Here is a 72089-nt window from a genome sequence, read left to right as displayed (position 1 = left end):
GGCTTGTCACCCCAAAGGCTCCCTACATACCTTGCAAACTGTATCTGCTGAATATCTACAGGCATCCTATACCTCACCATTGAAATGTAGCCTCCTCTGGGGTAGAACCCAGAAACGGTGTAACTGTATAAGAAATGTAATCAGATTAAATAAGTACAAGTATAAGTCAATAAAGTAAAGTAAGTTAATTCTATGCAAATAAATAACCAAAAGCAATAAGCTTTGATGCATGATCAGAGGTGGGAGTGAAAATCAGGAGCACTGTTTTTACCATAACTTATCAACAAGAGCAAACCTTCTCCCAAACTCCAAGTTCCCCAAGATGGCTGAGTTAGCACCCCATAGCAAAAGAGATACGTTAATCATTATCAGATCTATCCTGGTGACAGGGCACCAGCCTAGACAAACCATTGGTTATGCTATGGCAGCTCTTAGTTCTGTCTTTCAGCAAACTGCCAGATCTTTCAATGACATGAACCTAGGCAAATACATAAGAATCGTGACATCAGTTAGTACACACTTTCTTTTACTGGGAAGCAGGAGTTTGTGTGCATGGATCTGTTTGTGCATTGGGGTGGGGGGTTACTTGAACATGTGTATATATGAGTATGCATGCATATCGGTGTGTGTGCCTGTGATATACATGTGTGTGCCTATATTAAGAACATAAGAACAGCTGTACTGGGTCAGACCAAAGGTCCATCTAGCCCAGCATCCTGTCTTCCAACAGTGGCCAATGCCAGGTGCTTCAGAGGGAATGAACAGAACAGGTAACCATCAAGTGATCCATCCCCCTATATTTGTGTGTTGAGAAGTGAAGTTGTTTTTCCAACATGTCCTCACATTCACTGATCCCTCTTTGCTTTTTAATAGATAGCTGCTTTCCATTATTTTCTCTGGATATCCTTTTCTCTTCAATCACATTTCCTTTCCTTTCCCTCCTTCCTTTCTTGCAGACAAAGAAAAATCCCTGCCACGGATGTCTTCATGCACCCATAAATCTTTTGCACGGGTTGAAATAGTGTCATTGAAGAAAGATCTTTTTTTGTACAAATTTCAATAAATGCCAACGGAACAGTGCAGTAAATGATCCTGAAAATACAAGAGCAAAAGGGAGACAAAGTAATGGCTGCTGAGGGGGGAAGAGAGCGAAACGCCTGGATTTAAAGCTGCCAAACAATGCATTTAAATAATTCAATTTGCAAAAGCAGAAAAGAAAGAAAGAGAAAAGAGGGGGGAGAAAAGGAAAATGCAGCTTGTGTAACAACCCAATAAATAACATCTGAGAGAGCAGGAGCCTGGAAGTGCAACAGGGAGATAGGCCCTCTCCTGTTTAGGAGAGTTTTCATTAAAATGTCAGCAAAAAAAATATATTTTGATGGATGAAGTCTGTAATTTCAGTTTTAATTCCTGCAGTCCCCACAGAGAGCACGCTGATGTCCCTTCCCTGCCTACATCCTAGCACTCAGAGCTTTCTCTTGGCCTCGCCCTGGATGCTCTCAGCAAGGCTTTTGGGATAGTTGGCGATTTGAGGGCACGTGGGAAGCTCATTGGCTAGCGAGGGTTCCAGGCAGGCAAGTACCTGGCATAACCACATGGTTTGAGGCCTCATTAGCCAGTGCTTACAAAAAAATGTAAGAGGCAGCATTTTGCAGAAGTGAGGACAGTTTGAAGAAGTGCAGCTGCAGCAGCTTGAAGCAAGGCAGCGTCAGTATGCAGGAATCTCAGGGCCCCTCAGGTATCCCCGCAGGAAATACTTCCTCCCAGCACTTGCCCTGCTGTCCCACTGTTTACTGTTGTCTCTCCTAAATTACCATGGTCAGCAGTCATGGTTATGTGTTGTGTTAACTAGGTAATTTAGATTGCAAATTCCTCTGGGCAAGGACCTTTACTTTCTGCCAATATATATCTGCAAAGCACCATTTATGCCAATGGCACCATAGAAATACATTAATAATTAATAATAATAATAATAATAGGTTGTTACTGCTTAGTAAGAGCTCAATCCAAGGGCCATTTAAGTAAATGAGAGTCTTTCCACTAGCTGAAATGTGTGTTGGATCAGGCCCTTAAATCCTTTTTATCAGTGGTGCTTCCTGGTATACAGACAGGGCACCAGGGGCATAGCAAGGGTCAAGTGGGTACCATGCTTGGGATTTATCCCACCCAACTATCAGTGCAAGCTTCCCCAGCACCACCCTGCCAGCGTACATATGGGGCACCCAAGAGGATCCACCTCTGTGGTGAAAGGCCAAATCGTTCTTCATGGCCCAGTCAGTCTTTGGTTGCTCTGTGGAGACTGCATGCACTTGACACCTACCCACTGTAACATGGAATGGGACCTCCCCAACTCATTTCACCTAGGCTATAGGACAGCCAGCAGGTAGCAATGCCTTTGGTTGGGACTAGTCAGTGCTGGCTACAGGTAAAAGGCTCCACATCTGGGTGACTAGACGATAGCAAACAGGCCCGCCAACCAGGGCAGAACAGTAAATGGGCGCTCTTCCAGCATGGCCAGGGCTTCCACATGCCTGCCCGGCTGCCTTCGTCTGCGCTTAGGAGCCTTGCGGCCCGCCGGGCGATTTAAAAGGGCCCGGGGCCCTGGGCAATTGCTCCCTTTGCCTCTTCCCCCCCGCCCCCTGCCATCGGTGGGCCTGATAGCAAATAATTTATCTAATGAATTTGGCTTGAGTAAATAATTATTTTCTTGGATGGATTTGTTATTCAGATCCATTTCTGGGAATGACCTTGTGGCTCGTTCTTCGTTTCAGTATTTGTTACTCAAAATTGGAGTGAGTTTGGTTTCTTCTAACTGGACATAAAGGTGACATGGTGATGCTGGTGCTTGACTGAGTGAGTGTCTCTCCTAGAGTCAAAGGTCTTGTGCAAACCCCTTCTCTGAAAGCTGAGTGTGTGATCTGTGTTCTGTGAATCTCCTCAAATGTTTGCTCAAAACTGTTCCGGTGATTTACATTGTTGCCGGTAACTCATTCACTAGAACGTTGGAGGAAAGGAAACAAATCCAGGTTTTTTGAGCAAATACATTTATTTTATGTTTCTGAGGTATTTGCTTAACTTTATCACTGTCCCCTGAAGTACACAGGGCCCTCTGCTGGCAGGGCAGTGACATTGCTAAAAAGCTCTGCAAAAGGTAGGGAGCAAAAGGAAATCTCCCACAATGTAACTAGTAATTGCACTAAGACAAAGGCAACAAAGACCTTTTGGGTGTGAAAACACCCCAGGCCCACAACCTTTGCCTCTGAAGCATGAAATCCTCTTCTGACTGCCAGGGGAATGTGTTCAGAAGCTTATTAGTGACTCTTTCTGACCCACAATTACTGCTCCTCACACCATCCCTGAGCAGAGTTAATTAAAACTCCCAGTCAAAACTCCCCAGGAATCACTCTCAAAACACACTCTAGATTCCCAGGAAAGAAACTTGCTACAGTGACAGGTTTCAGTAGCAGTTAGTTAGTCTGCTAAAAAAAAAAAAAAAACAGGAGTACCTTGGCAAAACTAGACTATTTAATTTTATTTAATGAGCTTTTGAGCTAGCTAAAACTTCTTTCTTATGATGCATAGAATGGAACACACAGATACTCACCAGCAACCGCACACCATACAACATAAACACTAACCCAGGAACCTATCCTTGCAATAAAGCCCGATGCCAGCTCTGTCCACATATCCATTCAAGTGACACCATCACAGGACCTAATCACATCAGACACACCATCAGGGGCTCGTACACCTGCACATCTACCAACGTGATATATGCCATCATGTGCCAGCAATGCCCCTCTGCCATGTACACATTGGCCACCCGGACAGTCTCTACGAAAAGAATAAATGGACACAAATCTGACATCAGGAATCATAACATAAAAACCAGTGGGAGAACACTTCAACCTTTCTAACCACTCAGTGACAGACTTGAAGGTGGCAATTTTGCAACAAAAACTTCAAAAACAGACTCCAAAGAGAGACTGCTGAACTTGAATTAATATGCAAACTAGATACAATTAACTGTGGTTTAAACAAAGACTATGGTGTTTGGTTTACACATTACACCAAAATAATATTTCCTATGTTAAGTTCTCTCCACACCTTCTATGCCATCTTTTAATTCACTTAAAAAAGTTTTTTCCTCCTGCTAACGATAGCTCATCTCAATTGATTAGACTCTGCCTGTTGTTATGCATACTTCCACTTTTCATGTTCTCTGTATGTATAAATATCCCCTGTGTGTGTTGTGTTCTTCTATGCAGAAGAAAGAAGCTTTAGCTTCTCAAAGCTCATGCTTAAATAAATTTGTTAGTCTTTAAGGTGCCACAAGTACTCCTGTTTTTTTTGCTACAGTGAGTCAGCTGTACATGACAGACATGCAGCATGGGAAACATGTGGCCTCAGTGTCTACTAGCATCCTATGTGGAACCTCGGGGCGGAGCAGGAGGAGAGGAGACGTTTCCCTGATATGCACGCTGTGCCACATTTCTATAATATCTAGGGCTGGAATTTTCAAAGTTATGCACTCAGCTCCCACTGAATTTCAAAGGGCTTTAAGTGCCTAACTTTCTTAGTCTCCTTTGAAAATCCCAGCCTAGAACAACGAATGGCTGAAAGTAGAGGTTGGCCTCAAGCAAAGCACAAATCCGAACATTCCCAGGCTCTGCATGGAGGGAAGGACATGTCAAAATCTGGATCCCAAATGGAGCTACCCCAGATGTCACTGATTCGAACTGTGACCTCTGACCCAAACCCAGGACTTGGGGGGTTGCTTTAGCCGCTTCTCGGCTGAAAGATTTTGCTTATAGGGCTGCCGAAGGATATTCTTATTTTGTAGCCTATGCAGTCAGAAAGGGCATATGGGGGTCGCGAGGTTATTACATGGGGGGTTGCGAACTGTCAACCTCTACCCCAAACCCTGCTTGCCTCCATTGCCTCCATTATATTGGTATTAAATATATTTAAAAGTGTGTTTAATTTATATGGGGGGGTTGCACTCAGAGGTTTGCTGTGTGAAAGGGGTCGCCAGTAAAAAAGTTTGAGACCCACTGCATTAGCAGCACCACTGAAGTCACCAGTGTTGTATGGGGCTTGGCCCATAATGAATAATTCATTCAGAATAGTTTTCTTTAAAAAAAAATCCCAACTGTTATGACTAGGGTAGATTCTGGAGTCTGAGCTGCTGCCAAAGGTTCCAGAAATGCCCGGATAGAACATTCCTGCTTGGCTGCTGTTGTGCTCTCTAATGTCCCAGATAGGACGGTACCTTAGTGGAAATTCTGGGAGCCTCCACTGGAATTCTTTATCTGGTCTCTGCTGTGTTCTTCTGGAGGAGCAGGAACCCCAACAGATCCACTAAAGCCTACTTGCCACATGGACCCAGTGTCAGGATCCTGACCAATGGTCAGAGCAAGGGCAAACCTGAGGCTGAGAGTAGTGGAGGAATTCACAGACAAGTTCCAGGCCAGAATCAATACCAAGAATCAGCATCCAAGTCAGGTTTCAGGGTCCAGGACAGGAGGAGAGGTGCAGATCAAGCTGGGGTCAATGCCAGGAGTTCCAGAGCAGAAATGGTCATGGCAAGGACAAAAGATCCACACTGTTCCAAGAAACATCTGGGCAACATCCCCCTTGGGTTTAAACAGGGCAGGCAGCCAATCAGAAGCCATGAGCCTACTGCCTGTTGGGTCCCTTGAAGCGAGACTTCCCATGCTCTGCATCCACTGCAGCTTATTGGTATTGGAGCACAAGCTGGCTGTTGCTGGGTGACAACATGGAGGTGTTTGCTGCTGGCAGCTTTCCAGGCCCAGGTTTGAAACCTGCTGGGCCTTACACCCTGTAGAAACAGTTGACAGCTTTTTCCTGGAATTTTGCAGTGGGCATGTTCAATGCTGCTGCATTTACCCGCAGCCTCCAGTCTAGAACTGTCAGATACCTACAAGCACCCGCTTCCTCATTCTCTGACCCTAAGGCTGCCCTGGAAATCACCATGCGGCTGAAGAGAAGTTCTGAAGAGGAAAACAAAAGGGCGGGTAAGGAAGATCGCATGAATTTATTTTCTTCCTCTTCCAGCGTCCTCCATACCACAGTCACCCATCACATTCTATCAGAGGCTTTTCAGTGGTGTACACACTTAGCCTCAGATTCACCCCAATGAGGCAGAAGGAGGTTGAGGTTTCTTTGAGGAGGGGATGGGAAGTTGTTTTTTGTTGCATTGAATGGTTTTGTTGGTACCCTGTGTTTGGAAAAATGATATTGGGGGTCCTTCAGTAATTACAATATCGGGAACTATGCAGGATGGGCTGGAAAAGCCACAACTAGTTCCCACACAAACACAGACATTTGCACACAAACACACACACTTGCCAATGGGGTGTGGGGTCCTATTTAATTACTTCAGTTACTCTGCCACCTCCTCTGACTTTTCCAGTGGAAACCAAAGGAGAGCGCGTCAGCTCTGTGGTGTGCAAAGGGGAGCGAATGAGCCCAGGCACGTGTGGGTATAAGGCATTTGTCAGAGGTCCAGCGCTAAGAACATCTGTTCTGTGGAAGTCTGCCGCAAGAGTGATCTCCAGTCACACTCCCTTGGCAGTTATTAGCACAGATGCTTCCACCCTCCAGTGCAAGGACAGCGGTTGTGTTTTGAAATCTTTCTAACATCCTTACAAAGCCTTGGCATTCGAGACTCTGGGAGAGATCTCAGCTGGGAGAGTAACACTATTAGCCAGAGCAATTGGCAGCAGATAAGTCTAGCAAATGCTCTCAAACATCAGGTGAGGAGGAGCAGAGACGGTGCTATGTAACATAAGGAACCAAGACAGCTACAACTGCAAACAGAACAGGTTAATGTACTTTACAAAACACATTGCACGTGTGTTTAATATTTATCATACAGGCACACTTGAAAAGCATGGTGCCTTTTAAATAGATTGTGTCCGATGGTATATTTGGAATATATTAAACCATGAGGATGTAGTTTTAATTATTTGTTTAATGATGCTTAAACCACATTGGAAATATTATTCTTTAGAGGAGGAGAGAACATGACACCTTCCATTCCCTGGGGAGTAGGGGTTGTTCCCCACAGAGTTTATACACACCTCTATATTCCTCTCCACACCTCTGTGTCTGTCACCAACCCTCGCAGTCCCTCAAGACTGGAAAACAAGATAAAAGCCCAAAATGAGGATCACAAGAAAAACATGAGTCTCAGGGAGGCCAAATCAATGAGATCTATTTCTGGCTATAGCTCTCTGCTGCGAGTAATTGCCAGCAGAGACAACCCCCAACTACAACCCCAGACTCGAACTCCACGGCCTTTTGGGAATTTCCCAATCCAGATCTGCACTCCAAGGTTGTGCCTCCCGCCAGTTTCCAATATGCTGCAATGAGCAACATGGCAACAGCTGGCCAGTTGAGGTAGAGAAAAGCCAGCGTGTGGGAGTCAAGTTGCTTTTCTGAAGTGGAATAGGTCCTCTATAAGCATGTGCTGAGGGAAGCCTTCTGATGTTTCTCATGAGGTAGCAGGGGACTCAGGAGTATGTCAGGAGTGCAATATGAGGGCAAGACCTTGCTCTAGATAAGAACTAGAATTGGGCCCAGTCCCCTACATTTGGACCTGGATTTCAAGCTCCCCAAGTTCAGGAAAGTTGGATAGGGTGTGCTTTGGGCCACTATAAAGTTAGGAGCTATAGGCTCAGTTCAGATCCAGGTGCAGATTCTGAACACCCCGCACTGCTAGAGGGTTCTGCTCAGACCCAGGAGTCAGGTTCAGGCCCAGCTCTACTAACAACCCCATGTTATGTCCTTGGCCAGCACAAGAATGCAAGCAGGATGAGAAAAGCAGTGTCCTCCCCCAACCCCGCAACACAGAGAACCAAAGCAGAGAGTCTCCTACCTAGACCCAGCCACCATTTCTGTAGGGATTTCCATAGAAAGTTACCTGGCGAGGGCTCAGATAGGGGCACCAGAGAGACTCTACAGATTTCACATTTCTCTAGAGACTCTGCAGACTTCACATTTCATTCACCAGATTTTGAAGTGTTAACACACTCTGTCTCTCACTGAATTCCTACAGTAACGCGCGTTTCAGGATTGTGAATCTTGAGAGAACTGGGCTGATTCATTCCTAGACCACATACCGGAAACACCAATTCGCTGCCTTGCACTCACTGCTCTCCCTGCCCCTCTAATCAGCAGGCACTTTCTTTGGGATGATTTCCCCAGGGTTTCCTATTATGCCCCTTAGCTGATTGCTCCTTAAGTGCATGGCAGCGAGATTACCATGTGATCACATGCCACAAAGCCCTCACAGAGACTGGATCAAAGGAGCCAATAGATGAGATGCTTTGGAGCAAATTATGGTCCCTTTAAAGTCAATAGACATTTTGTCAATAGTTTAGTGGGCTTAGGATTTCCCTGTCAGACTGTGCCTTTTAAGAGATTATATCTGGGCAAAGATCTATCTCTAGCATGCAGGCAGGGAGCTCTGCAGGCACCCGGAGAAGGAGGGTTCTCCTGATGGATATAATCTGGGGTTAATCACTGCTAAATGTTTGCCATCCAAGCATATACTGGGTCATGATCCTTAGTTCAAGGGGTTGCAGAAATATCTCCTATTTCTGGAGACTCTGAGATGACATTTTCTGAGTTATCTGCAGTTTAACTGGAGCTGTGAATCTTCTTTTTGGTTGATGGGGGATTAGTCCACAAACAGCTGTGATGCTTTGAGTCTTAAAATACCCTCCAAAGAGGATCCTGACCCTAAAGCTGTGCTCAGCTAAGAGCTCTCAATTTACTGTTCATTTTAAACCACCCTCTGCTGTAAAATGCCATTAGGTCAGTTTATAGGTGGCTTCACCCCAACACGGTTTAGGTATCTGCTACCCGGGGTAGATGAGGGGCCCAATTCTCCACCCACATACACCGCTTTTGCATAGGTGTAATGCCATTGACTTTCGTGGTGATTTGCACCTATGTCAGAAAGATCAGAATCAGGCCAGGGGTATTTTAGTCTATAATCAGCCCACCGAAAGATAGGCCGGAGAGGGAACAGTACTCACATCTGCTGCCCAGTTAATTTAACATGAAAAAAAGGACAGGACTGGAGGGTCTGGCCTATTGATCCTTAGAAAACAGTCACACTTGGTTTGAGCCTGAAACCGAGCTGCCAGCTTGACAAATAGCAGAGCATTCTTCCCTTAATAAAGTCATCAGCGTGTCTCTTTCCATTGCAGAACCACCTGGAACAGGGGCAGCCAGGGAATGGAGCCAAAATCTCTTGTATGTTGGCTCTGCTAGGTTGTCCCCTTCTGGACTACAGGAAGGAAACAAGTGTCCCCTTAGGCTAGTGAGAAGATCTGCCTTCCTTATCTTAGCCAAACCAATCAGTGAGGGCCTTGCTACCATTCATAAACCTGGGAAACATCTCCCCCTAGCAAGGAGGTAACATCATCCATCCTCAGTAACTGAACTGATTGAATTGTAGCCCCAGATCCAGAGCTCCAGCTAACAAAGGCTAGGGAGGGTTTTAACTCCAGCAAGACCCTCAAAGGGAGGGGAGAGTAAAAAAGGAGGAGAGACCTCCCTGTGCAATGGCTGCACGGGACCTAGTTTCATCCTTTACAGACTGTTCTGTAGCAATGAGAATTGCCTCTTTCTATCACTGCTGTTTCCAGTAAAGAGGGAATATTTCCAGATGGGGAATTCATGACGGTAAAGCACTTCCACTAAAACTAAATAAATGCAGTTAGAAAAGCAAATAGAATTGAGGCTGCTGCGATTCATTCAGGGACCTGGGGATATTCTACAGGCAGCACATTTCTCTCCTTCTGTTATTCAGCACAACACAGGAATTTGGAGACTTGCAAAAGTGGGGTAACTCTTAACATGTGAGCACACACCTGTGTTCCCTTCCTCACATGGCTCCCAAAGGGATGATCCCCCCGCAGTGATCTCTGCAGGGGTGAAATCCTGTTCATCTCATTAACACAATGGGACTTCAAGGTAAAGTTAGGGGGACTAAATCAAGCTGGTGATCAGAGCAGAATGTACCACTTAGATACAATCTCAGCAGTACAGATGAACCCAAGCCAAAAAGCCCAATTCTGGACTTCCCCAAAGTTCAGGGGTATTTGGATCTGAGATGTAGATTCAGGCCCAGCTATTCTACATTCCATCTTGTGGCATTCTCTTCCCCCCAATGCCCTGTCGTCACTGCAAAGGATGGTGTAGATTAATGGGAATACTCTTGACTCCTCAGGTTCAGCAGCTAACTACAGACCCTACCAGGGTCCCGGTTTGAGTCTCTGGTGCAGTAGCATGTAAGTCACACATGCAGAGATTCACACCTACATACTGACAGGTTTCAGAGTAGCAGCCGTGTTAGTCTGTGTCCGCAAAAAGAACAGGAGTACTTGTGGCACCTTAGAGACTAACAAATGTATTTGAGCATAAGCTTTCGTGGGCTACAGCCCACTTCATCGGATGCATGCAGTGGAAAATACAGTAGGAAGATATATATACATACAGAGAACATGAAACAATGGGTGTTACCATACACACTAACTAGAGTGATCAGTTAAGGTGAGCTATTACCATCAGGAGAGAAAAACACTTTTTGTAGAGACAATCAAAATGGTCCATATGCAGCATTTGTCAAGAAGATGTGAGAAATGGTGGGGGAGGGGGAATAAATATGGGGAAATAGTTTTACTTTGTGTAATGACCCATCCACTCCTAGTCTTGGCACCCTGACAGCAGGATTGTCTGGCTATGTACACTCTCTCCTCAGGCCCTACGCTACCAGCACTCCTAACTATCTTCGAGACACCACTGACTTCCTGAGGAAACTACAATCCTTTGGTGATCTTCCTAAAAACACCATCCTAGCCACTATGGATGTAGAAGCCCTCTACACCAACATTCCACACAAAGATGGACTACAAGCCATCAGGAACAGTATCCCCAGTAATGTCACAGCAAACCTGGTGGCAGAACTTTGTGACTTTGTCCTCACCCATAACTATTTCACATTTGGGGACAACGTATACCTTAAAATCAACGGCACTGCTATGGGTACCCGCATGGCCCCCCAGTATGCCAACATTTTTATGGCTGACTTAGAACAACGCTTCCTTAGCTCTCGTCCCCTAACGCCCCTGCTCTACTTGCGCTACATTGATGACATCTTCATCATCTGGACCCATGGAAAAGAAGCCCTTGAGGAATTCCACCATGATTTCAACAATTTCCACCCCACCATCAACCTCAGCCTGGACCAGCCCACACAAGAGATCCACTTCTTGGACACTACAGTGCTAATAAGCGATGGTCACATAAACACCACCCTATACCGGAAACCTACTGACCGCTATACTTACCTACATGCCTCCAGCTTTCATCCAGACCACACCAATGATCCTTTTGCTACAGCAGGGATTGGCAACCTATGGCACGCTTGCCAAAGGTGGCACGCGAGCCAATTTTGCCAGGCACGCGGCTGCCGGCCAGGGTCCTGGCCGCCGGCCTCACTCAGTGTCCTGCCGGCCTGGGGTTCCGTTCACTCAGCTGGCAGGAGGCTGAGCGGGGCTGGTGGCCGGGACCCCAGACCGGCGGCAGGCGCGCCCCTCAGCTCCCCCCTCACCGCGCTCGAGTTCTCCGGCTCCCGGGAGTGTGAGCCGCCAGGGCACAGGCCCCTGAGCCTGCTGCGGGAGGGACGGTGGCAGCGGCTCACGCTCCCAGGAGCTGCAGAGCCCGAGCGCAGTGATGGGAGAAGCTGGGGGGGCGCACAGGGACCGCCGCCCGCATGCATCCACTGCAGGACCCCTGGGGGGGCACCGGGCCACAGCCCGGGTAGGCACGCCCCCCGGCTCCCTCTTACTGCACTCAGGTTCTGCGGCTCCCAGAAGCCACCGTCGCCGCTGTCCCTCCCGCAGCTCCCCCGCGTCCCGCTGCCTCAGCACTCCACGTGGAGTTTTGCCTCCACATGGAGCCAGCGTCTGACCGGCATGGGCATGGTAAGGGGAGTCCCAGGGGGCAGTCAGGGAGCAGGGGGAGGGGGTTGGATGGGTCGAGAGTTCTGGGGTCCTGTCAGGGGGCGGGGAGCAGTTGGATGGGGCATGGGAGTCCCAAGGGTCTGTCTTGGGGTGGGGGTGTGGATACGGGTTGGGGCTGTCAGGGGACAGGTAGGGGGTAGGATCCTAGGGGGGCAGTTAGGGTGGGGGTCTCAGGAGGGGGCAGTCAGGGCACAAAGAGCAGAGGGGGTGGGGATTCTGATGGGGGCAGTTGGGGTGGGAAGTGGGAGGGAGTGGATGGGGGCAGGGCTAGGGTAGGGCTCTCTCCTCTTTTTGATTGTTGAAATATGGTAACCCTAGGTGAGGGGGGAGCTGGGGGGTGCATGGGGGCTGGCACCTGCGTACATCCACTTCAGCCTGCAGGAGCCCCCTGGGGGGCGCTGGGCCGCAGCCTGGACAGGAGGGGCCGGGGGGTCATGGCTGCTCCTCGCTAGCAGCACCACCGCCTTTGCAGGGCTGCTTCCCCCCTGCACCCTGCCAGCTTCTCCATGGCTGGGGCTCTCTGCTGCCGCAAGCGGGACGCTCTGGCTCTCCGGTGTCTCTGGAAGGCGGCTCCTCCCTGCCAAGTTGATGCAGCGGCCCAAGTCTGGCAAAACCAGTGAGTAGACTCGGGGCGGGGGCCACCGGGGTGGGGTGGGGAGGGCTCACGGGGGGGCTGTGCACCCTCCAGGGGAGTTCAGGGGGCAGGGAGGGGGGGAACCTGGTCTAGGGAGCAGCCCCTGGGCAGGCTGACCCCTGGGGTCTAGAAAGGCTTGTTGGGATTTGTCCCTCAATGAACCAATGTGCAAGGGGAGAGTGCAAGGTGGAAGTTTTGCCTAGGGCGCAAACTATCCTTGCACTGGCCCTGCCCCAGGGGGTGCGTGCACCCCAGGTTAAGAACCACTGCACTAAACTGATAAGATCTACATTTTAATTTAATTTTAAATGAAGCTTCTTAAACATTTTTTAAAACTTGTTTACTTTACATACAATAGTTTATAGACTTATAGAGAGAGACCTTCTAAAAATGTTAAAATGTATTACCGGCATGCGAAACCCTAAATTAGAGTGAATAAATGAAGACTCGACACACCACTTCTGAAAGGCTGCTGACCCCGGTCTACAGCCAAGCTCTACGATACAATCGCATTTGCTCCAACCCCTCAGACAGAGACAAACACCTACAAGATCTCTATCAAGTGTTCTTACAACTACAATACCCACCTGCTGAAGTAAAGAAACAGACTGACAGAGCCAGAAGAGTACCCAGAAGTCACCTACTACAGGACTGACCCAACAAAGAAAGTAACAGAATGCCACTATCCGTCACCTTCAGCCCCCAACTAAAACCTCTCCAGCACATCATCAAGGATCTACAACCTGAAGGACAATCCATCACTCTCACAGATCTTGGGAGACAGGCCAGTCCTTGCTTACAGACAGCCCTCCAACCTGAAGCAAATACTCACCAGCAACCACAGACCACACAACAAAAACACTGACCTAGGAACCTATCCTTGCAACAAAGCCCATTGCCAACTCTGTCCACATATCTATTCGGGGACACCATCATAGGACCTAATCACATCAGCCACACCATCAGAGGCTCGTTCACCTGCACATCTACCAATGTGATATATGCCATCACGTGCCAGCAATGCCCCTCTGCCATGTACATTGGCCAAACCGGACACTCTCTAGGTAAAAGAATAAATGGACACAAATCAGACCTCAAGAATTATAACATTCAAAAACCAGTCGGAGAACACTTTAATCTCCCTGGTCACTCAATTACAGACCTAAAAGTTGCAATATTACAACAAAAAAACTTCAAAAACAGACTCCAATGAGAGACTGCTAAATTGGAATTAATTTGCAAAATGGACACCATTAAATTAGGCTTCAATAAGACTGGGAGTGGATGGGTCATTACACAAAGTAAAACTATTTCCCCATGTTTATTTCCCCCACACACACACAACCCCCACTGTTCCTCACACCTTCTTGTCAACTGCTTCATATGGACCATTTTGATTACCACTACAAAAAGTTTTTTTCTCTCCTGCTGGTAATAGCTCACCTTAACTGATCACTCTCGTTACAGTGTGTAGGGTAACACCCATTGTTTCATGTTCTCTGTGTATATATATATCTTCCTACTGTATTTTCCACTGCATGCATCTGATGAAGTGGACTGTAACCCATGAAATTTATGCTCAAATAAATGTGTTAGTCTCTAAGGAGCCACAAGTACTCCTGTTCTTTTTACACATACATACTGTTACTCTGTCTTCCAATCCCAGTGAGTTATTCTGACAGCAGTGTCACCCCTCTGCCCAAAAGAGGCCTGGCAGGTCAGCTTTACAGTGAGAAATCAGTGACACGCAGTCTTGGTATAATCCAAATGTAACTTGCTTTATTTACTGCTATACACCGGGTCCTCCTGGAGTTGGACAGAGATCATACATCATTAAGACAATCCCTTCTTCCAGGGATCAGCTCTAGTGCCTGGTTCCCAGGGAGCAACTGTGCCCAAGAATAGACTCTAAGCAAAGAGCAAGGCAGAGGACAAACCTTTCCTGAAGTTGGTTCTGCTCCAGAACCTTGCATAACCCAGAACTAACAACAACACTGCATGTCTTCCAGAGACTAAACATTTGCTCACATACTAAGAAAAAGAACTTGGAAGGCTATGTGTAACTGTGCCACCTAGTAACCTTTGCCAAAGCAATATATGTGCTGGGGTGAAACTCCACCAGTAGTAACAATGCGGGGAAGCCTAGTCTAGATGGTGCACCGGCGATCTATCTACCATATTGCCTAAGCCTGCTGAGCAGGTCTAGACAGCCTGGTATTTAAAATGTTGGTGGCTGCCCTTTGCTTGTCTGCCGTAGCGCTAATGTGCAGCCTACCCAATGGAACTGAACCAGGGGCAGTAACTGTGTAGACAAAGCTAACTGTTTACATCTGTTCTAGCATCTGGCCAGCAGTTGGCAGACATACCACTCAGCAACTTCCTTTGAGCTAAGGCGAGGATAATGACGGAGTACAAAAAAAGTCCTAGACCAATATGAATTTTGTGCTTTAAAAGACATGTTCTTGCTGTTCACAGTTTAGTCTCCTGGCAGTTCCCCTCAAATTGGACTCAGACAGACATTAAAGCAGAATAGGGTCCAAAAGTCCTCTCTAAAATGTTGCTGCTAGTGAGGAGTCATAACTCAGCCTCTGTCAGCAGCTTGATTGGTCCTGCTCTGGGGCCACCTGACCTGCTGATTTCCTCCATCCTTCCCTCTGCTGCTGAGCATCTCCCCTCACAGCCCCCATAGGATATGAGCTCATTGCTTATATCTCAATAGGACCGGAGTTGTAGCTCCGCTGTGGCCTCTGGGCTCCTACCAATCAGCAGACTTCAGAAACTTCATCACATAAAGTTGCACAGAAAGTCTTTTAGAGAAATGGTTCCCACTTATTAAAACAAATCTGAGGCAGCAGTGAGGTCAGGCGATGCCAATAGTTCTCTGTGATTCGCAGCTCCAGTGACCGATACCTTCCTGTGAGGTGGACAAAGCCTCCAGCCTCTTGTCATCTGCCCAAGAGTCCTGCCTCAGCCTACAAATCTCCATTCCAGAGTTCCCAGACACTGACGGGGAAGTGGAAGGTGGTGCATGGTGGTGGTGTGGATTTTAATTACATTCATCTCCTTTGTGTCGGGTCCCAAATTGTCCTGATTTGCTTGTACGCTTAAAAAGGGAACCATCAGAAAACAACATTCAGGGTAAATTTCTCCATGGAGCATCTCTATGATTTTAGTACAGTCGCCTCAGATTGGCTTCTCATTCACATCCAGTAGAATCTCTAGCAGTGAGTCAGCCTTTGGAAGTGCTCCAGATTCACGGCCTAGTTCTCAGCTACATCCCACTGCTCTGGCAAGGCAAAGGAGCCTTATATGGATTGGAAACAGCCCCCTGAGCATATCCCCCAGTGCATCCTTGGGAAGTATAGAGCTGGTATTAGGGCTGCATGTCAGACCTGCTCCTAGCCCCTAAAGGCTTGTCAGAAAGGGCAACGGGCAGGGAAAGAAAGGGTCTGATTGGCATGCTCTGTGCTATCACTATTGTCTGCTTCCTCGGGCCTCTAGGGAAGCCACAGTAAGCAGAGTGTAAGTTAGAGCAACCCTGAGGAGGTGAAATGAAGATCCTTGTGCTAATGTCCTTTGAGATCGAGAGAAAGAGGGAAAATTGCTGACACACATTCAGGAGTGTCTCTAAACAGAGTGAGTCTTAAGGTTTTCCAGCTGGCACCAGATAGTAAGTATTTTTAATACGTGCTTCATAGAAAATGAATTGTGCCCTTAGTGTAAGAATTCATCTATAAGCCCTGTCTGTCATTTTTTCTTTTGGTTGTTGTTGATTTAAACGAATGGAGAACACGCTGATTTTGTTTTGAAATCACTCACACTGTTATCTGGGTTCTGGGGAGATCCTAGGAGCCTAGATTTCTTACAAATATTTTAGCCACACAAGCCCGTCATCGGGAAGTCTGTTTCCCCACTCGACGTCACTCAATCTGGTCTCTTTGTGCAGAGTGCAGCGATAGGGGGAGAATGAGCAGAGCAAGGGGAAGAGAAGGGAGCTGCTCTAGTCTATAAAGGGATTGGGATCCCATTGCCAGGCCAGGTAAAAGGATAAGACCATTGTAATTCTAAGTCTATGGGATGCCATGGTGTCCTATAAGACAATACATAATCGCTATTATTGCAGACCGTCTACCCATACACACACGCTAGTAATTGCCTACAGTACCTGGGTCTGCGTATCACCCCACTTGCATCAGGTTTACACCAGTATAACTCAGCTGACTTCAGTAGAGTTACTCCTGATTTACATTGGTGCTGCCAAGAGGCGAATCAGACCCTGACTTCCACAAAACCTCTCTTCTTCCTCCGACGTGCTAAACAGAGAATAGACGCCCTGAAGTTCAGTGTCGGTTCAGCTGCATTCTGTACTGTGTACCCAAGTCCTTATTGCACAGGGCTGTGCATTGCATTAGCTTTAATGGGCTGTCATGTGGGAAGGGCACAGCACCCATGCCAGAGACAGAACTGACCAGCAATTGCCATCAGTGCTCCCTTCTTCAGCCCAAGTAACTTCACACTCCGTGGAAAAATCCATATGTTGATAGATGGGCTGAAATCTTCCCAGGGTGGGCGAGTAGCTTGTTGGGCCTTTGGATCAGGTGCCTGCATTCTGGAAGTGTTTCCGGGGGGTGACAGCTTTGGATGGACACAATTACTGGCAACAGTCTCTTCTTTTCCAGAATGTGCTTTACCCTACCCCTGAGCCCTGGATTGGGAACCTTATTTATTACTTTTTAATCCGTATAGTGTTGACCTCAGGCCACATAATACAGACCCAGATCCCAATTCCCAACCTCCTAAAGTTCAGGGCTGTTTGGATCCATAAGAAGATTGAGTCCACTTACTGAATTTGGTTCCAGACCTGGATTTTCATCCACACTCTTTCTTCTATCCCCACCCAGTACATTCCGTCTTTACAGCACACTGTGATGGTGATGCTAAAAGTTCTTGATAGTTGTAAGGGCTAACCATTCCCATTACATCCTGAGGGGAGACGGTCCCTTCTTCTATATATACTGTGGATGGTGTCAACTGCTGTCTTACCCAGGAACAACTGCCTGCTTCCTCATATTGAGTCTCGAGTCTTCTGCTTGGAGATGGTGGCTGGCTTTTAGGATTTAGCATCTGAACAATCTGTGTAATTGTGCACTTCCTTCACATCTAACAGGATTTGCATTGTAGGCTAATGATGTGCCAATAGCTTTTACTACAAATCCTCTCGGAGGTCTCCTAGACGGCTGGTTGATTCTTGTGGCCCACTCTGTATGTTACATTATGGAGCTGCTACTAATCCTGCCATAAATATGTTTTTAATGTTTAATTTACATCTCACTCACATACAATAACTGCTCTGGGAAATCTCAAGTGCACCTTAAAAATGGAGCTCCAATAATTATTGTAAATTAGATACCATCATTGTAGTATTAAAAACATATTTCTATACAGAAATGGAGTTTGAATACAAAGTACAGTGTTGTGCCACACTCATTATACAAAGATCATGAAGAAAATGGCCAGCTTTGTATTGCATTAATGAGAACAACTTGCATTTCTGTAATACTTTCTGCGCCAGAAGGATCCCAAAGCGCTTTACAAATATTTACCGTATATGCAATAGAGACCTCCCTACTGAAAAGTAGCATCTGTTTGCCAGCACTCACCAACCCTACCAATAGTGTAGACAGGAAACAAGGGATCCCTGATCCAGATGAAATAGCAGAGGAATTTGAGGGAGGCAGATTACAACTACCGAACTAGAATCTGCCCAGGTCAGCTGTACTAAAGCCCCTTTGTGGAATGTCTCATGGAATCTCTAAAGCCCACCAGGGATCGGCACTTTGGCTTTATGTCTCGTTCGCAAGATGAAGTACATTTTGGTCCTGATTTTCAGAACTACACGCGGGCAATTGTGTGCCTAATTTGCATGCTTATCGTAATTGTGTGTGAAAATATGTGTGCAAACGGCCATTTAGATACACTCGTGAGCCATGTTACCTGATTTACCGCATTATCACAGGAAGTGCACAGACAATTGAGGATTGCAACTGAGCGTGCAATTTTTAAAATCAGACCCCATTTAGGTCTATTCTCTGCTTACTGTATATATTTTAACATCTATAATAAGGTGTACCAGATGCAATAAATATATGGAGGTGCATATGAATTTGACATGTGGTCCCACAAGCATCCAGAATTAGTGAGTTAATGTGTGAATAGAGTTAATGACTATTACTTGTGCATTCTGAAACATTCCGCCTCTTATGGATGCAGTCAAGGGAATGGCATGTCTCTGTAAGAAACCTCCTCGGTAATATAACTCTATGGTGTTTGCTCCCCAACTTCCAAGCAAGTTCAGGAGAATCAGCACATCTATTGATCATGCAGAACTTTTCTATCACCAAGTAAAACTCAGTCGGAACAACCTCTCACCTCCAGTAATTATGGTCACATGGATGAGGATCACAACTCCCCATTTGCAATATATCATCACTAAGCAGACATGCAGACACTGTCGTCTGTCACTAGGAAACTTTCAGACATGATGAATCAATTATATCAAGTCCTACATGCAGCCTATAAAATAACAAAGTGGAGAAGTTCATAACCACTCCAGACTAGCGATAAGTAACAGCTGTGTCCATCCATCCATCCCTCCCACTATAAGAGGGGGCCCAATTCATCTCCCATTTTTTGGACTGCAACTTCTCTACATACATTCCTGTGCTTTCTACTGCACAAACTCACACATGTTAGCCCTGGTGTTTAAAAGGCATCTGGCAGTTTGTGTGCACACAGCAATGTGTGTACATTGCTTGTGTTTTCACCAGCATACTCAGGTGATAGATTCCATCACTTGCGTGTGCAAGAAATAGCAGCTCTAGGGATATGCAAGTGGACGCTCTTGCTCACGTGTGGAAGAGATCGTGCATATGCAACTGTGTGGATGCACAAATGGAGACCAGGACGAGGCTCCCCTTAAAATCAGGCTCATTACTTACTAAGCATCTGCAGACATTCAGCCAGTCCCGTCAGTCAGCTGAGTGAATGTTCCTCTTTGTGTCTATTGCATGTCGGGCGGGCATCAAGTCTAATGAACTTGATTTGAGGCTTACAGAGAGTTACTAGGTTCTATTCCTGACCCAGCCACTGACTTGCTCCGTGATCTTGGGCAAAGTGCTTCATCTCGCTGGGCCTCAGTTTCCACACATGTAACATGAGGAGTTTATATATATCTAGGTACTTCCACAGTCCCCTTCACCATAGTATCAGACTCGGAAAAATGTTAGTAGATTTATCTTTGTATTCCCCTTTGTTAGATAGGGAAACAAGAGGATTTTGCTGGCAGAAGCATAAAGATACTAAGTGATTTCTCCAAGAACATACTGTGTGTCTGTGGCAAGGCTAGGAACAAAACCCAGTTCTTCCAAGTCCTAGTTCAGTGCCTTAACCACAAGACACATCCTTTCCACGTGGGTGGTAAAGATTAATTAGCTGATGTTGTTTGTGAAGTGTGATATCAGGATGAGGTGTTGGTGTTGTCACACACTCAGCCAACATTATGACATAAAGGCACAAGTTTTGCAACAGTTATTTCATTCTCTAAGACACAAATGAGTAGGCGGCAACAAGGGATGGGCACAAGCTGATAAGTTCAGAGACTTCATCTGGGTGAGTCCCCACAAGATCAAATACTTTTCCAAAGCTTATTGGGACCTCTGGGCCCACAGAAATAGGCGGGGAATCTGGTGGGAACAGACCGCTTTCATTCTATTTCAGTACCATTATTTCCAGGCCTGGCCAGAATCATGAGCTTCATGGAAATAAAAAGTACTTTTCAAAAAGCAAAATGCACATTTCAGAACCTCTGAGACGTTCAGTTCAAGTTTGGATCTAGAAATAAGCTCAGGCTTGGGGCTATTCTTACAGTGTACTCATCCCCATTGCTATTGGGAACATTACACTCCTGGCAGGACCCTGCCCATCTCTTTGGTGCATCTTCAGCCACTGCTGTTACAGTGGTCCCTTACCTTCTATCAGCTCTGCATCAAACACTCGCACACAGAGCAATATAATTGAACGGAATTTAATACTAGCCTGTCAGAGTCAGCCTGCAAAGCTGTCAGAGAAGCTGAGAAATCAGAGTTTAAAATCAGCATGTTTTGTGGGACAGTGGGCACAGACTGCCCATATGTTACCCACACACATCACCAGTCATCTGGGAAATGCATACATCTGAAAGGCTTTCATTTTTCCATTTTTCCCTGTTTGACTTGTCAGAGAAATTTCCCTGCCAGCCAATATACCTTCACACAAAGTGCATGGCTCAATCTTTCACAGATGGGCTTCCCTCCTGTCTGAGCTTTGATCAGGGAAGGAAAACTGTGGGGGAAAGTATTGCCCCTAAAATGTGTCTGTGTGCACGTTTGGGTATGTGTGCATTTGTGAATTATGTACATACGTATGTCTGTGAATTTGTACACATTTATGCAGGCATGAGTGTGCATCTGTGTATGCATGAGGTTGTGTGTAGCTTTTGTGTGCAACAATCTTTTACTGTAGCACAACCATTCCATTTTACAAATCAATTGCCCATGCTACTAGTACATATCATTACTGTCAGACTGGCATTACAAGTGTCAGGAGTGAGGTGCACCAACACATCAGGAATCTGGGGGGAGGAAGCCCAGGACTGGAATAGCAGAGGATGCTACAGGTCAGGACTGAGGGGCATTGACAGAGCTGAGTGGGGAGCTCAGGACTGGAAGAGCAGAAAATGGGGGCTGGTAGGACAGAACTGAGGTGCTGTGGCAGGACTTTCAGGAAGCTTACCGACCAGCTAGCTGCGCTATGCTGGTTTATTCATGCTTCCCTTTCATGAGCAAGGGAAGTGAGAGGGAGCTCGTTCTTCAGAAGGAAATACCTCTGTTTGGGGTGAATCACAGCTGAAACTCAAGCCTCGCTCCTTCTGTTTTTCTTTCCTTTTCTATGGGGGATGGACTGGATGGAAGTTCTCAGGATGAAGTTATCCTTGGGAGTGTCAGGGCTCATTTTTCTTAATAGGAATGCTAATAGCTCATCTCATCTCATCTCATCAGAGCTGCCACCTCATGGGTCCTGGATTAACGGTGTCAGGAAAAGCATTGGTGTGATTCCCAGAGGCACAAGGGAAGAGATTAGAAGTGACAGGACTCCAGCTACTGAGGGTTAGGTGCATTAGAAAAGAAAACAGTGCCCATGTCTCAGGGATCTCCCTTGCTCTGGAGAGGTCATAGGTCACCATACGTAGTGTGAGCTTAGTCAGAGCAAGCTCAGCAAATGCTGCATTTCCCCTCCTTTTGTGTCTGATTAGATCATTTGGAGGCACCCTTACTTCTAGGGGGGAGAGATAGCTCAGTGGTTTGAGCTTTGGCCTGCTAAACCAAGGTTTGTAAGCTTCAGCCCTTGAGGGAGCCGATTAGGGGCAAAATCAGTACTTGGGCCTGCTAGTGAAGGCAGGGGGCTGGATTCAATGACCTTTCAGTGTCCCTTCCAGTTCTATGAGATAGTTCTATGAGATATCTCCATATAGGAGACATTCTGGAGCAGATAGAGCTGTGGTTCTCAAACTTTTGTCCTGGTGACCCCTTTTCACACAGCAAGCCTCTGAGTGCGACCCCCTCTTATAAATTAAAAACACTTTTTTATACATTTAACACCGTTATAAATGCTGGAGGCAAAGCAGAGTTTGGGGTGGAGGCTGACAGCTTACAACCCCCCATGTAATAACCTCGTGACCCCCAGTTTGAGAACCCCTGTGATAGAGGCTCCCTGTTGTCTGATTGTGGTTATCACTTTTCCCCTGTGTGTTCAGGAGCTCTGGGGTCCATCTCTGTGGATCCGGAGCATGTAACCTGTCACTCTGGGGATCTAGCACCTTTTGTTTGCCATAAAGCTGTTCTGGGATCCCAAATCTTGTGTGTTTTCTAGCAAAGCAGAATCAGTGAAAGGAGGCTTTGTAAAGGAGACAGGCGTCTGAGTGCACCAGCCTAACACCTGTGGAGCCCTGTAGCACAAATACCCAAAGTGGGGGAACCTTGTACCTGGGCACCCTTGAAACAGATCCCAGAGCTGGGGAACCAGGCATTCTACTGCTATCAGAAGCTGGTTCTTCAGACCCTAATTTATGGCACCAGTGAGAGACTGGGTACATGCTTAACAACTGAGACTGCAGAGTATCGCACTGGAGCTTCAGCAGGAGCAGAGCTTGGAGTCTGGGGCAGAAATCCCGTGGTGTCAGAAATGAGATAGTACTAAGGCCGTTGGATGCCTGGGCCAAAAGGACCCATAAATGCAGAGAATTCTTTAGGTAATTCTCTCTCTCTTCCTGCCTTCCTACTCCCACCCTGGCACAAACGGTTTTGCTGTGAAGCTTAAACTTCAGCCTCCTTTGCCCTCTGCCTATGACACAGCCACAGCCGTAACAAGCAGGCTGAGCTGCTGTGAGCATTAGAAATCACCTTGGCATTAGCCTGTACTGAAAGGGCCCAGATGATGTGTGTGAGAACCAGCCCCTCCTCTCGCTCCCCCTTCTCCCGGGGGTGCCAGCCCTTCACTTGAAGGTGAGCACGACTTGTCATCCTGCAGCCAACAGCCCCATCAGATTCCCCGGCGCCCGTCTCCTACGTGGCGTTCCAACTCATTAATTTGCCCCATTAGCTGCTCCTCAGAGAGCTGAGGAACTTGGGTGCAATTTTTCTTCCAGGATTTCAGCCCTGGAACACATATGAAGAGTAACACAGACACCCTTTCTTCCCCCTCCCCCTCCTTCTCCCTTTTCCTCATCACCAGCATTAGGGTTTGGCCTTTTCCTTTTTGCCCTAATTCTGGAATAATGTTTAAAGTGCGTGACCGGACTCCTGTCATTCTTCAGCTATGATCCACTTTACAAGGATGATCCAGGGAGCCAAAGAAAACACTGTGTATGGGACCTAAGTAAGAAATACCAGACCTGCTCTCACTAGCCTTAAAAGCAATGTGCGTTTTGGACCATACGTCCTGTCTGACAGAGCTGTTCCAATTGCAAGCATGGGAGAAGAATGTCCTGGGAAATACCCAGAAGAAATAATCCTTACTTATCCCCCCCAATTGCTAAGATAAAATTCTTAACTCTAATTAGGTAACGGGAAACTATTTTCCATTGGGAACTTCAGCTCAGCATAAACAGCCATTAATCAATAGGGAAACTTGTGGTGACCAGAATATTCTGGACTCCATGTAGGATTTTCATGACACCATTAATGGCCAATTCAACACCAATGGCCTTTACTCCCAGATGGGACACTGGTTTAGACAACTGCATAAGAGTGCACGAAACACCAGTTTTAAACAAACTAACTAACTAACCTAAAACTATCTCCTTCAGAATGACAAAGGAGAAGACGTCACAAAGGGGAAAAGCCTCCAGCTAGTAGACACACCTGCAAACATCCTGTTGTCAGAAAACAGGAAGGAAGGTGGTAATTGGTACTGGGATTTGGGAAACTTCAGTTGTCTTTCTAACTCTACCACCAACTATCTTTGTGACCTTGTCAATATCTCTGTGCCTCACTTCCCTATCTAAAATAGGGCTAATATTTACATATCTCATGGAGGGAGAGTGGTGAGTCTGGGGTGCATGTGAGACTTAGTTCATTAGCATTTGTAAGGTGCTTAGAGATCCTTGAATGGAAGACACTACAGCGCAATGGCAAATACTGTTATTATAAATCCTCTTTTGCCAGAAAATGCCCTGTTAGTCAAATGGGTGGGAGTGGATCCACCCACCTTTTCTATTGCTTTGATTTATTCAGATGATTGTGCTCCTCAGAGGAATTCACAGCTTTAATTCTTCTGCTCTATTACTTTAAAAAGAGCAAACATCAGGTGGAAAATGCCTTTTTTAGTTAGTTAGTTAAAGTTATAGAGCACTTTAGTTTTCAGGCTTGTGAGAGACTGATAGTAATGAGCAGAGCCAGACAACTATGATGAAGGGTTTCACATGCAGCTCTGCAAATGCCTCTTTAGCCTGACCTGCACTGTTCCAGGCCTGGCCCCTCACTCCACAGCTCTGCCAATGCATTTCAATCCCAACTTGCAAAACCTCTTCCTATTCTACTCCAGTCTAACCTACCTGTCCACCCCCCACCACTCTGCCAATGTCCCTCCATGAGGGCCCGGGCCCTCTGCTCCCTCAGTTCTGTTAGAGATAATAACTGGCATCTGATATCACATCTGAACCCAATCAGTGCTGGCTAACTGGGTGATGTAATCAGTGGAAAGCTCTATGTTTCATTTCCAGGGGCTTCTGCTGCTTCTTCTTTTCAGAAATGAACATCAGTTCAAAAAGCTGCTAGATAGGCCTAGCATTTACCCAGAGGAGCAGAAAACCTCTGAAGATGCCTATGATGTTCAAATGTGAAGATACCTGAAACTCACTGAGCCATTTTATTTTGTTGTAATTAGCACTTAAGTCTGGACCTGCATCTGGGCCTGCTGGTTCCAAGGGGTTAACTGTAGTTCATAAAGTTGTTTGCAATACTCCATCTCACAGCCACAATCCCCTTTTCCCTCCCTCTGCAGCCTCTCCCTTTCTCCTTTCCTCCCCCAGCTCGGAGCTGAAATATGTTTTCTTCTGCCCTGCGTGCACACACACACAATTCTAAAGTATCAAGGGCTCAGAGATTAAAAGGCACCATTATGGGAGTCAAACATAAATTCTCTTTTTATTAAGCAGAGTAAATGTCATCAGTGAAAAAAAGCAGAGGAGAATGGAGGAGGATTTCACTCCAACTTCCCTTTACTTTCATTCCCACTCCAAGCCCTGGCTCTGTATGATTGTTTATTTAAGAGTCCAGTAAGGAAAGCTCATATCTCAGCTGATTTCTGTGGGGATTTTCAGCACCGTTACAGAAGTACCGTAATGAGCAGTCTATAAGATATCAGTGTGGTTGGGTTTGGGTCTTTAGTTCTCTCTCATTACTGAGATTGTTAGTTGCTGGAGTCAGTATCAATTCCACAACATATAAGGAGACAGAAAAACATATTAAGTGAGAATCTGGCATCTGTGCAGCTGTCAGTGGGTAACTATCTTACCTATGGTGGAAGATGGTGGTTTTAAGACCGATATCAGGATCTTATACCTAACTCTAAGGCAGAAGGGGCTGCTGTATTGCCAGAAGTTCCATCCTCTGGGTGAGATATTAAACCAACACCCTTTCTGCCTCTGCTCGGGTGAGAAATTCAGTTGGGATTTAGATTCCCATGGCCCTTTTGGAGACTAGATCACCCTGGAGTCCTGCCCAATATTCCGCTCCCAGTAAAGCAAGTTCTCACACTTTTGAGAGATTTCTGAATACATATCAGCTTCTGCACTTGTCTACACCATCACTATGCAGCTGGGGCCAAACTATTGTTTCATAAATAGTTTTTGAGTAAACAGCTTCTCTTCCATGAATAGCTCCATGGCTCAGCAAACCAGGCTGCTGACTAATGATCAGTAGGGCAAATACTATTCCTTTTCTAAAGTAGAGGGTTTAGGCAAGAAGCAACCAATAACCTTGCGATTAAGATGCAGGACTGGGAATTAGAACTCCTGAGTTCTATTACCAGTTCTGTCCACTAACTTCTTATTAAGTGACTTGGCTTCTTTGTGCCTCAGTTTCCAGATTTGTAAAGAGGGGACAACAATGAACTATCCCAAGGCAGGGGAGGGGGGAGAGAGAGGTTATAAGAATTAAAGTGGAGTTTTCAAAAGCACCTATGCTGCTTAAGAACACTTAAGGTACTTCTGAAAATCCCACTCTTAGTGTTTGTAAAGTAGAGCCAGAGGAAGGCAAATTAAGGTGTTATTCTGATGATCCCAGACACTGCAGTATGATATCAGTAAGATAAGTTATAGGCTATGTGACCATTACTGTAGAATACACTTTTGGTTGGTTGTTTCTTGTTTTTCGGAGAGGGGAGCAGGGGGTAGAAATTTGTTGTTTTGTGTTTAGAAGGGAACCTTTAACAAATCCATGGAATTCAGCTGTATCAGGCAAATTCATCCCTGGTCTGAAGTTTGACTTCTTGGGAGACAGTTATCCCTGGTCTTCAAGTGCTGGACCACCACTAATGGACCCTCAGGGTACATCTACACAGGGATAAAAAACCCATGGCTTGCCTAGGTCAGATGACTCCAGGCTTGGGCACCTGAAAAATTGCTGTGTAGACGTTTGGGCTTGGGTGGAGCCTGAACTCTGGACCCTATGAGGGGGAGGATCCCAGTGCTTCAGCTCCAGCCTGAGCCCAAACGTTTACACAGTAATTTTTAGCTCCACAGTCCAAGCCCTGTGAGCTCGAATCAAATGCCGCAGGCCAGCCACAGCCATACCGCAGGTCCTTTATCCCTGTGTAGATGTACTATTAGTCCACAAGCTAGCTCCATCAGACACAGACATCCTGACTGTCTGCTCACTTGGGGCAGATAACTATATGACAAAGGGTGTGGGGCCTGAAATCCCCTCCACGTCAGGAGCTGTGAAGCAGTAGTAGCTCCCCAGGCCTGCCCCATACTGTACAATCCTATGCTGCCCGAGGTGTTCTCAGTCTTAGACTGAGTGATGGGAGAAGAAGTGGTGAATTTGATGGTAATAACCTGAGGGCCCTACATAAAGGCCTGGGCTGGAATGCAAGTCGGGATTCAGATCTGTTGGGTGATACGAATCCTGGAGCTGGGACTGGGATGGGGTGGGGGATGTTCTGAGTTCAAAGGCCAAAACTCTATCAGGTGAGCTGAAAAGTTTCACTTAACCTGATGAGACAGCACCAACTTGTGTCACATGCTCACCTCTCCTAACCACTCTGCTACGGGATGGCCTCCAGCCCCCTGGAGCCAGCACATGGATCTGAGATTCTCCCAAGCATGTCATGTGCTAACAAGACAGTCCCTCAATGCCTACAAAATCCCTGGACCTCACTCATATCCTTTAGTTAGATGCTGTGGTATTGTAGCCATGTCGGTCCCAGGATGAGAGACAAGGTGAGTGAGGAAGTTGGTCCAATAAAAGATATTACTTCACCCACCTTGTGTGTCTCATCGCCTTTAGGACATGCGTTGGTTGAGATCTCAGACCCTTATGGAACACCCCCCTTCCAAAGCTCTCACACACACAGTACTATAGTAATGGCCCAACACGCGACAGCAGTCATACTGTAGAGTTTGGAACTCGTATTGTGGAATACTATCGTATTTTTCCTAAGGGGCAGAAAAGGAAACAGGGAGCACCTGGGAAGTGTTTTCCCTTTGTCAGGTTTATTCTTTGTCCTGTACTTGTCTGAGAGGGTTTTGTTCATATACAGCAGCAGAGAAATGACAGAACAAAAATGCTCCTTTTATTTATTTATTTATTAAATACTTCTTGTAATCTTTGTACTGAGGCATGTAGTTGTGTTTAACAGGCTAATATTTCCAGCCCTGTATATGTGAGTGACAGAGTGAGAGAGAGAGACTACATAGCCTGCAAAAACAAATGCACAATAAATACTGCACATTGTGGTAATAGCTTAATGCTTAAGGTGAAGTGTTTACTTAAGTGGGCTTCACAATGCGGAGGGAGCGATTAGGACACATCTTAAACAAATAGCTGCGGTGAACAGTAAATCTGCTGAGGAGCAGGTTTATTTCTCTGCCAGGTGCTCCTTCCGCGAGAGACATTCCATCCTGCTGCATATAACTCTGATCTTCTGTAATTTGGGAGAGGAGGATTTATTTTTGCACCAGGTCTGCTAATCATTGCACTTCATCGGGTGCCATATGTGTGGGCTTGTATTGATTTAGTGGGTGTGTGCTCTCATCCTAGGATCTTACCAGTGAGTTTTGTTATAGCTGCAGGAGCTGTGAATCTTAGCTGCTTGACAGCTGCCAAATGATAGAGGTACATCCCAGCTAAGACACACCTACTGCCTGTGCCTGAAAGTACCAGGTATGACCAGGCATCACCTGCTCTACTGGTGAATCCATCTTGATTTCATTGCAATGTCAGAGGCCAGACATATCAGCAGGCAGCCAACTAAATTGTGACAGGTGACCCATTTGAAGAGAGCAGTGTTTTTCTTATTGAGTCATAAAACCTGTGAAAAAGAGCCTTCAACTCTTCCTCACCTTATCTTCTCATCCCCACACCACTAGGGCCCTGATGTTCCTCTTGTGACTTATAGATGTCATAAGCCCAGGTCCAGTTCTCCATACAGAATCTCAGCCAGTGCCCCTCAGTCTCTGTCATATGGCACCACATTCTCTCAAGAACCTCTCATTGGTGATCTAAATGCTTCTAAAACTATTGCTCGGCAGTGCCCCCTTTCCCCCAGACCATCTTCCCATAAGACTAGCTGTGGTAGGGCCACCCCAGAGCTGGTTAAATGGATCCTGAAGCCAAAGCCACATACCTGAGAAAACCCCAGTTGGCTCTGCTAGGCAAACCCCTTGGTTCCCTTCCACAGCCTTTACAGAAGCAGGAACTAACCTCTGAAACAAATGCTTCACTCAGGAATGAAACAACATGTATCTGAGCTGAGACAAACCCTCAGCTGATTGAAGGGGTAACCTATCCAGAGGCACATGTACAACCACAAACACCAGCAACAGTACAATGCATCCAGTGCCTGACACCTGAACATATAGGTCAATACTGTCTAAACCAATTAAGAGTCCACACAGACTCCCAGCCCTAGACAGGGTATCTTCTGCCCCTTGCGTTACCCGAGGATGCTTGGGCATGGTGTGAGCTCAGAGTTCAGAGTCCTGTCCGCAGCTGCATGCTTGGCATCCAACTCCATGCTTCCCAGTGGGCTGGTCAGGACTCCTCTATGAGAGCCATGCCCCAGTTCTGCTCCCCAGCACAATCCCCTAGTCCCAAATGTTGGCTGTGCTTAGGCCTGCTTCTTCCGGCAGTGAATAGCAACACATGCTCAGACCTCAGTACCTGTGTGCTCTTTCTAGCCCCAACTGTGAGCCAGCCCAGAGCCAATCAGATATCCTTCAGACAATCACTTGAACCTGCTTAGGAGTCACATGCCTCCCCTCCAGTAGGATTTCCTTCCAGCTCCCCTTTCTGCCCATTCTCTCATCAATGCCAGCACCTGGGGATAGAGCCAATCCTTCCACCCAGTGCTGATTCTGAGGAAAATTGACCACACCTGGTTCCCTACTCATGGCTATGTTGAGCTCTAGACAGTGGAAACCACACCCACTCAGAACACTCTGACAAGGCTTCCATGACTACAGCATCTGAACACTGCCCGAATAATTAAAAAAATAAACAAATGCAAAAATAAACTCTCTCCTCCTTCACTGTTTGTAGGAGAAAACTTGATGTGGGGTATGAATTATTATTTTTTGGAATGAGTGCATTTAAGAGGGTAAGCCTGGCTAAGCATATGTGTAAAGAGCTGTTGAGGAGGAATCAGGATTATGGGTTGGTTATATAAATGGTTATTATTAAAATGCCATCAGAGGAGAAGAGAAAAGAGATGAGAAGAAAATAGTAAAAAAGGAAAAAAATGAATGTTTCATCCTTTCATTATTTTTATAGCATAGAATTTGTTTTCTCCAGCATCTTTCAGAATCAGAGAAAAGCCCTGGGGAAAGACACCTCATGAAGTGGTTGGACAAATGGATAGACAGATTGAACACAGGCTTTGACCCACCAGATCAATCCACTGGTACATATAGTCTGGTATCCAATCTCTCAGAGGGACTCAGCCTGGTGCTTCAGAAGAATGCAATAGATAAATAATCATGCACTGCAGTAGATGGGATTGAATTCCTTCCTGATCTATCAGGAAATCAGCTTTGTAGCATGAGATCTGATCACTTTTACTCTTATCTGTGGCTGCTGTGTCCGTTAGCTGTTTCCACTCAAGAAAGGGATGTTGGCATTGCAGATAGTTTTCTGAAAACATCCTCTCAATGCACAGCAACTGTCAAAAAGCTAACAGAATGTTAGGAACCATTAGGAAAGGAACAGAAAATAAAACAGAAAATATCATAATGCCATTTTATAAATCCCTGGCACACTCATACCTTAAATAATGTGCACAGTTTTGGTCACCACATCCCAAAAAAGATACATTAGAATTAGAAAAAGTATGGAGAAGGGCAACAAAAATGATTAAGGGCATGGAACAGCTTCCATCTGAGGAGAGATTATAAAGAATGGGACTTTTTGGCTTGGAAAAGTGTTATGGGGTGTTTTGATAGAAGTCTATAAAATCATGAAAGGTGTGGAAAAAGTGACTAAGGAAGTGTTATTTACTCTTTCTCATAATACAGGAACCTGGGGTCACCCAATGAAATTAATAGGAGCAGGTTTAAAACAAACAAAAGGAAGTACTTTTTCACACAATGCACAGTCAACCTGTGGAACTCTTTGCCAGCGGATGTCGTGACGGCCAAAAGTATAACAGGGTTAAAAAAAGAACTAGATAAGTTCATGGAGGATAAGTCCATCAATGGCTATTAGCCAGGACTGCCAGAAGCTAGGAATGGGTGACAGGGGATGAATCACTTGATGATTGCCTGTCCTGTCCTGTTCATTCCCTCTGAAGCACCTGGCATTGGCCACTGTCAGAAGACAGGATACTGAGCTAGATGGACCATTGGTCTGACCCACTAAGGCCATTCTTACATTCTCATGCTCCTGAGTTGATCCAGCCAGTGCATTTGACATTCTGACTGCCCTATGGTCACCACTCCATTCCATGGCTGCTTACATGAGGCCAACACTTAGGCCTGGTCTACACTTAAAATTTAAGTCGACATATCTCTGAGTCCATAGCTATGTTGATCTAACACCTAGTATAAATGATCTAACTACCATCGCTCGCGGAAGCGGAGTTCCTACAGTGATGGAAAAACCCTTTCTGTCACTATAGTCTGTGCCCACATGACAGGGTTACAGCAGCAAAGTTATGCTACTGTAGTGTCTGTAGTGTAGACATGGCCTTAGACAAAGCCCCTGTGGTAATACTAACTGCTGTCCTCAGTCTGTGAGCTAGAGACTGAGGGCTGGTCTACATGGAAAACTTACAATGGCATAGCTGCATCTCTCAGGGGTGTGAAAAATCAGAGGGGTAATTAAGCCAACCTAACCCTTGGTGTAAATAGTGCTAAGTCGATGGAAGAATTCTTCTGTCGACCTAGCTACTGCCTCTCCGGGAGGTGGATTAACAACAGCGACGGGAGAACCCCTCACGTCACTGAAGCAAGTGGATACACTGAAGCGCTGCACTGCAGCTGTGCTTCTGTAGCATTTTAAGTGTAGACAAACCCTAAGGGAGAGCTACAGGGCGGGTGTGAGTCCTGTAGCCTCAATGAAAAATCCCGTTGTCTCTACTACCCCAGAGTCCTGACTCTTCTCTATCATGAAGGACAATGCACTGACCTCCCCTAGTGGTGAATCCCACAGGTCAACTCTATGCTGAAATGTGTGTGTCCTTTCCTTGCTATGAGTGGCCGTCTGCCCACTTCCCAATCTTCCTTACTCTCTCAGGCTGAAAGGGAGACACTCGTGAAATTTGTCCTCGGCGCTTGAGACTGGAGAATCTTGGGTTCTTTTGTGTATATTTTTTCTTCCAGTAATGAATTCCTCCAGCTCCAGTTCATCCCCCCCTCCATCACTCTCTCACACAGATGCACGTACAGCTTCCTTCTGTTATCTTTGTCAGCGAAGAGAAACTGATACAGTCCATTAGCCTAGTTCTGCTCCCCTGATGTTCCCCCCATGAAAGGGAACATGACACTTCAGTGCCAAGCACAGATGTGAGCTGTCCATCGTGACAAACATGTGTTGAGAAAGCATTTTTGACCGAGTTCCATAGCCAGAGCTAGTGTCAGACAGAGGGGATGGAATTAAGGGACCTCTTGGCTTGAGACACTGTAGATAAGTAGCAGCAGAAAGCAGGAAGACAAGGAGGATGCTAGCCCCAGAAATTTCAGAGCAAAGAATAGTGACACAAAATAATTGGAGAAGGAATGTAACTTGATTATAGATAGTGGGGAGAGTCTCAGATCTTGTACTGAATGAAAGACCAAGATAATGGCTTAGGAAGAACATTATCAGGCAAGTGGGGATGATTTATTCAATTGGAGGGATTAAGGGTCCAAAAGTTAATGTATCTAATGTAAAGTATGAAGGCTGAGGAATCCAGGAAAGAAGGCCCAGACAGGATGAGGGTAGCTGCAGTCAGGCAGTAACACTAGCCATGCTGCAGTGGGCCAGGATTGGTGGTGCAGTGTACCAGCCCAAGCTCTCCCTCCTTTACCCACTACACATTCACTCTGGGGGTTGAATGTTCTTTCCTTGTGTGTGCAGAAGAAGCTGGATTGCTTTGTGACTCAACGCAAAGTAACCCACAGAAATTCAAGGCTGACTATGCCACACAAGTTCAGTGAGTCCCAGTCCGAACGGCTCGCCATGCTCTGGGGGAGGGCTCTTGGAGGACAAGGGCTATTCGGGGCTGACATCTGCATGGGGAAAGTAGCCAATTTGCTCTCCTCTTTGCATTCAAGACCTGTACTTCTGGAGTCTGGCCATCCTCCCAGTCAAATCAACGGGAGTTCTGCAGGTGTTGATCTCTGGAGCACAGGGGCTTTTCTCTGCTGATATGTCCATTTCTGCTGCACATGACACAGAGGGTCTTCCACAGACTGAAGAGAGAGAGTGTCCAAAAAAACACTCCCCATACAAGACATTATTCCCCCACACCACCTCCTCCCTCCCCTGTCAGCCAGTGAACAATGGGCCAAATTCGCTACCGACACAACTCCACTGAGCTCAGTGGAGTCCCGCCAGCAGAGTTTGGCCCAGGGTTTCTTCATTGTTCAGTTTGTCTTTCTCCTTTTCGTCTCTCCTCCCCTCCCCTGCTCCCAAGGGCCCAGCCAGATGCAGGGAGGGAGGGAATCCTGTCAAATGCTAACACAAATATCGTGCAAATCATATTAAAATAAAAGGCTCTTGTACTGTTTAGTGTTTATTGAACGGATTTCTTTTTTACTTTGCTCCTGCAACCTTTTGGAGTGTGACTGCCAAAAATGAAATATCCGGAGATGATGACCAGGGCCAGTGACACGTCTGGTGGCCTCTCTCCCGCCAGCTTTCAGATTGTCTCTCTCTTGCATTATTCTTCCTCCAAACTGCTTTCTTCCTTGTCTGTGTCCCATCAGACCCTTCCGCTCTGCTCCTTTTACCATTCTTGCTTCTGTTTTGTCTCTTTCCTCCTTCAGAGTTCTTCTGGTTTTACTCTTTCCCTTGCCTTCAGTCTGGCACACATTTTTGCCCTGACACACAATCACACCATTCTGGAGGCCTGAGAAGCCTGCCTTGCATTTCAGGGGAAGAGCAAACATTTGAGGTGATCCTTACACTCACACGCCACCTGTCACCTGCCCAGGCACACATGCATGTACCGACCCCCCCCCATGCACATTCATACCACCTCTGCATGACACACACATACATACAAGATGATGAGAAGATGAGATTTTTCCTTGAAGAAATTTGCCACACTGCTCTACATTTTCTCATGTTTTAAAAACGTGAGGCTATAAGGGAGATCAACACACTGTATCCAATGCACCACTTCCCTCCTCCTCACACTCCGAATCCCTGGCTTTCTGCCCTTCCTCCAGTTTGGAGTAAGGTGGTGCTCAAAACAAGGGGCTGAGGAAACCCTAGAATCTTCTGAAGCTAGGAAGGAACCAGTTACCTCTGCCATAGGCCAGCTGTATTAGGAATAACAATATTCCTTCAGGACTGTTCAGTGGGTGACACTCAAGAGTGTAGGAGACACTTGTTAGAGCTCGTGTGTTATGCTGGTGTAACCCACACACCTCCTGGGTGTGGTGTTCTGTCCCATCTAGTGGCAGAGAGCGAGAGAGAGAGAGAGAGATCTGCTTTACAGCCAGGTGGCTTTTAGCGCATGCGGTAGAGGCTCATGGAGTTAGCTCCAGAGGTTCAATCCTGTCCGACGACGACCGGGGTCTGTCGGCGTTACACTGGGAATCCTCCCACAGGAGAGTGATTGTAGGTATGGAGAGGAAAGCAGCAAAAGGAATGAGATAACTGCTGGAGATACATTTTTCACAGGCAATGGGGTCACGCAATAGGCCCATCATCTGAAAATAAGGTAAACCAGCATAAAGGAGATAACGCAGGGGATGAGTCACTGGAGAAGGTGAATGAAGCAAAGGCTTTGTTCCTGGAGGAGGAGGGTATAAAATACTAGCAGTCATTTCTGTGGTGCTGGATTGATGGGACAGGTGGCAACGCAGGAAAATGGAGAAATCACCACCTTGGGAAAAACAAAGCCCATTTTCATTTCAGTGGCAAATTTATGCAGTGAAAATGGCATCTGACAATAGCAAACAGAGGATGAGGCTTTGTAGTGTTTCCCAGGGTGAGAATCTGAGTGCAGGAGGGGAAATTGCTCCCAGTGGCTGAGTGCAGAACAGGGCTCTTTGGGTATGGATTAGAAAGAGGCTGTTAAAAATGTGAGGCACCTGACTGCTCCCGCTGCTGTGGATCTGCCAGAACCCATCTACTCCACAGGGCCCTCAAGGGTCCATCTGCACAGCGAGCGGCAGCCCACACCACTAAGTCTCACAGCCAGTTCAACAGACTCGGGCTTGCGCCATGGTGTGGAGATGTTGTGGCTTGGGCTGGAGCTCGGGCTCTGAAGCCCAGCCTCCTCCTTAGTTTCCAGGGCCGGAGCTCTAGCCCAACCCTGAATGTCTACACCATAGCGACTGTTAGCACAGCAGCGCGAGCCCTGTGAGCCCACGTCTGCTGACTCAGGCTGACACTTGCTGCCGCAGGCTGCTGTGCCCTGTGTACTGAGGTCTGCACAAAGTCCTGAGTCTCCAGTTACAAGGAAGAGACAGGAAATAAAATGACGGTGAATCTGGAACAGCGGTGTACTCTATAACGTCCATCTACAATTGTGGTCAAAGGCACATGGGAGGTGATCAAAGGAGCTTATGAAAGGCTGGACAATTGTCAGACTCATGTAGATGGGCACTCTTCCTAGGACAGTGTTTTTGTTTGAACCTTACTGTTTTGCAGCCCTCTAATTAGGCCAGATTCTGATACCTTTGCTTGAGGAGGATCGTATTACCCAGGTGGTCTCACTGAAGCTACTCATGGAGCAATGTACTAGAGTATGAGCAAGGGTGTCAGACTCTGGCCCCTTGTTCACTACTGCATCTGTGTTTTGCCTATGTGCCTAATCAAGTGAGATGGGGCCTTCTTGCATTTTACTCAGTTTAAAGAGGGAGGATCACAATATTTGCAGTCTGGCGTTCTTATCCCCAGAGCACTTTAAAACTGAAGTCTGTTTCCTTACATTTTCCCCTCTGTCACACTAGTAAGCACACAAGTGTCTTTTTATGGGACTGCTCATGAACACTGGGGCTCTGCATGTCAGATGGTTATTGCAAGGTTGCTCATGAGTGTGCAGGGCTGGCTTTAGGCCAATTCCACCAATTCCCCTGAATTGGGCCCTGCGCCTAAGAGGGCCCCATGCCCAGTGAGAACCTCTTCCCTGGCTAGAGGTGCCTTCTAAATTTTTACTCACCTGGTGGCGCTCCGGGTCTTCAGCGGCACTTCGGCGGTGGGTCCTTCGCTTGCTCTGGGTCTTGGGCGGCACTTCAGCGGCGGGTCCTTCAGTGCCGCCGAAGACCTGGAGCGAGTGAAGGACCTGCCGCCGAAGTGCCACCGAAGACTCGGAGCACCGCCCAGTGAGTAGAAGCCCCATGCGTTTTGTTTTTTGGTTTTTGGTTTTTTTTGTCATCCCTGCCGGGGCCCCGTCGAAACTGTTCGACTTGGGCCCCGCACTTCCTAAAGCCGGCCCTAGAGTGTGGGACTACGTACGTTGTTCTATTATAGTAGGGTTGGCTGAAAGTGCTGGACCAAGCCTACTCATTATTGTACGGTCGTTTAGGGGTGCTGGTCCATGCATACTGGCGTATTGTTATGCCACGTGTGTTGGGCTGTGCACACTGGTTTGTTGTTGTAGGGTTGCTCATGGGAGTGGGCCACACAAACTCTTGGGTTTATGTAAGGCTGCTTGTGAATGGGGAGCTGTACACGCTGCTTTGTTATTGTAGGGTTGCTTGCATATGCTGGGTTGCATATGCTGGTTTATTATTGTAGGGTGACTTGCGTATGCCGGACTGAACACACTGCTTGTTTTTTGTTGGGTGGTCTGTGTATGCTGGGCTGCACGCCCTGGTGTCCTATAGTCAAATTAGTGATAAGTACTGGGGCTGCTGGCATTTTTATCAGTTAATTATTTTGTTATCGAGTTAAATGGTGCAAATGCCAAGTGCTGTGGGGTTGTTTTTTCATTGGGTTCATTGGTTGGGCCTTTTGTTGTTGTTGCTTTGTTTTGTTTTCATCCTAATGAAAACACTGAAGCATTTGTGAGGAAAAAGCTCTACAAAGAATTGCCTCGCTCATGCAGATATTTAAAAAAAAAGCAGATTATTTTTCATGAACGAGCAGACTCCCCTTCCTGCAAACAGGATCCTTTCTCTTTGGAAATCAGCCCTCTGTCACTCAGGCCCAGTGTGCTGAGAAGACAAAAGGCCAACTCAATGGGACATCGAGGCAGAAGGCGGCAGCAGCGGCTGTTGAACTGCCGTGGAGATGTGTGAACTGTGGGAATGCAGCAAACCCGCTCAGCGGCAGCCTGCAGTGGAATGCCTGGGCCCGGCTCACATTTCAAAGGGGTTGTTTTTAAACTGAACGTCCTCTTTTTTAACATATTCAAGGCCAAGTTATGATAAAAATCTGACACAGAGCTGAGAGCGAGGGCTTGAGTTGCATTTTGGCACAGACAAGTCTCATCCCTTCTGCAGAAGATGCCTGGCCAGTGCAATGCTTGTTTCTTTGTTTCATTTTGTTTTCATAAATGATAGGAGGCTGGGGAGGGTTTGGGTGAAACAGGCCGGGCACTTACCTGTGACCAGCACAGGTGGAACCTTCCCACTGAAGGAAGAGACACAGGGAGAGTCCTTTCCCTGTGGGACACTTTGTTAGCCAACATATTTCTCAGGCCTTCTGGGGAAAGTGAAAACCTGGTCTGGATTACTGTACTTGCCTCTCTCAGGGTGGACTCTGGTTGTGCCACTTTTGGCAAGGGTCAAAAACAAGCCCAGGAAGCACCCAGTGAGATTGATCCTTGGCCTTTTCCCACTGCTGGGCTATCTGGGATGGTACTGTGTCCTCCTGTTTCTTTCCTTTCTCTCCTGCTGCACTGTGGCATGCCACTCACAATCACAGGGAAGTGATTGCCTCCAAAATTTCTTGCCAAGATTTGTTGTCATAAGCACTCTGATCTCGTCTCACTTGCATATGTGCCCCCATCATGTTCCTTTCCCCCTGTGAATATTCTAGTGAACATGTTCACAAGCAGAAATGTTCACAGGCACTGTGAAATTCAAGCAAATTCTGAATCTGAGTATTTGCATCAGCGTCACTCAGGGAGACGAGATACACACTGTAACCGAAGTGTATAATCAAAACTAACCTACCCTGCTAAAATTTCAAATATGGACTATTCACACAAAGCACTGTAAATGCAGAGGAATTATTCACCAACATTATTCCATGAATAGCTTCAAATAATAAATAAATCCAGGAAAATCACAAGCCGTTCTAGTGACAAACAGAAAAAGAGACGAAGTTCAGTAACAACTATTTACTCAGCTCTGCTCACATCAATGCTACTTGCAGTGCCTTAGCAGTTCAGTCCAAGGCTGTGCAGAGTTGACTTGACTCTATTAGTCTCTAAGTGACATGGGTTAAAATGTTATTAGGATCTGCTGACACTCCTCAGCTTGTCCTTCCCTATACTGCCTGATCTTACTTGACTTGTTCCACAGGGAGTTTAGAACTGTCTATCCTGAAATCTCTTGAAATTCTCTATCTCAGAGAATGGATTCTTACTAAACAGGCTCCAGTTTCTCCATGTGCTGATGAAATCCAAAAGCAAAAGTCCCTACCCTTTGAGCTAAAGGAGAATCTCTATTGTCAGCTAGCAGCGTGAGCCCAATGACACACTAATGAGCAGTTCTAGTTCTGTCCAATAGAGGGCAGTAGTACCCCAACACACATACCAGTCTATGTAAAATATACTTCGAAGTAGTCAATCCATTAGGAACTATGGGCTTGTTATCTGTTACTCTTGTGGAGGGTAGGAAAGGGCTGAAAGCTAGGACAGTTATTACAAGTATAATTTATATAGGTGCTTCCAAGGCTGATCAAGGGGGAGAAATTAGCTAGTCTGGTGAGAGGAGAGTGGAGTGAAAGTGGCTTCCCCAAAAAATGGGGATGTGAAGATTCTGCAGCAATCTAGTGCTGTCCTCCTGAAATACAGGAGTTGTCAGATGAGTCTATGATACAACAGTGCTCGGCCCATTAGCAGGTGAAAATTCCCACAACTTACCTGGCCCCTTGTGAATATTGTGTGGGGAAAGCCCTTGCTGAATCCAGGAGGCTATCAGCTTATACCCCACAGCACGAGATCTGAGCACTCTGATCATTTGCTGGTGGGGTCTGTCTCACTGTTCTTCAGTCATGAGAACAACTCAGGTACCGGGGAAAGGTCATTTCCCTCAGGAAAGCACTGCACAGGGACAGCAGTTACTTGGAGTGATGTTCTGCTATGTTTTTACCCCAATGTCACAGCTAAGCTACCTCTCACATGAAGATTTGCTCCAGTACCATGCGGCAACTGTATACCAGAGGGACTCGGAGCTGGGACTCCTTTGACACAGTCCATCTTCTGCTCTAGTTATTCAACAGGAAAATAACTTCCAGCTGGCAGTGATACTCCCAGATCACAGCAAAATACCAGTTGGTCGAATCCATCCCGGATGTAACTCCATTTACTTTAGTGGAGCTGCACCAGACATGAATGTGGCTCATCACTATCTGGGCTGATACATACAGGATCTGATTGGAGAGGTCAGGAATAAATGAAGTCTAAAGAAAATGGGTCAGCCTCTACTACAGAGACTCTAAAGTGTTTGCCCTGGTGGGATGGAAATATACATTGCCCTTTGCTATGTGAATTCCCTCCTCTTTATATGGAGCATAAACCACAGATCTTCAAGTGGGAATGGCCAGAAGAAACTCTGAGGTGACAGATGCTCTGACTAGCCGTACTGAATTGGAGTGGCAGGGCAGGGTGCTGGAGCGACACAGAAAGACCAGGGTTTCTGAAATCAGCAAGAGCCTTTGGCAGCATTTACCTTCATAGAATTACCCTCTGTGAAGGGGCTGGGAAGGAGGAAGGCGATAGCATGGGAATGGGCATCTCCCGCTATTGGGCTCCGACCAACAATTACCTACCCTGGCCCTGTGCACTCAACCCTGGGCTGTGCAGCGACGACAGGGCAACAAACACAACCAGAAGGAGCTGATCTGGCTCTCAGACTATTACTGCTTGGGGAAATCCATTTCTATTCAGCTGTCAAAGTGTTTGGGCAGGAGAGGGGGAGCAGAGCTTCCAGCGACACTGCCCTGTGAGTATATACTGCATGGTTGAGTTACCAGCTGTGATTAAAGTTCCAAGTCCCCTCTTGGAGGCTTAATTTGGGTTCAAACAACAAACTTTGCCCTCAGTTTCCTTTGCAGTGGGACAGGCGAGTGTCTGTGTCAGAGAGGGATCCCAAAGCATGCCAAGTAAAAAGCCAGGGGTATGAAAGAGGAGACTCACAAAAGCTGAGGTAAAACCAATCTCACAAGCAAAGATGCTCTTCATTTACTCCCTGTGGAGAGAGACATGGAAGAGAAGGAAGGTAACAGTTCTAGGAGCAAATGGCAGACAAGGCCACTAACATGCTATCTCCTCCTTGGAGTAATACTGACAGAGGCAGACATACGATTTCTTAGGGACTCTGTGGCTACAAAGGCATTTCTGCACTGAAACACACTGCTAAGGCCTTGCATAAGGGAATCCAAGCATCTTCCTGGCTATATGAACCCCTTACCAAGCGGTCACCCATTTTACTTCAGGAGTAGAGTACCCTGCATTTTGGCATTGCCCTCTACTGCCGCCTACATGGTCACACAAGCATTTTAACCCAAATTGTGTGTGAATCCAGCACTGGTGAAAGGTGCTGGCTGGTCAGCCCTGGAGTCTGACTCTCCAGTTTAGCCACAGATTGGCTACCGTGCAGGCAGTAGCAAGGCAAGCTTCCTCCATGCTTCCCTGCCAATATGCCAGAAAGGACTTCATCTGAGGGTAAAAGGGGAGATCAGTCTCCATGGCTCATTCAGCCCTTGGCCTCTGTGTTGATGGGGTCAGTTATCATATTGTGGTGTCAATTGTTATGGTATGTTTTTTCTAACATGAATACCTGCCTGATGGGGTTCAGACAGAGTCATCCAATACATTTCACAAAGCCACTGAACAGCCAACAGATGGTAACAACTTTAGCAGCTACTGACACAAGTTGGATTTGAAATGACAAGCAAGCAGTGAAAGGCTCCATAACACAGTCGGGTTTTTTTTTAATTCACTGTTTCTGAGCCCATTATAAAAGAGGCAATTTAATTACTATTATAAATAGGACCATAGCAGCATGTTGTGGCCATTTATTTCACCCAGTGACATAGCTACTAAACTTACTTTGTTCAACATCCTTCTCAGTTATACTCATTAGCAGAATAAATTAACAGCCACCACAGGCACGGGGTGCCACATGTCCAATCCCCAGAGCTGTGTTACAGGGAATCGTCCTCACACATTCCCATTCAGCTCACCACCAGACGAGATCATTTCTGTAAAACATTCATGAGCAAGTTTAAAATAATAAAAAATTAAACAAGCTTTGCTATAACATATGAAATATTTACTATGCTGCTGTAAGCTAATTGCATACAGAAACTACAAAGTGCCTATGTTATAGGCTAAGTGGCATCATCAGCACCTGGTGGCTGAAGTCCAAGGTGACTGCACCAGTTACTTTACTGGCAGGACAAAGAGCAGGAGCAGTGGTAGGGAAGAGAGGCAAAGGTTCTGTTCCAGATTCCCTTGAGCTCTGCTGCCAGGGACTGCAGAAAGTACATTGGTGACTTTTATCATGAGATAACAGGGCCGCTCAGAGGATTCAGGGGGCCTGGGGTTTTTGGTGGCAGGGTGTCCCCGCTGCCGAAGACTCGGCACTTCGGCAGCAGGTCCTGGGGTGGAAGGACCCCCCACTGCCAAATCGCTGCCAAAGACCTGCCCCGGGACCCGCCGCTGAAGTGCCAGAAGGACCCCCCACCGCAGGTCTTCGGGGCACTTGGGCGGCGTGTCCCTGAGAGGAAGGACCCCCGCCACCGAATTGCCGACAACGACCCGGAGCGGAAGAAGCTCTGGGGGCCCGGGCCCCGCAAGAGTTTTCCGGGGCCCCCAGAGCAAGTGAAGGACCCCGCTCCAGGGCTCCCGAAAAACTCTCATGGGGGCAAATTGCCCCTCTTGCTCCCCCGTCTGGGCGGCCCTGTGAGATAATGGTGTTCACTGAGAATTCTCAAGGCCCATGTGGCAAATCTCAAAAAGTGCTAGGTTTGGAACCTGCAGTCTGATTGGCCTCCACTAGGCTGGATGTTCATCCAAACTCCCCAGTGCTGGTCAGACTGAAATCTCATGGGAGGTTCTCTCATGATATTTGTCACTTTTGCTTCTAGTCCCCACTGAAACCAGGCACTGCAATAATGGAAAATAGAGCTGGGTGAATAATTCAAAGCAAATTATATAGCTGACAAAGTTAGCTTCTTTTTATGCTCACAGAGTATTTTAAATCACTGGAGTTTTCTCCAGTTTGCTTGTTAGGTAGAAGTATTTAACACATTATTTGTGTTTTGTTTTTGCTTGATTGCAAACAGCTCATCGTGGATGTTCAGCAATTGCTCAGATAAGTCACATGGCACTGTTTCTGGTCTCCAATTGGGTATGTGAACAAACACTTCCTGCATGAATACTCATACAGGGAAATCTAAACTTCAGTTTCCATGACCACTTACAAGCGGAGGCTTTGAAATTCACTGTCCTGTAAACATTTATTCCAGTAAAACTCAAATGCATAAATCTTTGCAGAAGTCAAATACTACATGGGTGGGATGTGGCCAAAGAGAATTACCCTTTCCCACCCTGTCTCCCTCCACTAGACCCCACCTCACCTCCACGGTCTGCCTGTCTCTACCAGACCTCCCACCCTCAACCCCAGTGCACCTCCTGCCCATTACTGTACCACCGGCAATAAAGCCCCAGTTCCAAGAGATCAGAAAAGCACCAGATCATGCTGTTTCCATCATTGAGGATAAAGCCTCTTAGTTCTTCAGGGCATTAAAAGGTCATTTTGCTCCCTGCTGCAGCAGCTGGGATCCAAGTGAGCAGAACCGGTGAGAAAGAAAGAAAGAAACAAGGGAAACAGAAAGTATCAGTTCATGCCATTATTATGGGATTTATCTTCTTAATATACAGGGAATGTTGCTTAGCAACACAAACTCTCCTCCACCCCCATCATCGCCCAAATGAGCCTTGAACTGCATGGAGCCTTCTCAGGCACAATCATGAACTGAGTCCCGTGGACTTGGTTAGTGTCCCAAATATGCATTTCTCCTCTATCAAGCTCAAATTAGTTCTTTCTTCTGTCCAGTGGCAGGTGCCCCTCATCACAGGCTGAGTTGGCTGAACCCTCTTCCCACTGTTCACAGGAGAGACCAGAAGGTAGAGGTAGAGAAGCATGAAACCAGAGGCTGGTTACTGAAAGAACACAAGGTTATACTGCCCTTTGGTGCATCTCAGGGTGATGCTAAGCCAAGTGCCAACAAGGCCCCGAAGCACAATCCCTGGGGTTGTATAGCAATGATGGACAAATCACGGGTCCAGAAATTCCACTGCAATAAACATCAACATGCACAGATCATAGAATCATAGGGTTGGAAGGGACCTCAGGAGGTCATCTAGTCCAACCCCCTGCTCAAAGCAGGACCAATCCCCAGATTTTTACCCCAGTTCCCCAAATGGCCCCCTCAAGGATTGAACTCACAACCCTGGGTTTAGCAGGCCAATGCTCAAACCACTGAGCTATCCCTCCCTCCCCAGATTTCAGATGATTTCTTATATGTGACAGAGCCTCCAAAGGCATCACTCTCCCCTATGGAAAAGTCCTACTGGATGTCCATAGGGTCTTACAGACTTTTAATAAGGTACTATATACATTACTCCAGTGGTTCTCAACCTGCAGCCCACAGGTCTCTTGTCACCCACTCAGCACATAGCTGCAGCCCTCAGAGTCATACAGGTAGTGTATCTATTGTGTGGCTGTGACCCCCATAACACAGAGCGCTGTATATGTGGCCAAAAATGGTAAATAGGTTGAGAACCATTGCATTACAGAGGATGGGGAGATCCCTTCTGTAGGCTTTTTGGGCCATCCTGTGCAAATCTATAGCAGGGACAGAACTGACTATTGCATTCAACAGGATGATCTAAAAAAACCCTTCCATACAAGTTTATTATTTTCTATTCAATAGTGTAGGATTTTCCATAATAGCCCCAACACCCCCAACCAGATCCTTCCCATACCCTAACTCCTAAGTCCCCCTGGGACCTCTTTCCCACCTCTCTGCTCCTCCATGACTCCCAACAGGCCACTGTGATATCCCATCCGGGAAAGGATCTCAGGTTTTCTCTCTCTCTCTCTCTGTTAGCCTTTTGCTGGCAGCTGTATTCAAATCTCACATGTGCTGAGGTTTCTTCATAATACAGTATACTCTCCCTGACCCTAGAGCAGCCCCAGATTTTGTGAGGTTTGGAAGCCAGGAGAAGAACCTCTCTCTCCCCACTCCCAGGGGCAGTCCAGTAATCAATAGGCCCCAGCTGCTTTAATGACTACACCCGAGTATCCCATGCTACAGCACAAAGCAGAGCAGATCGCTAATCGCTGAAGAATCCAAGCCCAGGGAGTGAGAGCCGGAGAGAAGTTTCTCCCATAGCACTAACAACTTGGCCACTGGCTAGGCACTCTGACAAACACACACACTTTAGCACTTCCAGACCCTCCATTGCTCTTGGCTCTCCCACAGCTCACAAACAGCCTTTTTTGTTACACTGACATTTTACAAGTGAAGTGATTAGTTCAGAAGCTAGACAGACCCTGTGGGTATTTATTAAAAAAGAAAGAAAGAAAAGGGAGATGAAAATATCCTGGCTCTGGAGAGCAATGGGAGTTTGCATTACAGCAGCTGCACTACCTATTAAAAATATCTTTCCAAGTTCCTCTCTCCCCAGTATCACAGCAATAGATTCAGAGCAGAGACAGCACTGAATGTGAATTACACACCGGGCCATAAGCTATCAAATCAATATTAGGCATTTTAAAGGATTTTATTTATTGAGTGTCCCAATGGCCTGAGCCAAATTAGGAAAGCAGGTACCATGGTTACTATCTGTCTAGGACGGAGCTAGCTAAGGAATCTGGGGTGTTGCCCTGACAATACCAAGCACTGAAACTTTACTCGGCATTTGGCACAGACTTCATCACTCTCGCATCACATCAAAAACCTGAATACAGACCCTGTCAATGGTGATATTTGTACTGAAAATGTACAGGATTTCTTATTTTTCCTCTTCTCACTTTTGTACAGAAGAAACAATATCTTCCAACAATTGAAGCCTGATTTGCAGGACACTTTGAACTCAGGCAGATCTGCATATTTTTTATTGAGGTCGTTATTATTTTTACTTGTCAATGCAAACATCACAATGCAAAAATAAAAACAGAAAAAGAACATTTTAAACTTAAAATTGCCAGCTGTAACACACAGCATATCATTAACTTGCCTATGCCAAAACCATTTTAACAACCTTAAAATTAAACTATAGAATCAAATAAAGTAATACTATATTACCAATGGGGAGACAACACAGACAAGGCAGGGAGGGGAAGTATGAAAGCTGGGGGTGGCGGGGAGAAGGGAAGATTCAAGTGGGAGGAGGATGGGAGAAGGAACTCTGTCCCAGCGCCTGAATATTCCTTAGTTAAGTATTTCTATAGATGGAGCCCAGGGTTCTTCAAACTCATCTAGTTGATCGCTGGGGCTGAACGTGCCCTTCTTAGGCCACTAGGTCAGACTGTAGATCTGCATATTGATAAGAGAATGGACTTTGTTCAAACTCCTAAACACTTTTAAATTAAGAGGTCTATTACCTGAGCCATCATGATGCCACCATGGGTCTCAGATACTGCAGTGACAAGGGCCAGATAGATGTGATTCCTATTTTAAAATTACTAGAGAAACGGTTCCTGCAACACTGCCACTTGTGCCAACAATTGTCTTGGGAGTTTTGCTTATGACCTTGAAACTCAGAGCTCCCTTCTGGCTAGTGGGTCTATAAACTCTTCCTTGTCCGGTCCAGCTCTATGTGAGTCTTTCTGTTTAGACTATCCAGTCCCTGCCCTATCTGAGTTAAGGAAGCTGAGGGGAAACATTGTGAGTCAGTTGGAAGAGCTGAAAGGGTCTGTACTGCACATCCAGGGCCTCTGGGATGTTAGGGGTTGTGCAGGCTTTTGTGAACAGGCTAGAGATCTGACAGCCTCCAGCAGTGCCGGAAAGCCTCACATAACTGTATGCAGCAGCTTTAAAACTTGAGGCTGGGTTGCTCCTATAGGAGAGAAGGACTCACGGGGGGAGGAGCAATGCTCCAACAACAGAGGGAATTCAGGCGCAAAAAGGTTAAGTGCAGCCAGATATTTAAGTGGGACAGAATCGTCTGTGAGAGCAATGGCAAACAGTTTGTTGCAAGGAAATCTGATCCAAGGCCATTCACAGCACAAATCTAGAGACAGGCTAATGCCCCCTCCGCACACTCCCCTTTCACTCCATGGGCTCTGGCAAGGACAGTGCTGGCTCAGAGTTCATAAATTCTTCAGCAGGGATACTTAGATACTTAATCAAGGGCTTCTCTGTTACTCAAGAACAAGTTTACATTATTAAACCAAAAAAAAAAAACAACCCTCCATTTCTAAATAAAGAGATAAAGTAGTATGACAGGATTGCAATAATGGCTTTCAGGTGTATGCTCTGCATAAGATTTCCAGGCAGTTGGTTTAGTTAATGGATTCCCTTAATCTTTCAGCTGTCAGCGTGCAATACATGGTCTACTGTTTCCTCCACACTGTATTTACACGGACACATTCAAACCTGTATAAACAGACAGGAGTATCTATTGTTGTGCAATGGCAGAACACAATGGGAGTTTGTAGCTAATATATCACAGCTGTCAGGGATGACAAATGCTGTAAAAGTTTAAAGTTATGAGGGGGCAAAAACAAAAGAAGAGTTGCTAAGGATGTGAAGGTGTTAGGGAGTGAACCAGTGGGGCCTGCCTCTCAGGGAGCCGGGGAAAGGAGATGGGAATAGGCAACACAGGGGTGCGTGTTTCAGGGAACTGAAGTATCAGAAATAGGGAAGGGAAAACCCACTCAGATAAGGGCACAACCAACCCATCCCTTCACCCAAATGGGCTCTAAGCCTCAAACTGCTGCTGCTATGCAGGAAAGACAGGAAACTTACTACCTTGTTATTGCTCAGTTTTGTGGCTGCCTGTTCTCCATTTCCTGGCTCATGTGGGGGTGATGCCAAGAAATGCTGCAATGCTGTGAGAAAGATGGACCAGGTGGTAGATCTGCCCCAACATGAAGATCCAGAAATCTCCTGAGAACAACATGCCCCACAAGATTCCCCAAGAGGTTCAGATAGTGTGATGAGCCTCAGAGAGTTTGAGTCCCACATCTCTCCTAGAGGACGTGCATTCTGTTTAGATGTGATGTTTGGTACACAGTATTTTATGGAGAGGAAGTGGTGGAAAAAGCTCCCAGAAGCCCTTGCACTGAGGCTGGTGCTTTTTGACAATCAGCATATTTATTCTGCCACATACACCGGGAGACAGTGAGTTGAAAAATGACTTCAATCCATTGCAACCTCATTGAAAGATTTCTGTTACTCAAGTTACGTACAGTGCCTGGAAGCAGGACCTCTATGTACTTATGAAGATAAATGCTATAGATAGGTCACAGGCCCAAACAAGGTGGTGGTGGGGGTGGAACTTCCTAACATGATTTTTTTTTATGTCATTTAAGATCGTGTCTCCATGGTCTCAAAGTGCCTACAGGTTGATAAAACAGTCACAGGCAACCTCACTCAACCAGGTCACAGTCCAAAATGGAGAGGAGCAAGGAAATGTTGACAGGAATGAGATTCCAACAGCGTCTTGCAGCTGCTAGTACAATAAGAATCCCCAGTATGAGACACAAGATACAGAGTTAAGGAATTTCTGCAGCTATGTCCATTTGGAAATCATCTGATCTGCAAGCCACATGGGTCACCCTGGGCTCCAGTCAGCAATGATCCTTGACTCATTCTGTGACCTTGGTGGCATCCTCTGAGCCAGGGGCGGCTCTAGATATTTTGCCACCCCAAGCACGGCGGCATGCTGCTGGGGGCACTCTGCCGGTGGCCGGTCCCGCGGCTCCAGCGGACCTCCCGCAGGCGTGCCTGTGGAGGGTCCGCTGGTCCCACGGTCTGCTGGTCCCGCGGCTTCGGTGGTCCACCGGAGCCGCCGCCTGCCGCCCTCCCGGCGACCGGCAAAGTGCCCCCCCGCGGCATGCTGCCCCAAGCACGCGCTTGGCATGCTGGGGCCTGGAGCCGCCCCTGCTCTGAGCTCTGTGCCTTTATCACCTGAGTGGGGAAGTTGTATAAAAACCAGAAACCTTCTGAACACTAGAGGCTTCCTCTGAGTCTGACTTTCCTGAGTAGACAGACAGATGAGGAAGGAGGAAGAGAGGTGAAAAGACATTGGGGAAGAGATTATTCTTGTGCAAATGTGTCTTATTTTTTATTAAAATTCTTTTACCCTGAATTGTTACTACCCATCTGTCATGAAAGGAAAAGGACTTATCTCTACTTATAGGGAAGAGAGTCCCTGGGCAGGAAAGAATCCCAGCATTTTAGTGGCAGCAGGAAGTGCCATCACTTTGCAGTTTGTCTGGGGATTTTATGTTTGGAAGCCCAGTAAAAGCTGCTGAGCGGAGTGGGTTTGCAGAGCAGTGTCCCAACAACATGGGTTAAAAGTCTCAAATATCATAAAAACTCACTAACAGTTTATTTAAAGTTGCTCCGGAGGGGCCAGTAAAATGCTCCTGCAACTTTATTGGATTTGGGAATGAGCTTCTTTAGCAATTAGATGGAGATCTCAGCCAAGGGATTTCGTATCGTTGCTTTATCCTGCGTGATGGAAGGGCCCCAACCCAGTTAGGCTGACCTTCCCTTTTGCCTCCAGTTTGGTGTCCACCAGAACCACTGTACTAGACCAAAGGCAGAATCGGGCAATGGATAATGTTCTGGGTTCTATGCCAGACTCTGTCACTAACTTGCTGGGTGACCTTGGGCAAGTCACTTCTTCTTTTGTGCCTCCGTTTCCCCTTCTATAAAATGGGGATAATGATGCCAACCTCCTTTTTAACAACCCTTGATATCTACTAACGTAGAGCACTAATAAGCACTATGGTTATTACTAGTCTACTCCAACTGGACTCAGAAATCCTCAGGGCAGCACTCAGAAAACCATTCCAGGCAGGCAACGAAATCCTTATCTGATCCTTCTCCTACAGAGATGAGCAAATCATTTATGCGACAAATTCCTTTCTTTCTTTTCCCCAATTGCCCTTGAGCAGACTGTGGAATTGTCAGGTGCATTCATTCTGTTGCATGAAATTGTCTGGGAATTTCCAGAGTGAATAATTTTTGGCTCATTCACAAACAATTTGTTATACATATTCACAATCTGTGCGGTTTTAGTTGGTTATATATGGCATGTCCCTGAGTGGAAGGCTTCTGTGACTAAACTTTGAGCCAGAGAATGTGCCTTCTTATGTCCAACACCCAGATCAGCAGAATACAAATACCAAATAATAACAACAACCGAAAAGAATATCATAGTCACCACTCACACTTCACAGGGTCTTGATTAGTTATCCTAAAAGTTCATTTGATGTTAACATCTGGCATGTAGCTGAGCATTTGGAATAAAGATTCACTCTTTGCAGCTATGTGCACTAGTAAAGCTCATGCACTCAAATACCAGTGGAAAGTGACCATGAAAGAGTTGTCACCACAGTCAAATCCAAATTCGCTTCCGATTATTAACAAATTTGCAGAAATTATTTTTCCTCATTTGCCCTGCTCTTTTCGCCAGTATCCTCCTACAAGCTACCCCGCCGCCCATGTCAGGTGGGCACAGAATTCCAGTTCTGGTTCTTTTTCTTCTCCCAAGGCTTGCACTGGGAGTCCATTCCAGGGGGACATGGGAAATCAGTACTGATTCTGCACCTCCCTCTCCCTTCTTCAAACAGGTAGGTGATGTCCCAGGGAGCAAGTGTTGTAACACAAGGCATAGATCTTGGCAAATCTCTGAATTGGGGTTACAGGGAAGTTTCCAACGGGCTTTGGTAACGTGGCAACAAAAAGGCCATCTCTTAGATAGAAAGCACAGAGGACATTTGAGTTATTTCTGGGCAGCAGAGAAGAGCTGGAGAGGTCTTGTGAACTAGTACTGCTTCTCTGTTAGCCAGAGAGCAACAGCCAAATCACATCTCCTTCCACTGGAGGAATGAGTCATCTGTGCTGGGAAGCCATCAGGCCCTGGTAAGCAAACTTTGATTTGACACTTGGTGGGTCAGTGCACTAACTGCAGAGCCACAGTCCATCTGTGCTAGCGCTAAAGAGTACCTGCAAGTGAGGCTCATCAATATGCATCTTCCATCCAGATGGGCAGCTCTGGTACAGTCTATTCCAACCCATGTTTGGCACTGAAGAGATCAAAGGGATCCTGCAGAGCATCTCTTCTGCTTGGCACTCACATCCCAATTGATGGCTACAAATGACAAGGGTATGTGTGTTGTATGAGCAGTGGACGGCAGCCTTAAGCTCCCCGGTAACTGCAGTGATTTGAATATATATTGAAAAATTTCCCAACATGTAAAAAGGCTGGAGGGGGGAAAAGGGGAGAGGGGGAAGATGGTGCTAGGGAAATGAGAGGGGTGTCATTTGCTTATCACTATTCCTACTTCTGAAATAAATGTAATTAGCCAAAAGACACATACACTTCCAAAGGTGGTGGAGAGCCAGAGTCCCTGGGGAGGGTCAAAGCAAGAGAGTGGAAGAGAAGAAAGTCTAACGGGAATGAATGCAGAGTGTGCAGCTAGAAAAGATAAACAGAGCAAGAAAAAAACAAGGTGAGAGAAGGGAAAGAAAGGTTCATGCAAAAGGAGGAGAGAAGATTCTTCACTGGAGAGGCAGCTAATGGTTTATTAGGAGGAGATGGGTCAGGAAGCCATCAGGCCCTGCACAATTATGGCACATATCCAAGGTCTGGCTCTTCCGGACACAACTCATCGCTCTCCAGGGTATTACAGGCTGCCTCATGCACCTGATCCCCCATTAACTCTGTCACAAGCTGATGATATTGTCAACTGGAGCATAGCCTCTAGGGGAACCGAAACGTTAACCCTCCCTGCACTGGCAGCCTGAGAAGGAGGAGCTCTGCAGTATGCACATAGACTGGTGACAGAGTGTCTTTTTGGCACTGAACGAGTTTGTAGTAACTAATTCAGGAAGAGAAGAATGGGTGTGGGGGGAGGAAACTGGTCCCCATAAGTCCGTGTCAAAGGTGACAGCCTGGGAAATATACCCAGTGAGGTCTGTTACTTCACAATTAAATGAAATGTTGCCCAGATTTCTCCAGCTGGAGCACCCAAAGGGGCTGGGTGATAATAGGCCACCTCTCTCTGAATTCTTAGCAATATAGCCAGGCTAGACTCACACTGTGCTAGCCTTCCTCTGCATTTTGCCACCTACTGGTATTAACCCAAGATACCAAACAACCAGGTCCTTCCACCTGCATCTTCATGTGATGCCATAGCAACGTCACAAATGGCTACAGCATCATGGAATAAAGGCAGGACATTGTGACATCATGAGGCCTGAAAGAAATGTATGACTCTTGTTCTGAATATGGATTTACAGGGTCTAGGCCAATTGGGACCATTGTATGGATTCCAGGTTGGGTGATGTCCAGCTGGAAGGAGGAAAAAGGGTACGCGTCTCTCCTGGTGGAGCTAGGACTCAAAGTAGCATTAAATGACTCCCTAGGGAGTCACATCTTTGGCACAGGTAAGCTTTAATGCAGGGGTGAGGTAGATGGGAAGGGAGAAAGGGGGTCCAAAGGAGAATCCAAGGACCAAGCCAAACATTGTAATTGGCTCATTATCTTGCAGTTCTCCTAGGATCCCACTCCCAGCCTCTGAATAACATCTACCCTTATTGGCTGAAAATCTTTCATATCATCAATCCATCATCTCTCTCTTTCTCTATCCACCTATCTCCCTGTCAGGATTTTAATACACCTGACACCATAGCACTGAAGCACCAGCCATCCTCCTCCCACACTTCAATCTGTCATCTACAAGATGTAGACCTCCTTACACTCCCATTTGGTACCTCTGTCCTTGGCCAAACAAATAACTGCCCGGATCCCAGGAAGACACCTGGCCTACCTTCCCTTCTTTGTCACTTAAGATAACCTCCCTTGCTGCACTAACCTTCCTTTTCCTGAATGCTAGACCTGGGGGGCTAAAACAGGGTGTGTGATTGTACAGGGTAACTGCGTTACAACGAAAAACCTGACCGCATCAGAGAGTGAGATTGCCCAGCCCTGTAGCACACACCTCATCAGGCCATGTCTAGCACCTTGTAGATACATCCCTCAGGGGATCCATTCATGTGACCATATTTGCATGCAAAGGTTTAACTGCATTGTTAAGATCTCCTATGGATGAGGAGAATGAGAGCACAAGAGAACCAAGCAGCCTGTTTAATTGAACATGCCATTCTAAATCTTTGGTTTTTTGAAGATAGGACAAGTAACGACAGCATAAAATTAAAGTGGGTTCCGGAGCGCGAGCCAGAGCAGTGTTCTGGAAGCAGCCTGGTGTTTCAATGTGTTCATTCTTATTCATTACCTGCTCCAGAGGCAGCATCTCCATATCCCTCTAAATTGTTGTTCTCTTGCTCTCCCTGATTCCCTCGCCCCCACATTCTATCTGGTCTGCAGACAACTCACTTAAATCAGTTCCACTGCTGTCCATTAAGCTTTTAACACTTGGTGCATTTCCTGAGAATGGCTGGGATGATATTATGGCCCCTTAAAGGTTGTTTATATATATATATATGGCTACACCAGGCAGAGTGTATTACTGGATGATTATTATCTGCTTCCAAGGAGAGGGGGTAGTGTGAGGAATTTTGAGGCTGAAAGGCAAGATAGAACGGCCATTACATAAGCAATAATTGCCTGTGATTAATGACTGACTGGGAGTAGTTGATGTCCTGAAATGAACCTAAAGGACAAAGTCAATCATTTACCTTGAGAAATTTTGTGCATTGAGGTGGTTACAATTGTAGTTATAAGATGGAAATGAACAACAAAGCATAATGGACACATGGACTTTCTCTTTTTGTAAGAATACATCTGTGCAGAGCACAATGTCCATGTACATTAGCAAATCAGATGACTTGAATCATCTCGGCAGAGTCCATCACAGGAAGTGTACCTAGTGGTTGGAGCAGGAATTGGGAATCAGGAATTCTGATTCTACAAGGGGAGAGTTGTCTAGCAGTTAGAACAGGGGCATTGAGAGCAGGGCCGGCTCTAGCTTTTTTGCCACCCCAAGCGGCGAAGAAAAAAAAAAGAAAGATAAAGCCACTATCAGTGACACTTCGGTGGCAGCTCTACCATGCCACTTCATCGGCGGCAATTCGGCGGACGGTCCTTCCATCTGAGAGGGACTGAGGGACCCGCCACCGAAGACCAGGATGTGCTGCCCCTTTCTGTTGGCCGCCCCAAGCACCTGCTTCCTGCACTGGTGCCTGGAGCCAGCCCTAACTGAGAGTCACAACTTCTAGCTTCCATTTTTTGACTCGGTCAGAGTTGCTACATGACCTGAGGCAAGTCACTTTCCCTTTCTGCATCTCAGTTTCTGCATTTGTAAAAAGATCATTGCACTCTCCTACCTAATTGGTGAAATTTAATTGATTTAATTGTGAAATTTAATTGATTGGTTTCTGTAGCATGCAACTTCCTTCCTTACAGAGAGGAAAATGGAAGCTTCTTCCAGTCACATAGGCCAAAATGTTTGAAATTCGATGTATAAAGTTAGATGTTTAGGGTGTGATTTTCAAAACTGCCTCAGTGACATGGGACTTGTGCTCCTAAATCACTGAGGGCTTCTCTACACTGAGATCTAGTGTGCAGCAAGCCAGAATGTAGATCTACACTGCACTAGAGTACTCCCTCCACCAACTGACTGGGAGAACACACAATGACTTAATGTGCGGTGTGACGTTATTGATATAAATTGGGACCATATAGAACATGTGTTGCAACCAAGGTCCTGTAGTGGCACCAAATCTTAAGTGAAGGGGGTCATATAAGGTGTCTAAGACCAGGTTCTGGGTTGCTGGTTATGATTATGCTGTCTGTATGTCTGTGTATCATTTTGTAGTTGAAGTTATAAGTATTGGCTCTGTACTATCTGTATTTTGTATTATGCTCTGCTTCTGGGAAATATCCCAGACAAGCTGGTGTTAGCCCTGCCTAGCTGGCTTGATGGCCCATTAAGGACCATCAGCTACACAATTGACCCATGGAGAGAAGGCAGACACGCCTTGTGACTCAGCAAAGTATGCAGAGACTTGTCCATGTGACTGCAGACTCCATTTTGGCTGTAATTTTCCACAGTGTGGACAAAGAGATTCTTACACATGGAAAAGCCTATATAAGGCTGATGCATCATCTCCATCTTGTCTTCAATCCTGCTTCATACCTCTGGAGGGACTTTGCCACAAACTGAAGCTCTGCACAAAGGGACTGACCGATCCATCCCAGCGGGGGATGTTCTCCAGAGACTTAAGTTGAACCTGCAGTTTACTCCATCACTGCTGCAAGCCTGAACTAAGAACTTTGCCATTACTGTATGTAATTGACTCCATTTAACCAATTCTACCTCTCATCTCTACCTTTTCCCCTTTGTAAATAAACCTTTAGATTTTAGATTCTAAAGGATTGGCAACAGCGTGATTTGTGGGTAAGATCTGATGTGTATATTGACCTGGGTCTGGGGCTTGGTCCTTTGGGATCGAGAGAACCTTTTTCTTTTATTGGGGTGTTGGTTTTCATAACCATTCACATAGGCCAATGCAATGGTGGTGATGCTGGGAACTGGAGTGTCTAAAGAGATGCTTGTGTGACTTGTGGTTAGCCAGTGACATGAGACCAAAGTCCTAAATGTCTGAGCTGGCTTGTTTGCACTGAGGTGTGCAGCAAGCCTAGGGCTGTGACTGCCCTGTTTGAGCAATTGGTCCTGATTTGGCACTCTCAGTTGGGTCCCGCCAGAATCGCTCCGTCACATGCGGCAAGCTAGTGCACTATGCATTCACACCGTGCACTCGCTGTGCGCTGAGTTGCCATGTAGACCAGCCTTGAGGTGCTTTTGGAATTCCCGCCGTTTTATCCTTCTTTGGGCAGCCAAATAAATGGCCTAATTTTCTGAGATGCTGAGCATCCACAACTCCTACTGAAGTCAATGGCAGCTGTGGGTGCAGAGCACTTCTGAAAATCAGGCTGAGTACTTAGGTACCTAAACAGGGATTTAGTTGATTAACTTTAAGAACCCAATATTGAAATTTTAGCACTGGGAATAATCATGTTTGAGATCCTCAGGCCTTGTCTACATTGGGAATTTGCCCCAGTTCCAGCAATCATAATTGCGCTGGTGCAAACCTCAGGTGTAGAGAAGGAAAGCTAAGATGTGCACTGAAGCTGCCCATTGGTTGCTGCAATCAGGAGAAATTCCCAGTGTAGACAAGACCTATGATGATGGTGCAATTTATATTACACCCCAAAAATTACAGTAAAGGAATGCTAAGGTTTAAAGGTCAAGCCCACAAAAATTGGGAAAATCTGGAATTAAGGTTGCTTTGCAATCTTATTTTGGCCCCCCTCTGCATATGTATTATGATACAGTCTTTAATTACATGATCAGATTTATTTCTGCTGCTACCCATCCTGTTCCTAGCCAACCCCCAGAGACACAGTCTTTCTGCTCCCAGTTACTGTGCCCAGCACCACAGCAGCCCCTGGCAGACAGGGGGAGCAGTTACAGGGAAAGACCTGCAACCCTGGACTGGAATCTGTTCCATTTGTTCTGTGGGGATGGTAAACATGCAGTCAGCTCACCAAGGTTGTGAGGGGAGAATGCTCCACCGGACAGAATTGCTGGAGATATTAGCTGCCAAATGAATGAAAGTTTCAAAACTAAATCCGCCTAAGGCAGACACCCAGCATGGAAAATTTCAGCCTAAATGGTTAATGTTTAACAAAGTTATAAACAGCTGAAAACAGTGTCTTATAACGGGATGGGTCAGGCCACCTTAACTATAGGAGGCTCTACCTGCACTGTCTATAATACATAGAAACCATTCCTAGGATAGACCAATTCCCTTCGGAATGGACAAAGGCTATCAGAATCCTCTGTATATTTGAAGTCAATTGTTTTAGTAAAGGTAAGAAGAAAAAAAAGCTCCAGTTAAAATGTGGGTAATTAATTATTAATTGTTATGATGCAACTTGCATTGCAAAGACAGTTTTATAAAGCATTCATGATGTAAAGAGAGAACAGTACATCCAAAAGGCTGGAAGAGAGTGTCCAGAGGCTGATCTCTACTCCAACTCTACTCCGCTTTAGGATGGTAGTGAGCTAACATCCCATCCAACAGCAATTCCTCCTGGCAGGTGTGGGGAGCTCTATGTGTCTTTATTTGAGATTAACTTCTTGCTCATTACACTGTCTGAAAGCAGCCTCTAATCTGCTCCTACCCCTGCCCTTGTTCCCCCAAGCGAGCAATGGACCTTGGGAACCTGACATTTGTTACTCACTCAAGTGTGGCTCGGAGTGAACGGATCAAGAGCAACTGGCCCTCCCGTGGATCCACGCGGCAGAGATTGATTTACTTACGAAGCGGTTTGGCTGGTAGATTAGTGGAGCTGTTGGACTGTGCTGTACTCCATGCGCCATGGTCATGGCACAGAAACAGCACTGAGCAGCTGAACGGCTTTGCTAATCCACCCACATTGATCTAGCAGCATGAACATTTGCAAACATGTTTTCCTTTCCATTTCCATGTCTGCTTTTCAGCTAGCAGGGTGAGGAGCAGGAGAAGGTGCTGTTTGTGGTGTGCATAAGCTGTGCAGTTGATACCATCCTTGAGGAATACATTCTGCCACCCATGCCCAATTCCTCATCACTTGGGTCTGATTCCCCATCATCAGGGCTTGATTCCTAGCTACCTTTGCAGAAACACTGACTTTTCTAATGTGGAGCAATTCCCCTCCACGCAGAGCAACCTGCCCCATCTCTATCTATCCTGATAAAGTCCTTGCCCAGAGCTCAGTGCTAATGCACCAGGAACACTGCTGTGCTCTGCCTTGGAACAGGAGAGGCAGCAGACTGGAGAAACTTTGTGTGTGATAGGACCCACTTCCAAATGAATGCCCCTGCTGGGACAAGCGGGAAGCTCCATATGATGAAGTCTAACCTCCTCCCCCTACCTGCTACCCTGTGCATCAGGCCCGTTCCTGTGTGCATGAGAGAGAGACGGATGGACCTCAGCTCTTTCTGCACAAGGGGAGATGCAGGACTGGCTTAGAGTGACTGATACCTGCATGCATGTGAGCGGAGGAGTGGGAGGAGAGAGGATGGTCAAAGAGAGATTGGGCCTGCACTGCCCTGTCACAGCCCCTCCATGGGGGAACCTATTGTTCCAGAGGCCTCTCCCAACCAGAGCCTCCCAAGTGCTTTCACGCCCCCAGCCAGGGCCGGTGCAAGGATGTTTCGTGCCCTAGGCGAAACTTCTACCTTGCGCCCTCCTCCTCCCCCGCACCCCTGCCCTGAGGCACACACCCCCCCCGCTGCAGCTCCCCCCTCCACCCTGAGGCACCACCCCCCTGCAGCAGCTCCCCCCCTCCGCCCTGAGGCACCCCCCCTGCCCCCGCTCACCCCTGCTCCGCACACGAGCACCCCGAGCACGCCGTGGCCGCTTCACTTCTCCCACCTCCCAGGCTTGCGGCGCCAATCAGCTTAGGCGCTACAAGCCTGGGAAGCAGGAGAAGTGAAGCAGCAACAGCGTGTTCGGGGAGGAGACGGGACAGGGGTAAGCTGGGGCAGGGAGTTCCTCTGCGTGCCCCCCCCTTACTTGCTGCAGGCGGCCCTCCCCACGCTCCCCTGCCCCAACTCCCTCTGCCTAAATGCCAATGGCAACCAGGGCAGCCAAAGATCTGGCCACCATGGTCACTGACGAAGAAAATGGCGCCCCCGAAATGCCAGTGCCCTAGGCGACCGCCCTGCCCCCGGCCCTGCCCCCAGCCCTGCAATGGCCTGCTGCCTCATTGTTAAATATTCTTAAAACATAAATGACAGGCAATTTGTGCTATTCCCTGCCCAGTTCCTTAGCATTGACAGGACATTCAAAGCCACAACAATTTTCATTTCAGACACCTCAGAATTTTGAATAATGGTGTCACTGCTTTTGTAGGGAAATGGCTCCCGTCTGGCCCCACTCCGAACACATCACTGTAGATTTAATCTCTACTCTGACAACATTGCTTGATGCCCCCTTATCCAGCCCCCCCCACTCCAATCCCCTTAACCCTCCTTGTGTCTCTGTCCCCTCCCCGTCTCAGTCCAGCACCCTGACTTTCTCTGTACTCTCATTTCCTCCCCCTCCTCATGCCAACCCTATTTATCAATGCATCCCTCTCTCCGTCTGGGTATTTATGCCACACGCGTCTCTGTTGTATCACATGTTGACAGTTTACACACACAGCTTATCCTTCTGTTTTCTCATCTTCTTTTGCTCCTTCGTATTTGTATTATCCTTCCTGATACTGCATTGAGACCCAGAAAGGAGCCCCTGGAGTTCACAGGACCAGGCAGTAGTTCTTAGTTCAGGTGTAGAGGGGGCACTGACACAGAATCCTCATCTTCCATCAATGAATGAAAAGGAGTGTTCGAGCAACCTCTCCTAGGTTACCTACATGACCCAACTACGCAGAATCTGTACCAAACACAGCCAAGTGCAAGGGGATTGTCAAGAGATTCGGCATTTTTCACATATAACCTCAGAGGAAATGAGCAGTGGGGCAGGGTCGGGGAAAGACCACAGTGTTGTTCCAAACTGACCTGACACCTTCTTTACCTGCCATCACCAAGATGGAAAGCTCCCAGTGCTGGAAGGAGGGGAGTTGCATCTCATGAAGTGGTACCTGGGGAGTAGAACTTCCTCTTCTAATCTGGGCAATGAGTGGGAGGGCAGAGGGCGGAAAATCTTGTCCGGTAGAAGAGCCACGTGGATTGTGCATTGCAGGGAATGACAATGTCTTGAATAACTGGTGCTGCTCAACTTCCTAGTTGACCCACAAGACATTTCCCAGCATGGGAAGATGGGGGAGCTGCTGACAGATCTTGACAGAAGGACCTGAGATGGGAGAGTTAAGAGTTCCACTCAGCCTTTCCCATTCGTCTTGTTCGATTCATTACATCACAAAGTCATTAGCACAGAGTAATTATTAAGGATCAAAGAGACATTTGCAAAGATTGCGCAGGCAGTGAACCCTAGAAGTATGCCTCAAGTGCAGGCTGGGCCTTTGTGTCTGCATCTCAAGACGTATGTGAGTGTACATATCTGGGCACTTCTCTGTGCATGCATGTGAGCACAGGAACCGTGTGCATGTAAAGGAATTCATGTGAATCCCGGGTGTCTAAAAACCAGCTTTGTGTAACCAGAGAGAAGGAGTGCATAATATGTTAATGACATGTTCATTCTGCTGTCTAATGGCTAGAATAGCAGACCTGCTTGGGTGTAAACAATTCTATTGTCCTGATTAGTGATTACTCTACAGAAGATACAAGCCCTAATACTAATACTTCCACTGGACAGTAGCTCATATGGGGAGGGATGGAGATGAATAAGAGAAGTAATAGCATTTGGAGAACTGGATATAGAGGCAGTGTGGCCTAGTAGTTAGAACACTGGGCTGGGTCTCAGGGATCTGGCTTATATTCCCAGGTCTTCCACTGGCTTGCTGGGTGGCCCTGGGCAAGTCACTTCACCACTTTGGTGCCTCAGTTTCCCCATCTATAACATGGGGATGACAGTGATACTGAGCTCCTTTGTAACGAGCTTTAAGATTTGTGGATGAAAAGCTCTATATAAAAGCTGGTATTATTTGAGAGCCACTGCAGGCAGAGCTGAGATTCTGGTGGGAAGCCCAAGAAGCTTTCAGACATAAGCCATAAAGACAGATCTATGTTTGCTCCTGAAATGGAAGAGCCAGGACTCAGTAAAGACATGCTAATAAATGTCCTCCATAGGGAGCTCCTGGGAATGTGAGGAAGGCAAGAGAGGAGAAGAAATCTAGAGGTGAGACGAGAGTAGGACAGTCAGGCTTGGCCCAGCCCTGTTTTAGTTTCAGGTTTATTTCCCCACTGAGTCATGGCATGATGACCTCCCCTCACTACACAATTCTGTCAGGGAGAGAACCATTCCTGAATGTGCTTCTCAGTTTTGTCCCAAGTCAGGAACATGTCCTGGTTTTGGAGAGGTTCTCAGTATCAGAATCTCGTTCAGTCGCAGCCTAGGATTTCCCTGTGACTGTCACCGATGGAATGGGGGAGGAGTAGAAGGAATGAGAAAGGGACTCGATCACATTTTGAAGTACGTCCCCTTTGGCATGCACAGCACTAAGTTACTAAGGTCTGGTTCCCAGTTTGACAGCCAGAGGCACTGTGCTGACTGGAGCACTGTTGACTTTTAAGTCTTAACTTTGTAATAATCACATGCTGCCTTTTCCTCTCCTGCCCAGAGACAGTCACACACACCTGCACCATTTCATTTGGGGATGCAACGCCTTTAAAACAGACTTCCAGCCAAGAGCAGCTCCGTGCTGCTCCCACTGACTCAGCCAGAGAAGACAGCTCCTCGCTCAAACCATCTCAGTGTAGCTCCAATCAAGTTGGCCAGCAGGGGGATGCTCCCAGATGAGACCAGATCAGCTAGCCCAGAAGGAGGAAACCCAACCAAGAGAGTCTGTCCATGCATGGCTCCTACCATCTCAGCCAGGGAAAGGTAGGGTGACCAGATGTTCCGTTTTTATAGGGACAGTACCAGTATTTGGGGCTTTTTCTTATATAGGTGCCTATTACCCCCCACCCCAGTCTCAATTTTTTACACTTGCTATCTAGCCACCCTAGGGAGAGGCTGTGTTTTGTCTCAGTTGGAGTCCCAGCCTTACTAATGTGCAGGACACAAACTGAGAATCTGGCTCCCTAGTGGGAGACTCTGCTAATGGGGACACTCTCCTGTGACAGTGAGTTCCACAGGCTGGGTCATCTCTGTCGAGGAGAAGAGCCGAGCTGCTAGCAAAAAGACTGCACTAGGCAGCCATTCCTGGCTCTCTGGAGCTAGTGAAGACACGAGCCTCCCCTCCTCCCACTCTTGCTTTCACCTTTTGTTCCGCTGAAAAGGTTAAGCGGTAATTCTTGCTCCACTGTCCATTGATCTCATGCGAGAACAAAGAGGTTACACACACAGGCCCTGCTCCAGGAGACAGAAGAGAGGGCTGTGTAATGAAACAGGGCACTTACTGGAAATACTTCACCAATGAACACGCTGCTCTTTCCAGCAGCTGGCTGGGACTGCGCAAGGTACTGCCTGAGAGGCAGGGAGAGAGAGCCTGGATCATCGGCAAGGGCTGCTCAGAGGCAGGTGTTTGAGGAGCAAGGCTTGGCAGGCAGGGTTGTGAGCAGAGGAGCCAAGGGAAAGACAGGGAGACACAGCAGCACAATGATGGAGGGAGCATGTTGATGCAGATGTTCTCTGCGTGGGAGATGCATGGAGGTTTGTGCGGCAGACGAGCTGCCCTTGCTAGACCAATAATAACCCCTTGCCCTGCCTTGTAGCCTTTCACCTGAATAATTCAAAGCACGTGACATGCATTAACGGAGTTTCACAATCTCCCTGGCAGGGAGAGAAGGATTTTATTATCCTCATTTTACAAATCCCTACATTGAGGCACGAGAGAGTGTGACTACACCGCACACTGTGGGACCCGGGCTTGTGAACTTGGTGTCTCCAAGCCTGTGCCTGAGCATCCACACTGCACTGTAAAGCTGGCGTTACAATTGCTGGACCTGGGTCTCACAGCCATGCTAATGCCTCCACTCTGCACTACGCAGCCCATCTGACTTGTCCTGCATCTACCGTACAGAATGGCAGAGCTTGGAGCTGAGTTAGAATGGGACTCACGCTCTGATCTCCCCTATCTCCTGCCTCCAACAGGATCCTAGAACCTGGTTCTTGAGTGCTGGCTAGCCTGAGTCAGAATGATTTGTGTGTGGACAGAAGGGGGCTTTGGCACCAACTGGGGTTTAGCCTGTGCAGTGTAGACATATCCGCTAAGGCGCTTGGTCCAAATCGCACAGTGAATCAGAGGTAGCATTAAGTTGACAGGGCTCCTTGGTTTTATTCCTGTCTCCTGCATGAACCACTACACAACACTCCCTCCCAGGAGTGGGAATGGTTTCCCAGGCCCATGTCTCTCAGCCAGCCATGCCAGAGCGCTGTAAGGTCTAAGTGTAAATTCACATTTGCTAGGCCTTGTTGCCATCCATCAGCTCCATCCCCTGGATCCTGGCATGGCTTTGCCTTCAAACTTTCTACCTGTCTAAAGCAGCCTCTGGCAGTCAGGTCAAGAGGAAGGGAGCATCCTTGCCATAGATGACATAGGTCACATATCATGGCTTGACTCTTAGTAGAGAATATGGTGCTTGGTGCTGAGTGCTCCATGTACTGATGTAATTCAAGACACATACATGATGCCAGTGTGGCACCCTAGCAACTGGCAGAGCCCCTAGCACAGGGGTCGGCAACTTTTCAGAAGTGCTGTGCCGAGTCTTCATTTATTCACTCTGATTTAAGGTTTCGTGTGCCAGTAATACATTTTAACGTTTTTAGAAGGGCTCTTTCTATAAGTCTATAATATATAACTAAACTATTGTTGTATATAAAGTAAATAAGGTTTTAAAAATGTTTAAGAAGCTTCATTTAAAATTAAATTAAATTAAAATTCAGGGCCACCCGGACCGGTGGCCAGGACTTGGGCAGTGTGAGTGCCACTGAAAATCAGCTTGCATGCCGCCTTCGGCACGTGTGCCATAGGTTGCCTACCCCTATCCTATCATGTCAATGATAAGATGTGCATGAAATGTATGGGAAATATCATGCAGTCCTAGAGGCTGGCCCCTTGTCAGGGCTGTGCACAGTGGTGTGTGGCAGCATCTGCTTCAACTCCCCATCCTAGTGGGAGTGCTGTGCAGATTGCAGGTCCAGCAATCTGGTTGATGCTCAGCTGTGCACTGGCAGGAACCTGAGTTGGGCTCCTGGTCCAAGTCTGAAGCTCTCTGTGCTGGGCTCACAGATCCTGGATAAGGCAGGTTCCCATCCCTACTGCTTTCTAACGCCCCAGCTGAAATTATATAGTGAGGTCTAGCTGCTGGTTGGGTGCTGCCAGGGGAGTATACACAGGACAAATCTCTCCTGGGTACAAAGTCAGTTCTAGCCTCAGTTCAAGCCCTAGCATGTAGGCCCCAAGAGAAACAAGCTATGACTTGCCTTCCCCACCACGAATTGGCTTCCCCCTTACAGTTACTCTGCCTTGCGAGAAATGGAGTGTGCTGTGGCTGCTGCTTTGGAGGGAATTCGTGCTCCACTAAGTAAACATGGAGGCAGTTGATACACACCTTATAATTAGATCGCTCCGCTGTGCAATTATTACATTTCCCAAGCTACAGCTGCTTCCTACTTATTATCAGGTTAAGAAACTTCTCCTGATAGTAACATCACATTAACCCTGTAATTAAGAGGCAGACCACCCAGCGACTGACTGCAGAGTTGGGGCTTTCTCCAAGCAAGGAACAGCCATACCTGAGCCTGGAGGATGCTTTGAGTGATGCAAGGAATTAGTTTTCAATCATACAGACAGCAGCTCCCATCTCTCCCCTTCCCTTTTTATAGGATGACAGCAGCATGTGCATGAAGGAAAGATTAGCTAAGGACTGTGACTGAGGTATCCGTTAGCTATTGCACTTCAGAGAGAGAGGGAGCACGCACAAGTAACTTCAGCCTCTTCACCTGGACCTGGGAGAACAAATAATGTATCTGATGAATTTCACTTTTCCCATTTGCGAGCTGTGATTTTTTAATGAAATTCTTTGTGATTTGAAATGTGTTTTTCCTGGGACCCTGTCTCAGCCCAATTCTGCTTGCAGAATATTTGCTGTATACACTCAACGACTCATCATTCATTATTGGTACTGTGTGATTGGTCACCTTAGTCACATGAGTTTGTTTCTGTCCCTAGTTTGGATGAATGAAACTTTTATTAATGGTGGAGGAGGTGCTTGAAGAAGTTACTTCCATTGGGGGTTTTGGTATAACCCTTCTACAAGGACTCATACAACTCACTGCCACATGCACACAAAGGCACATGTGTCTCTTGCTTTCAGAGAATATTTCTCCTGAACAAAAATGCCCCCATATGAGCATTTGTGGAAAATAAATTTAAAAGATCACAAGTAACATCAAAGTGACCTCAGGAATCTTATTTGAATAAATGTACACGAATAACTTCTTATATGTTCACACAGCCTAAGGGCACTTGAATTGTAGGGGAGTTGTTGGTGTAACAATTCACAGCAGATACACACACGCACTAAAAGTGTCAGCTAACTGCATGCAGGGGTCTTCAGGAATGAAACTTACAACCTCCTGCAGCTCTTCAAACCACAGATCCCTTCTGCTGAGCTAAAGAAGCTCAGCCAGCTCAGAGCCAAATCCTACCTATTAACGGTGCAGTAACATGCCCACATGTGTACACACATACACACAAACACCATAAAGGGACATGATCAGGCCAGATACATTCCTTGCAGCACCACACAATGGGCATGCACAAGCCCATATAGTACATACCAAGGAGATGATGGAACACCTGTATTTGTTTATGTCTCTGAGGGTATGTCTACACTATGAAATTAGGTCAAATTTATAGAAGTCCTTTTTTAGAAATCGTTTTTATATAGTCGATTGTGTGTGTCCCCACACAAAATGCTCTAAGTGCATTAACTCGGCGGACTGCGTCCACAGTACCGAGGCTAGCATCGACTTCCGGAGTGTTGCACTGTGGGTAGCTGTGAGTAGCTATCCTACAGTTCCCACAGTTTCCGCCGCCCATTGGAATTCTGGGTTGAAATCCCAATGCCTGATGGGACAAAAACAGTGTCGTGGGTGGTTCTGGGTACATGTCATTAGGCTCCCCTCTCCCTCCCTTCCTCCGTGAAAGCAATAGCAGAGAATTGTTTCATGCCTTTTTTCCTGGGTTACCTGTGCAGACGCCATACCACAGCAAGCATACGTCTCCTGGGTGCTGGCAGACGTGGGACTGCATTGCTACACAGCAGAAGCTCATTGCCTTTTGGCAGCAGATGGTGCATTACGACTGGTAGCCATCATTGTCGTATTCCTGGGTGCTCTTTTAGCCAACCTCAGTGAGGTTGGTCAGGGGTGCCTGGGCAGACATGGGAGTGACTCAGCCAGGTCATTCCCCAGTCGTACTGCACCATCTTCTGCCGAGCACCCAGGAGATGATGTCTGCTGACAGCCTAAGATGTGAGATCTAAGATAGATGGAGTGGATCAAAACAAGAAATAGACCAGATTTGTTTTGTATTCATTTGTATTCATTTGCCCCCCCCCCCTTCCTTGAAATCAACAGCCTGCTAAACCCAGGGTTTTGAGTTCAATCCTTGAGGGGGCCATTCTGTGTGACAGTTGTTTGTGTTTCTCCTTGATGCAAAGCCACCCCCTTTGTTGATTTTAATTCCCTGTAAGCCATGTCGTCAGTCGCCCCTCCCTCCATCAGAGCAACGGCAGACCATCGTTTCGCGCCTTTTTTCAATGCAGACGCCATAGCACTGGGAACATGGAGCCCGCTCAGATCACCGCAGCAATTATGAGCACTGTAAACACTACGCGCATTATCCTGCAGTATATGCGGAACCAGTACCTGCAAAAGCGAAACCAACAAGGAGGCGACCGCAGCACAGTGACAAGAGTGATGAAGATATAGACATGGACATAGACTTCTCACAAAGTACGGGCCCCGGCAATGTGCACATCATGGTGGTAATGGGGCAGGTTCATGCCGTGGAACGCCGATTCTGGGCCCGTGAAACAAGTGCAGACTGGTGGGACTGCACAGTGTTGCAGGTCTGGGACGATTCCCAGTGGCTGCAAAACTTTCGCATGCGTAAGGGCACTTTCATGGAACTTTGTGACTTGCTTTCCTCTGCCCTGAAGCACCAGAATACCAAGATGAGAGCAGCCCTCACAGTTGAGAAGCGAGTGCCAATAGCCCTCTGGAAGCTTGCAATGCCAGACAGCTACAGGACAAGTCAGTCGGGCATCAATATGGAGTGGGAAAATCTACTCTGGGGGCTGCTGTGATCCAAGCAGCCAACGCAATCAAAGAGCTGCTCATATCAAGGATAGTGACTCTGGTAAATGTGCAGGCCATAGTGGATGGCTTTCCTGCAATGGGATTCCCTAACTGTGGTGGGGTGATAGACGGAACCCATATCCCTATCTTGGCACTGGAGCACCAAGCCAGTGAGTACATAAACTGAAAGGGGTACTTTTCAATGGTGCTGCAAGCACTGGTGGATCACAAGTGACGTTTCACCACATCAATGTGGGATGGCCGGGAAAGGTACATGACGCTCACATCTTCAGGAACTCTGGTCTGTTTCAAAAGCTGCAGGAAGGGACTTTCATCCCAGACCAGAAAATAACCATTGGGGATGTTGAAATGCCTTTAGTTATCCTTGGGGACTCAGCCTACCCCTTAATGCCATGGCTCATGAAGCCATACACAGGCAGCCTGGACAGTAGTCAGGAGCTGTTCAACTATAGGTTGTGCAAGTGCAGAGTGGTGGTAGAATGTGCATTTGGACATTTAAAAGCGCGCTGGGGCAGTTTACTGACTCAGATAGACCTCACCAAAACCAATATTCACATTGTTATTACTGCTTGCTGTGCGCTCCACAATATCTGTGAGAGTAAGGGGGAGATGTTTATGGCAGGGTGGGAGGTTGAGGCAAATCGCCTGGCCACTGATTACGCACAGCCAGACACCAGGGCAGTTAGAAGAGTATAGGAGGGCGCAGTGCACATCAGAGAAGCTTTGAAAACCAGTTTCATGACTGGCCAGGCTACGGTGTGAAAGTTCTGTTTGTTTCTCCTTGATGAACCCCGCCTCCCCCCTTGGTTCACTCTACTTCCCTGTAAGCTAACCACCCTCTCCTCTCCCCTTTGATCACCACTTGCAGAGGCAATAAAGTCATTGTTGCTTCACATTCATGCATTCAGATGGGGAGTGACTCAGCCAGGTCATTCCCCAGTCGTACTGCACCGTGTTCTGCCGTGCACCCAGGAGATGCATTCAGACATTCATGGAGGTCAGACTAGATGATCATAATGGTCCCTTCTGACCTTAAAGTCTATGAGTAATTCATCACACAAATAGGGGGATAACTGCCAAGGTAGCCCGGGAGGGGTGGGAGAGGAGGGAAGAACAAGGCTACTTTGCACTTTAAAACTTTAAAACTTAAAAAGTTTAAAACTTATTGAAAGCCAGCCTTCTGTTGCTTGGGCAATCCTCTGGGGTGGAGTGGCTGGAGGCCCCCCCTCCACTGCATTCTTGGGTGTCTGGGTGAGGAGGCAATGGAACTTGGGGAGGAGGGCGGTTGGTTACACAGGGGCTGTAGCAGTGGTCTGTGCTCCTGCTGCCTTTTCTGCAGCACAACCATACGCTGGAGCATATGAGTTTGATGCTCCAGAAGCCTGAGCATTGACTCCTGCCTTCTGTCAGCAAGCTGATGCCACCTTTCATCTTTAGCCCGCAACTTACACTCTTCAGACCTCCACTTACTCTCTTCAGCCCGCCACCTCTCCTCACATTCATATTGTGCTTCCCTGCACTCAGACATTGTCTGCCTCCATGCATTATGCTGTGCTCTGTCAGTGTGGGAGGACAGCATGAGCTCAGAGAACGTTTCATCCCAAGTGCGATTTTTCGCCTTCTAATCTTCGCTAGCCTCTGGGAAGGAGAAATATATGCAGCTGGTGGAAGAAAAAAAAGGAAGAATGGTAGTTAAAAAGACACATTTTATAGAACAATGGGTACACTCTTTCATGGTAAACCTTGCTGTTAACATTACATAGCACATGTGCTTTCGTTACAAGGTCACATTTTGATGGCTTCACCCCTCCCCTCACTGTGTGGCTAACAGCAGGGAACATTTCTGTTCAGCCACAAGCAAACTGCCCAGCAGGAACGGGCACCTGTGAATGTCTGCTTAATAAAACCACTCTATTTCAACCAGGTGACCAGGAATGATATCACTCTCCTGAGGATAACACAGAAAGATAAAGAACGGATGTTGTTTGAATGCCAGCAAACACCGGGACCATATGCTGCAATGCTTTGTTCTGCATTGATTCCCGACTACGTGCTACTGGCCTGGCATGGTAAAATGTCCTACCATGGAGGACGGAATAAGGCCTCCCTCCCCAGAAACCTTTTGAAAAGGCTTTGGGAGTACATCCAGGAGAGCTTTATGGAGATGTCCCTGGAGGATTTCCACTCCATCCCCAGACACGTTAACAGTAGCTGTACTGGCCGTGAATGCCAGGGCAAATTAATCATTAAACACACTTGCTTTTAAACTATGTCTAATATTTACAAAGGAGGTCTCTCCTCCGCCTACAGGGTCCGAGAGCCCACCTTGGGTGGGTTCGAGGCTTCTTACCTAGGTCCAGGGTGAGAAACAGATCCTGGCTGTTGGGGAAACCGGTTTCTATGCTTCCTTGCTGTGAGCTATCTTCAACCTCCTCATCATCATCTTCCTCGTCCCCAAAACCCGCTTCCGTGTTGCATCCTACTCCACTGATGGAGTCAAAGTACAGGGTTGGGGTACTGGTGGCTGCACCCCCTAGCATGGCATGTAGCTCATCATAGAAGAGCCATGTTTGGGGCTGTGACCCGGAGCAGCCATTTGCCTCTCTGTTTTTTTGGTAGGCTTGCCTGAGCTCCTTAATTTTCATGCAGCACTGTCGCGAGTCCTTGTTATGGCCTCTGTCCTTCATGCCCTTGGAGACTTTTTCAAATGTTTTGGCATTTCGTTTACTGGAACAGAGTTCAGCTAGCACAGATTTGTCTCCCCATACAGCGATCAGATCCTGTACCTCCCGTTCAGTCCATGCTGGAGCTCTTTTGTGATTCTGGGACTCCATAGTCCCTCTGCTGATGAGCTCTGCATGGTCACTTGTGCTGATCAGCTCGCAACGCTGGCCAAACAGGAAATTAAATTCAAATGTTTGTGGGACTTTTCCTGTCTACCTGGCCAGTGCATCTGAGTTGAGAGTGCTGTCCAGAGCGGTCACAATGGAGCACTCTGGGATAGCTCCCAGAGGCCAATACCATCGAATTGCATCCACACTACCCCAAATTCGACCCGGCAAGACTGATTTCAGCGCTAATCCCCTCGTCGGAGGTGGAGTAAAGAAATCAATTTTAAGAGCCCTTTAAGTTGAAAAAAGGGCTTCATCGTGTGGACGGGTGCAGGGTTAAATCAAGGTAACGCTGCTAAATTCAACCTAAAATCATAGTGTAGACCAGGCCTGAGAAAGTTCACTTCCCTGGCAGAGGAGAAGAACTGCTAAGAGAGCTCAAGAAATAACACCGATCATCAGCTATTTAAAGGAACACTCCCAGCTGATTATATGCAAAGATGGCAGATGGGCCAGAGAGCTTGGGGTATAAGAAGGTTCTTATCACACCTCGGGGACCTGGTCATGTTCTTCCTTTCCTTCTTCTGACCTGGGTCCAAATCACTGTTCAGTTCTGATCTGTTTATAACAGAGATGGGCCTAAACTACAAAGATCTGGATTTAGATTCAATAAAGTCATTATGAAGAGGCTGTGATTCTGTGCTAGGTACTAGCTGGCATGTGGCTGAGCAACTTATCCCAGACATGGGCATTTGAACATGGCTGAGAAGGGGTTAGCTGGTCTGGCCCAGCTGCAACCTGAGCCCACACCTTACATTCAAGGAAGTCATAAGAGCAACACTAGGCTCTTGACAAAAGCACCAATGCTGAACTGAGCATGCCCAGACTTTTCTTCATGGATTGCCAGGTAGAGCATGTTGTCTACAAGAGGGTGGAGCTGGAGCACTATAAACTGCCCCTCAGTCTTTATTTAGAGATGAGGCTAAGCCCTGTGTGTGGTGCGGCTGCCGTGGGCAGGCAGGCTTTGGGTGGTGTATGCTGCACCGTGCCCCCGCCAAGCAGTGGGTTTCGCTCTCAGCACAGCACACAGATGCTCTCCCTTGGGCTGGGAAATGAACCCGGGAACATCTGTTTCCTAGTGCAGCTGTTGCCAGGGATGGATTATGTGTCTAGGCTCTTGCTATTCTTCCTTGGGAGAGGTGGCTATGTGCCTCCATAAGCCCAGAGCCCTGAACCCCAGGTAATACAGGGTAATGCAGCTAGGTAGGAAGACTGAAATGCAGGTCCTCAGGTTCTTTTCAGTCCGGAAGTATGAGCTCCACTGGCCTGGGCACTGGGTATTGGCACATCAGCTGGGCCACCATGAGAACTGAAGCAAACCAGACATGTCAATGTGTTCAGATCCGGGTGGCTAAGGCCCTCCCCACCCCAGTGCCCTGGACATTGAACTGCTCATAGTGGGTGCCCAGCCACTGTGTCAGTCTCTGAACAGGAATTTCACATGAGCTGGGTTCTTTAAAGGGGAGGTTCATTACAAGTGAGGGACTAATGGATCCAAAGTGTAACCAGCCCCAGATCACTCTACACCTTGTATGATGGTTACTGAGTCTATTTGCACTATGTATGGGAGCTGCACGGACAGACAGTGGGTGTGCTGGGAACACTCCCACTTGGTAAAGAAGGGGATGAAATCTTCAAGAAAAGTAACAGAAAGGAACTCCTCACGCACACACAAAATCTCACTGGATTCCTTCTCAAGCTCACCTGTCTAACCACCACTGGACCCTGCCACTGGGTTATTTCCTGTGTGCCACTGAAAGCACTGTCAACCCAACCTCCTGCCTAAGACACTCCATGCCCATGTGAAGGAAACAGAAAGGTGAATGGCAAAAAAAAGGAGGAAAGATCAAAATATGGAGAACTAAATCTGTCTAAACTGGCTAAGCAATGAGAGGAGGACAAGACACCTGATAGTAGGCTGAAAATCTCTGAAGGGTGTAGGCTGCAAGCAGGGAGAGGTGTGTGATTCGGAGGGATAGAATGGAATTATGAATGGGAATGGTTATGCTGAATATTAAGGAAAACTTCCTATCAGAGAGACAGATTAGTTTGGGTACAGCTCACTAAGGGGCTGGTTGGGAGCCCCATCACTCGGGACATAGAAAACTAGACTGGACAAAACCTTTCTGTACTGCAGAGAGCAGTCCTACACTGAGGAGAAACAGGCTGGATGGTTAGTTAGGTCTTCTCCATATTTAACTGCTCTGAGCTAGTCTCTCCTGTTCCTTGCAAGGCCCTGCTGAGAACTGCCTGTGTTTAAATCATAGACCGTTTATTGGTTTACCCGGCAGCTCCATCCCTCCCTCAGTCTGATGTAACAAAAGTCTGCCTGGGAGGCTTCACTGTCTGGCACCAGTGACTAGGCAGGCCTGTGGCCATGGGTGTTTTATAGGAGTGACCGTGGCAGCACTCACTTCAGAAGCTCCCCCTTTAATGGGACATTTCCTGTGTTATCCTGACAGCTCAGGTTCCAGGTAGTTTATCACTCTACTAAAAATGATGACAAGTCACAGTGACCCCATGACCAGGAAGAATAAATTGGCTCTAATTATCATGCAGGCTCCTCATGTGTCGGAATTTTAGTCAGACAGTTTTAGCTCTGGAGTGGTCCTGCCCTTCGACCTTCCAGAGCCATATTTCTTTCAGCTGCCTTCATTTTTTCCCCTTCATTTTTTCCTTCTCCTGATTGGTGCGGCCACTGCTG

The 72089-nt window shown here is 47.0% G+C and overlaps 2 long non-coding RNA genes across 3 annotated transcripts; one reads left to right on the top strand and one right to left on the bottom strand.

Annotated features, from left to right (window-relative positions):
- Nucleotides 1-25595: 25595 nt before the first annotated feature.
- LOC120372473 lies at nt 25596-51717 on the bottom strand. Of its 2 annotated transcripts, XR_005584994.1 has the most exons (4): nt 51628-51717; nt 50535-50679; nt 41389-41540; nt 25596-25708 (listed from the first exon to the last, which is right to left on the bottom strand). It is a non-coding gene; the product is annotated as an uncharacterized LOC120372473 (long non-coding RNA). The 2 variants fall into 2 exon arrangements; XR_005584993.1 differs by lacking the exon at nt 25596-25708 and having other exon boundaries at nt 41314-41540.
- An 87-nt stretch (nt 51718-51804) lies between these two features.
- LOC120372191 lies at nt 51805-64506 on the top strand. Its single transcript, XR_005584778.1, has 3 exons — nt 51805-51977; nt 60784-61046; nt 63993-64506. It is a non-coding gene; the product is annotated as an uncharacterized LOC120372191 (long non-coding RNA).
- The last annotated feature ends 7583 nt before the right edge of the window (nt 64507-72089 follow it).

Source organism: Mauremys reevesii, linkage group 9 (genome assembly GCF_016161935.1).
Source record: "Mauremys reevesii isolate NIE-2019 linkage group 9, ASM1616193v1, whole genome shotgun sequence".
NCBI lineage: Eukaryota > Metazoa > Chordata > Testudines > Geoemydidae > Mauremys > Mauremys reevesii.
Note: the sequence above shows the minus strand (reverse complement) of the source record. Positions and strands in the feature narration are given on the sequence as shown.